This window comes from Ranitomeya imitator, chromosome 1, assembly GCF_032444005.1.
Source record: "Ranitomeya imitator isolate aRanImi1 chromosome 1, aRanImi1.pri, whole genome shotgun sequence".
Classification (NCBI taxonomy): Eukaryota; Metazoa; Chordata; class Amphibia; order Anura; family Dendrobatidae; genus Ranitomeya; species Ranitomeya imitator.
This window is the reverse complement of record NC_091282.1, coordinates 171292624-171364712: the sequence shown is the minus strand read 5'-3', so window position 1 is coordinate 171364712 and position 72089 is coordinate 171292624.

Here is a 72089-nt window from a genome sequence, read left to right as displayed (position 1 = left end):
GGGAAGGAGCGCCATTTGGAATGCAGACTTAGATGGAATGGTCTGCAGGCGTCACATTGCGTTTGCAGAGCCCCTAATGTACCTAAACAGTAGAAACCCCCCACAAGTGACACCATTTTGGAAAGTAGACCCCCTAAGGAACTCATCTTGATGTGTTGTGAGAGCTTTGAACCCCCAAGTATTTCACTACAGTTTATAACGCAGAGCCATGCAAAAAAAAAATATTTTTTTTTCCACAAAAATTATATTTTAGCCCCCAGTTTTGTATTTTTCCAAGGTTAGCAGGAGAAATTGGACCCTAAATGTTGTTGTCCAATTTGTCCTGAGTACGCTGATACCAGATATGTGGGGGGGAACCACCGTTTGGGCGCATGGGAGGGCTCGGAAGGGAAGGAGCATCATTTGGAATGCAGACTTAGATGGATTGGTCTGCAGGCGTCACATTGCGTTTGCAGAGCCCCTAATGTACCTAAACAGTAGAAACCCCCCACAAGTGACCCTATATTGGAAACTAGACCCCTCAATGAACTTATCTAGATGTGTTGTGAGAACTTTGAACCCCCAAGTGTTTCACTACAGTTTATAACGCAGAGCCGTGAAAATAAAAAATCTTTTTGTTTTCCCACAAAAATTATTTTTTAGCCCCCAGTTTTGTATTTTCCCAAGGGTAACAGGAGAAATTGGTCCACAAAAGTTGTTGTCCAATTTGTCCTGAGTACGCTGATACCCCATATGTTGGGGTAAACCCCTGTTTGGGCACACAGGAGAGCTCGGAAGGGAAGGAGCACTGTTTTACTTTTTCAACGCAGAATTGGCTGGAATTGAGATCGGACGCCATGTCGTGTTTGGAGAGCCCCTGATGTGCCGAAACAGTGGAAACCCCCCAATTATAACTGAAACCCTAATCTAAACACACCCCTAACCCTAATTCCAACGGTAACCCTAACCACACCTCTATCCCTGACACACCCCTAACCCTAATCCCAACCCTATTCCCAACTGTAAATGTAATCTAAACCCTAACCCTAACTTTAGCCCCAACCCTAACTGTAGCCCCAACCCTAACCCTAACCCTAACCCTAGCCCTAACCCTAGCCCTAACCCTAGCCCTAACCCTAACCCTAACCCTAGCCCTAGCCCTAGCCCTAGCCCTAGCCCTAGCCCTAACCCTAGCCCTAACCCTAGCCCTAGCCCTAGCCCTAGCCCTAACCCTAGCCCTAACCCTAGCCCTAATGGGAAAATGGAAATTAATACATTTTTTTTTATTTTTCCCTAACTAAGGGGGTGATGAAGGGGGGTTTGATTTACTTTTATAGCGAGTTTTTTAGCGGATTTTTATGATTGGCAGCCGTCACACACTGAAAGACCCTTTTTATTGCAAAAAATATTTTTTGCAATACCACATTTTGAGAGCTATAATTTTTCCATATTTTGGTCCACAGAGTCATGTGAGGTCTTGTTTTTTGCGGGACGAGTTGACGTTTTTATTGAAAACATTTTTGGGCACGTGACATTTTTTTATCGCTTTTTATTCCGATTTTTGTGAGGAAGAATGACCAAAAGCCAGCTATTCATGAATTTCTATTGGGGGAGGCGTTTATACCGTTCCGCGTTTGGTAAAATTGATAAATCAGTTTTATTCTTCGGGTCAGTACGATTACAGCGATACCTCATTTATATCATTTTTTTATGGTTTGGTGCTTTTATACGATAAAAACTATTTTACAGAAAAAATAATTATTTTTGCATCGCTTTATTCTCAGGACTATAATTTTTTTATTTTTTTGCTGATGATGCTGTATGGCGGCTCTTTTTTTGCGGGACAATATGACGCTTTCAGCGGTACCATGGTTATTTATATCTGTCCTTTTGATCGCGTGTTATTCCACTTTTTGTTCGGCGGTATGATAATAAAGCGTTGTTTTTTGCCTCGTTTTTTTTTTTTTTTTCTTACGGTGTTTACTGAAGGGGTTAACTAGTGGGACAGTTTTATAGGTCGGGTCGTTACGGACGCGGCGATACTAAATATGTGTACTTTTATTGGTTTTTTTTTTTTATTTAGATGAAGAAATGTATTTATGGGAATAATATTTTTTTTTTTTTTTTCATTATTTTGGAATATTTTTTTTAATTTTTTTTTACACATTTGGAAAATTTTTTTTTTACTTTTTTACTTTGTCCCAGGGGGGAACATCACAGATCAGTGATCTGACAGTTTGCACAGCACTCTGTCAGATCACTGATCTGACATGCAGCGCTGCAGCCTTCACAGTGCCTGCTCTAAGCAGGCTCTGTGAAGCCACCTCCCTCCCTGCAGGACCCGGATCCGCGGCCATCTTGGATCCGGGGCTCGAGCAGGGAGGGAGGTGAGGAGACCCTCGCAGCAACGCGATCACATCGCGTTGCTGCGGGGGGCTCAGGGAAGCCCGCAGGGAGCCCCCTCCCTGCGCGGTGCTTCCCTGCACCGCCGGCACATCGCGATCATCTTTGATCGCGGTGTGCCAGGGGTTAATGTGCCGGGGGCGGTCCGTGACCGCTCCTGGCACATAGTGCCGGATGTCAGCTGCGATAAGCAGCTGACACCCGGCCGCGATCGGCCGCGCTCCCCCCGTGAGCGCGGCCGATCGGCTATGACGTACTATCCCGTCCAGGGTCAGATAAGCCCAGGGCACCTCGACGGGATAGTACGTCTAAGGTCACAGAGGGGTTAAACAAATAAATTAACAGTGCTTCCCTTTATGGGTGGTGAGAACACTTGAACGTTGCAAACAAAAACACATTCACATTATGCATATTCTAAAGGGAACCTGTCACCCCGAAAATCGCGGGTGAGGTAAGCCCACCGGCATCAGGGGCTTATCTACAGCATTCTGTAATGCAGCGGGACTGCCCCTGGGTAAGTATAATCTAACGTCTTTTTCTCCTCTTTCAGGTAACATCGGGGGCTTATCTACAGCATTACAGAATGCTGTAGATAAGCCCCTGATGCCGGTGGGCTTACCTCACCCGTGATTTTCGGGGTGACAGGTTCCCTTTAAAAGGGAACAATTACTAACTTACTATGAAATACAATTACCCATACAGGTATTCTATCTACTAAGTGCAAGTACCCTCTAAGGGTATACTATCATTAACCCTTAATGTGCAATTTTAACCTTTTCTTTATTCTTCTTTTTTTTAACATGCAGGACTATCTGTCTACCCCTACGGGCCTACTGCATTTTTCTTCCTAAAACCTTACTTTTATCTAAAGTACGTCATTAACATTCTATCACTATCTAGATACCTATTATCAGCTACGTAAACATTATTAATGTGCAACAACCGAACATTCCCTTCAAGAGAGAAACTAGTCTTTTCTGAGGTAGTGCAAACAATCAACAAGTCAGTTATAAACTTTAAGACTATAGAAACTTTCACGTCGTCATCAGGAACAGTTTCTTCGCAAAGTATTCTTGCTTGTATAACCAGTAGAGAGCACCCTTAAGAAGGTGCAAACTATTTACAGAGGACATTTCGGGAACCATTCACCGTCCATGATTCCAATGTTCCTTTAAAACCATGATGAACTTTGTGCAAAACTGGAACAAAATAGGGATCCCGGGTAAACTAAGGGATCCCTTTAAGAATTAACCCTGAACGGGTTCAAAGCAGCAAAGAAAGAACAGTTAACTATGTACAGTTTTTCAGGTTTTCGAGGTTTACTCGAGTTTTGATGGTAGTACTGGTGGGGGTAGCCCTGTTGGGTACTAGCAGCTACCACCGGGTACTACGCAAGGGGCTCCCTCATGCCCGATGGGAGCCTGAGCACCCACAATATTCCAATCAGGGTCAGGCAAAGCACGGGCCATCGCGGGCTTTAGTTCTGTAATCACTACAGTGGTAGTTGGATATACAATAGGGGTGATGTTAATCTGCAGGACCCTCGGTGGTTCAGCAGTTGTAGAAATCAGGGTCATTTCTTTAACACCAGGTGGCGCTGTCAATGGCGCGCACCTCTTAACATTTCGGGCATACAAACCTTTGTTTCCTCAATGACGGGTGTAAGTCACCGGGTCTCCGGGGTGCAAATCTCGGTCTGGATGCCCCCTTCCAAAATGCGACTCCACTTCGTATCTGTCAACCCGAACTTTTGGCACTATCCCGGATTCCTGAATAAAGCCTTTCCCCCTTTGGAGATGGTAGGTCACCACTATACCGTGGCTCACCGGGGGACTGTCGTCTCTTCGAGCTCTAGCGGTCGATGTGTCACTTTGAGCATTCGGTTTGTTCCGCTCCTTCCATTGCGAAACTAGGCATTGTTTGTATTGCTCCCAGGTGAGCACTACGATATTGGAGCCCTCCTGTCTGGACCCGTCCGGTCAGATCTTTGCAGCGTCCCATTTAAAGATCACCCCCTCGGGGCTTACGGCAAGCGGGTCACCCATAGACGTCGGGAGCGGAGGCAGTATCCCTTCCATTGTGTTGAGGGGTGCTATGATGATCTCGGCAGCGGGCGGCTGGTCACAGTCGGGACGAGGAACGGTCACCAGAGCAGGATCGGTCAGTGGGGCAGGGTTGTTTTTGGTACCTGCGTCTGATGTGGTTCCACCGATGTCGATCGGGTCCGCTGACGAGGACACTGGAGTCTGCTGCGGCTCTGACTACGGGTCTCCCTGTGCGATCTTTTGCACAGCTCTGACTTCCATTTCTTCACTGTTGCTGCCTCCGCGTCCAGGGGTGGGAGGTTCGATGCCTCCAGTAGCGGCAAGCTCTGGTTCGCCTCCGGTGGGCTGGGGTGGCCCTGGGTCACTTCGTCGTCGTTCAGGCACCCGCTTGTCGCCATCTTGGCTTCTAGATCTGCGGCGGCACACACACGCTGCTCCTCCATTTTCTGGGGTTTGAGCTCCTGCATTCCTGTGCTCGTCACCCTGCAGCTGTAGTCAGAGAGGGCGGTCGCTACTTTTGGCGCCGCTTTCGCGGTCTCCTCTCATGGCACGCCCTCCTTCTTCTCCAGCGCTCCTCGTGGCGCGGTAATGGTGGCAATTTTGGCGGGAACCTTTGCAGTAACCAACAATACACAGTCCTTGCAATAAATCACAGTTCCAATATGATTCTGACACAGCTCCTAGGCGCACATGACCCGAATTCTCAGGCTTAAGTAGATCCTGTTCGTGACGCCAAGATTTTGGAGCGCCCCCACGTAAGGGCAATGGGGTACTCGGTACCGGGTCCTACAGTTCCCTCAGCTGGGATGTCACGGTGGCCCGACCCGGACCGTGGCCCTATGAGGGGCGCCCAATAAAAGGGGTAGAGTTTGTAGATAACGGTAATGTTCGTGACGCCACCTGTGGTATTCGGTCAGAGTGAACGACGTTGTTTAGGGGTCCGCTGGGGTCATGGAATGGCAGCTAGATGGTATACCTTCCCACAGGTGAAGTATATACCCAGGGCTTCCCAGAAGTGTAGATGGTGATGGTGGATGGTGCAAGGCGTGGTGAATAACCAGGACACAATGGGTGCAGTCTCTTTACCTTTACTGAAGGCTTCAGCATCCACAGTCCAGGGTGCCGGATGACAGTGTAGGCAGAGTCCGGCCGGTCTGATGCCAATTCCAGAGTTCCCCTATCCAGGTGGAAATCAGTAGCCTTCCCCTTGCGCACAGTAACGTAGTAGGTCCCTACGTGCATTAGCTCCCATAGGGTCCTCACTCTTGTTACTGTTCTCTCTGTCCCCCAGATGGATAGGACAAACCCGTATGACGGTGGTGGCCTGAGGCTATTTTATAGGGACCCTAGTGTTGCCCCTCCTCCGTGTTGCCACCTTGTCTGCTTAGGTTCTTAGGTCGGGCAGCCAACTTGGAATTGACTGTCCTGCCAGTCTCTGAAGTAAAGCGTAGAGTCTATTACTCCCTCGGTGTTCTGGCTACCGGATCTGCGCTCAGTGGGAGGCAGCCTGCTTCTAGCTGGTCTCCCACTGGTGTTATACTCCTGTTGCTACGACTTCTGTGCTCACTCACTATGGCACACTTCCTTTCTTGTCCTTTCATGGGAGGCTGCCGCATGGGTTGCAGGCGCAGCTCCGTATCCTTCTTTCCTTTCCTAGGCCGAGCCCAGTCTGCTCCTCTCCTCTCCTCCTGACTATCTCCTTCTCCCTCCAGTCAGCTTCTCCCGACTCCAACTCCCTCACTTCCTAACCAACCCCCAGTTTTACCCAAGTGTGAGGAGTGGCCTAATAGATAGAACCTTTTGCTCCCCCTGGTGGCCGGCGTGTGAAGTGTGTGTGTGGCTGTGATACCTGGTAGGGTGAACTCCTTTGGTGCCATCAGACGTAACATCACTCCCCCTAGTGGAAGAACGACATTACTGCAACAAACAGGACTCTGGGGCGCTGCATATATACTGTATATATATATATATATATACATACAGGGCCCGATTCATCAAAGCTTTTACTCCAATATTCTGGCATAAGAAGCTTTGAAGAGTTGCATCATTTTGGCCTAACTTAAAACTGTGCTAATATTTTGCGAATTTTGGTGTTTTCTCGCCATTTTTGCCCAGCTCTGATAAAGTTGGCGCAAGACTGGCGTGGCGACCACTGCTTGTCAAACATCAGGATGAGAGGCGGTGTTCACTACACCACAAATCTTACTCTAGTAGGGACTGGAGTAGGACTTGTGGTGAAACACACACTGAAGTGAAGGCCACACGTCCACCTCTTCATGAATCAGGAGCGTCGGACTTCAGCACATCGCCTCCTAAAGATTGATGTTTACAACTCCGGTCTTGACGAATCAGGCCCATACTGTGCATATGAGACCTTTTTTTTCAATTAAACTTTAATTAAAAACAAAAAAGTTTTTTTACTTAACTACTCACACTTGCATATTGTGACAAGAATTTTCAGATTTTCTTAAAGGGGTTGTTCCAACATTGGTATTTGATGACCCAATCATAGGATAGGTTATCAGTAGCAGATCGATGGGGGTTCGACTCACTTGTAGTCGATGAGATTTCATAAAATGTCACTCACAATGCTGGGACTGTTTAATTTAGCTGATTTGACACAGGACATTCTGGACAAATCAGTTATCTAATTAGTTGATAATATGATTTGATACCTTTAAATTATATAATTAATCAATGATTCGGCCATGTAGGCGATACCTGCTGCTCATGCACGTGGACCGTGTGATATTGGTAGAAATGACCTCAACAGTCCCGCTCACCTTCTGATGAGGGCAGAGCCAAATTTCACCCTTATGGAATGATTAGTCCCTTCGGCAGAACCTAACAAGGTGAGATCTATGGCATGAGCTTCGTCATATGAACATTTCACAGTGAATCGATGAAAAAACAAAAGTCCTACTTAATAATGCTGACAATTATGGCAGAACTAGAAAGATTAATATTACAGAACATCAAAATATGATGATGGGAATTCTCAAGTCTATGGGTATTTTTGCATTCCTGAATTGGAGATCTGGGGCCAATTGACCTGAACCTGATGACATAAAGGACTCATACTGCAACAGGATAATAACCTAAATAACATAAGAAATGGAGGGCACCACCTCACATATAACCTATAATCAGGAATGTCCCGAATCCCCCTCAACATGAATAAAGTCACCAGAAAACCACATAGAAGAAAGACATGTTGTAAAGGAGATCAACAGGACTAAATGGTAAGCAAAAATATCAAAAAGTTTTTATTGCACAACATGATAAGCAAACAACACCATTAAAAGCAATTAAAAACTACCCGTGATAACGGGAATGCAAAACCTATCCCACAGACTGAAGTATAGTAATAACAATTGGCACCTGAGAGGTAAAGGACACAATTATTGACAACAGGACATCTCCATAATCAAAATAATAAATCAGTCTGTACCAGATTGCATATATATATATATATATATATATATATATATATATATATATATATATATATACATATATATATATATATATATATATACAATGGGATAACAATATGGAATGCCTGTCAAAACTAATGCCTACCAAACATGGTGCATGAAAGAAGTGGAGGATATGGACCACATACAAGTATATGCTCTCTCTCACATACAACTCCTACCATATAAACAGTGAGGACATATCTGCCCGACTACCATGCCGCCATAGTGACTGCTGCATATTGAGTAAGATAGCCCAAGCAGGAAAGTGCAAAAAAAGGCAGTCTAAATCACAGGAGTATCACACATATGCATACCAACAGAGTGCATTACGCTCAGAGCGGGTAGTTTTTAATTTCTTTTAATGGTGTTGTTTGCTTATCATGTTGTGCAATAAAAACTTTTTGATATTTTTGCTTACCATTTAGTCCTGTTGATCTCCTTTACAACATGTCTTTCTTCTATGTGGTTTTCTAGGATAATAACCTAAGACACGGGTCAAAGCTTTCCAGTGAGTCCTGAATGTTATGGATCTCACCTGACCTCAGCCTCACTGAATATTTATGGGGGACTGCAAAAACAATAGCTGCATATTATATAATTGCATTCACTTATTCTAAATGTTATGGGAGCTCCTGCATAGAGGTGTATGTAGGACCGATGTAATAAGGTTTGCATTTTAGTGTACTAGATAGTTGTATCTAGTGAGGAATATACAGTAGATCTATATACACCATCCCATTACAGACTAATAGTGGCTGCACTATGGTGCCATATACAGGTCGGAAGGTTCCATTAGAATCCTGTGACCTCACAATAGGATGTGCTATTAGTTGTGTGACAGTTCCCAGACATTCTGTTTCATCTATACAAGACAGACGTGTTTTAGAGCCAAGCTTTATGTGAGAAGTGGAAGGATGCCATTTTCTTCAGAAAATTCAAAGAAATATTGACACATAAGTAATGCCAACTTCAAAAGTGGATCACCAACGCAGAAAGCGTGAGGACGGACTACAGTGGCCATGGCATCCCTTCCAAATTGCCAGTTGGGTTGTATACTTATATTTGGGTATCACGGCTTTTGGCTTTATTCTTCCCATACTGCCATGCACCTGGCAATCTGCCTGTAACGGAATTCTAGGCATCTTATTCGCTCTACATTTTGTTTTCCATACCCTTACAATTTCTACTGACTCCTCTTGTGTAGATTCTAAGGAAGCAGTCAGTGTAAAGGAGGCCAAGGAAACTAAACCAAAGAAGATTCACTGCCACATAATATCTGTGACATTTTATAAAGAGAAGATTCGATTTTGTAACATTTGTGGAAAAGATGTCTTTAACTTCGATCACCATTCCCGAATTTTTAATACCTGTCTAGGAGGCAGAAATATTTGGTTTTACTATAATTCCATTGTGACCGCTTTCTTAGGCACAACATGCCTGGCCATCATCTCTCTGTTTGTGTTCTCCATCTACTGCCACGAGCCATGGGTGAAGATGGACTCATCTACCAGCAGCTGGCTTATTTTTCCTGAAACACTTGCTATTGGGATTCTTATTATATCTTTCATCGATGGCATCCTTTGTTTCTCAATAGCACTAGTGTTAGGATATTATATATGTTTACACCTATATTTGCTGTGTCATGGATCAACTACTCATGAATATTATGAGAAACGAGACTTAAAAAGGCTAGATCTTGAAGCCGCTCATCCCTGCCAAAATTTCCACCATTTTTCAATGCCATCAGTGCCAAGAAAGAGCGATCTCAACGATACTGCGATCCAAACTGAGCAGACAGCAACGGAGACTGCAAGTGTAGCAACTCAAACTCAAGAGAAAATACTAAATCTACGGACAATCGGTACACAAACTATTAATGACGAGGTAACAACAAGGCAACCAGGCCCCAGTTTAATAAATTTAGCTGAGACGTTGCTAGCCCCATTCAATTGTGTAAGGAAACCATCAATTGTGTAAATGTGCAACCTCTGAGTATGACACCTACAGTGAACTGCAGCATAAATTAACAAAGGGATAAATAAAGCATTCAGAAAATGCATAAAATGTGCTTCAGATTATTGTGTTACTTTGTAATCTAAATTGTATGTAGAATTCAACAATTTCTGCAAATGTCATGATTAGGGTTGAGCGAAACGGGTTGTTCATTTTCAAAAGTCGCCGACTTTTGGCAAAGTGGGGTTTCATGAAACCCGACCCCTGTGCGGGGTCGGCCATGCGGTACGCGACTTTCGCGCCAAAGTCGCGTTTCAATGACGCGAAAAGCGCCATTTCTCAGCCAATGAAGGTGAACGCAGAGTGTGGGCAGCGTGATGACATAGGTCCTGGTCCCCACCATCTTAGAGAAGGGCATTGCAGTGATTGGCTTGCTGTCTGCGGCGTCACAGAGGCTATAAAGAGGCGTTCCCGCCGACCGCCATCTTACTGCTGCTGATCTGAGCTTAGGGAGAGGTTGCTGCCGCTTCGTCAGAAGTAGGGATAGCGTTAGGCAGGGTCCATTAACCCCCAAACCGCTTGTGCTGTAGCGATTTCCACTGTCCAACACCACCTTCGGTGTGCAGGGATAGTGGAAGCTACATTTTTTTTTTCTCAGCGCTGTAGCTCATTGGGCTGCCCTAGAAGGCTCCCTGATAGCTGCATTGCTGTGTGTACGCCGCTGTGCAAACCAACTGCTTTTTTCAAAGCACAAATCCTCTTGTTCCTTCCTTTCTGCACAGCTATCTTTTTTGTTTGTCCACACTTTTTATTTAATTTGTGCATCAGCCCACTCCTTATTGCTGCCTGCCATATCTGGCTGAGATTACTGCAGGGAGATAGTAATTGTAGGACAGTCCGTTATTTTTTTTTTTGTGGGAGATTAAGATTGGCATTTCTGCTAGAGTGCCATCCCTGTGTGTGCCATCTCTCTCACATAGTGGGCCATAGAAAGCCTATTTTTTTGGTTGATTTGGTTTCTAAATTCTACCTGAAAAAATCAATAAATCAATCAGTGGGAGATAAATATTGGCCTCTGGGCTTGTGTGCCACTCCTGACTCCTGTGTGTGCCATCTCTCACTCAGTGGGCCATAGAAAGCCTATTTTTTTTTTTTGTTGATTTGGTTTCTAAATTCTACCTGAAAAAATCAATAAATCAATCAGTGGGAGATAAATATTGGCCTCAGGGCTTGTGTGCCACTCCTGACTCCTGTGTGTGCCATCTCTCACTCAGTGGGCCATAGAAAGCCTATTTATTTTTTTTGTTGATTTGGTTTCTAAATTCTACCTGAAAAAATCAATAAATCAATCAGTGGGAGATAAATATTGGCCTCTGGGCTTGTGTGCCACTCCTGACTCCTGTGTGTGCCATCTCTCACTCAGTGGGCCATAGAAAGCCTATTAATTTTTTTTGTTGATTTGGTTTCTAATTTCTACCTGAAAAAATCAATAAATCAGTCAGTGGGAGATAAATATTGGCCTCTGGGCTTGTGTGCCACTTCTGACTCCTGTGTGTGCCATCTCTCACTCAGTGGGCCATAGAAAGCCTATTTATTTTTTTTGTTGATTTGGTTTCTAAATTCTACCTGAAAAAATCAATAAATCAATCAGTGGGAGATAAATATTGGCCTCTGGGCTTGTGTGCCACTCCTGACTCCTGTGTGTGCCATCTCTCACTCAGTGGGCCATAGAAAGCCTATTTATGTTTTTTGGTTGATTTGGTTTCTAAATTCTACCTGAAAAAATCAATAAATCAGTCAGTGGGAGATAAATATTGGCCTCTGGGCCACTCCTGACTCCTGTGTGTGCCATCTCTCACTCAGTGGGCCATAGAAAGCCTATTTTTTTTATTTTTTTTTGGTTTCTAAATTCTCCCGGAAAAAATCCTTTTATTTTATTTGGTTTCTAAATTCTTCCTTAAAAATCATTTTATTTTATTTTGTTTCTAAAGTCTCCCTGAAAAAAAAAAAATCAGTGGGAGATTAATATTGCCCTTTCTGCTTGTGTGCCAGTCTTGACTCCTGGGTGTGCCATCTCTCTCTCTCATATAGTGGGCACTGGGCCATAGAAAGGCAATTTGTTTTTTATTTGGTTTCTAAATTCTCCCGGAAAAAATCATTTTATTTTATTTGGTTTCTAAATTCTTCCTTAAAAAATCATTTTATTTTATTTTGTTTCTAAAGTCTCCCTGAAAAAAAAAAATCAGTGGTAGATCAATATTGCCCTTTCTGCTTGTGTGCCAGTCTTGACTCCTGGGGGTGCCATCTCTCTCTCTCAAATAGTGGGCACTGGGCCATAGAAAGGCAATTTTTTTTTATTTGGTTTCTAAATTCTCCCGGAAAAAATCATTTTACTTTTTTTTAGTTTCTAAATTCTTCCTTAAAAAAATCATTTTATTTTATTTTGTTTCTAAAGTCTCCCTGAAAAAAAAAAAAATCAGTGGGAGATTAATATTGCCCTTTCTGCTTGTGTGCCAGTCTTGACTCCTGGGTGTGCCATCTCTCTCTCTCAAATAGTGGGCACTGGGCCATAGAAAGGCAATTTTTTTTTTTTTTTGCTTTCTAAATTCTCCCTGAAAAAAAAAAAAATACAGTGGGAGATTAATATTGACATTTCTCTGATTTGGTGCCACAGAAAACAGAGTGTGTAACATTGTGCCTGATTTTCCTTGCGGTCTCACCAACCTGTAAAGGGATATCGAAATCATACTGAAGTTATAGCTCACCGTGTAAGTTGTTTGACAGCAACAAATACCGTTACTTTGGTTAAGTTTTTAAAACAATGAGGAAGTCTAGTGGAAGAGGTCGTGGCCGTGGGCGTTCATTGTCAGCTGGTAATGATGGTAGTGGTAGTGGAGCATCAGGTGGTCGTGGGAAAATAAATATTGCACCTAAGTCTGGAGCTGTGGAGCCAGGTTCGTCATCTGGCTACAGAAGGCCTCGAACGCTCCCTTTTCTGGGAGTAGGAAAACCGCTTTTAAAGCCGGAGCAGCAAGAGCAAGTTTTGGCTTACCTTGCAGACTCAGCCTCTAGCTCTTTTGCCTCCTCTTTTGAAACTGGTAAATGTAAAAGCAGCGCGTCGTTAGTGGATGTTCACGGTCAGGGACAAGTCGCTTCCTTGTCCTCTTCAGCAAAAACAACAACAGAGAAGGATGCAGCAGGCGACACAACGGGTTACTCCATGGAGCTCTTTACACATACCGTCCCTGGCTTAGAAAGTGAAGCAGTTAACAGGCCATGCCCATTACAAGTTGAATCTGACATGGAGTGCACTGATGCACAGCCACAGCCAGACTACTATGCTGGTCCTTTGACTCAGACCACAACATTGCCCTCGCAGGGTACTGATCCAGAATCAGACCCTGATGAGACTATGTTGCCCCATCACGAACGCTCTACCACCGACTTACACGGTGACACAGACGAAGTTGCGCACGAGCTAGAAGAGGAGGTTATAGATGACCCAGTTGTTGACCCCGATTGGCAGCCATTGGGGGAACAGGGTGCAGGCGGCAGTAGTCCTGAAGCGGAGGAGGAGGGGCCGCAGCAGGCATCAACATCGCAACAGGTTCCATCTGCCGGGCCAGTATCTGGCCCAAAACGCGTGGCAAAGCCAAAAACTGTTGGAGGACAGCGTGTCCATCCGGTTAAAGCTCAGTCTGCAATGGCTGAAAAGGGATCCGAGGCTCGAAAGAGTGCAGTCTGGCATTTTTTTAAACAACATCCAATTGATCCGCACAAAGTCATCTGTCAAAAATGTTCAACTAGCTTAAGCAGAGGTCAGAATCTGAAAAGTCTCAATACAAGTTGCATGCATAGACATTTAACCACCATGCATTTGCAAGCCTGGACAAACTACCAAACGTCCCTTAAGGTTGTAGCACCCTCGGCCAATGAAGCTAGTCAGCAACGCTACATCCCTTCCGTCACTGTAAGTGTTATGATAAGGTAATTCAGTACCACAATGGACATAGAGGTCAGAGCACATACAGTGACCTGACAATAACCCAAAAACATAGAACGAGCTCTGAGACGTGGGAACTCTGCTGACCGCAATTCCTAATCCTCTCCAACCACACTAGAGGCAGCCGTGGATTGCGCCTAACGCTCCCTATGCAACTCGGCACAGCCTGAGAAACTAGCTAGCCTGAAGATAGAAAATAAGCCTACCTTGCCTCAGAGAAATACCCCAAAGGAAAAGGTAGCCCCCACATATAATGACTGTGAGTTAAGATGAAAAGACAAACGTAGAGATGAAATAGATTTAGCAAAGTGAGGCCCGACTTTCTGAACAGAGCGAGGATAGGAAAGGTAACTTTGCGGTCAACACAAAACCCTACAAAAACCACGCAATGGGGCAAAAAGACCCTCCGTACCGAACTAACGGCACGGAGGTACACCCTCTGCGTCCCAGAGCTTCCAGCAAGCAAGAAAAAACAAAATAGACAAGCTGGAAAGAAAAAACAACAAACAAAATAGCAAAGCGGAACTTAGCTATGCAGAGCAGCAGGCCACAGGAACGATCCAGGAGGAAACAGGTCCAATACTAGAACATTGACTGGAGGCCAGGATCAAAGCACTAGGTGGAGTTAAATAGAGCAGCACCTAACGACTTCACCACATCACCTGAGGAAGGAAACTCAGAAGCCGCAGTACCACTCTCCTCCACCAACGGAAGCTCACAGAGAGAATCAGCCAAAGTACCACTTGTGACCACAGGAGGGAGCTCTGCCACAGAATTCACAACAGTACCCCCCCCTTGAGGAGGGGTCACCGAACCCTCACCAGAGTCCCCAGGACGACCAGGATGAGCCATATGAAAGGCACGAACAAGATCGGGAGCATGGACATCAGAGGCAAAGACCCAGGAATTATCTTCCTGAGCATAACCCTTCCACTTAACCAGATACTGGAGTTTCCGTCTTGAAACACGAGAATCCAAAATCTTCTCCACAATATACTCCAACTCCCCCTCCACCAAAACCGGGGCAGGAGGATCAACAGATGGAACCATAGGTGCCACATATCTCCGCAACAATGACCTATGGAATACGTTATGTATGGAAAAAGAATCTGGAAGGGTCAGACGAAAAGACACAGGATTAAGAACCTCAGAAATCCTATACGGACCAATGAAACGAGGTTTAAACTTAGGAGAGGAAACCTTCATAGGAATATGACGAGAAGATAACCAAACCAAATCCCGAACACGAAGTCGGGGACCCACACAGCGTCTGCGATTAGCGAAACGTTGAGCCTTCTCCTGGGACAAGGTCAAATTGTCCACTACATGAGTCCAAATCTGCTGCAACCTGTCCACCACAGTATCCACACCAGGACAGTCCGAAGACTCAACCTGCCCTGAAGAGAAACGAGGATGGAACCCAGAGTTGCAGAAAAACGGCGAAACCAAGGTAGCTGAGCTGGCCCGATTATTAAGGGCGAACTCAGCCAAAGGCAAAAAGGACACCCAGTCATCCTGATCAGCAGAAACAAAGCATCTCAGATATGTTTCCAAGGTCTGATTGGTTCGTTCGGTCTGGCCATTAGTCTGAGGATGGAAAGCCGAGGAAAAAGACAAGTCAATGCCCATCCTACCACAAAAGGCTCGCCAAAACCTCGAAACAAACTGGGAACATCTGTCAGAAACGATATTCTCTGGAATGCCATGTAAACGAACCACATGCTGGAAGAACAATGGCACCAAATCAGAGGAGGAAGGTAATTTAGACAAGGGTACCAAATGGACCATCTTAGAGAAGCGATCACAGACCACCCAAATGACTGACATCTTTCGAGAGACGGGAAGATCTGAAATAAAATCCATAGAGATATGTGTCCAAGGCCTCTTCGGGACCGGCAAGGGCAAAAGCAACCCACTGGCACGAGAACAGCAGGGCTTAGCCCGAGCACAAATCCCACAGGACTGCACAAAAGAACGCACATCCCGCGACAGAGATGGCCACCAAAAGGATCTAGCCACTAACTCTCTGGTACCAAAGATTCCAGGATGACCAGCCAACACCGAACAATGAACCTCAGAGATAACTTTATTCGTCCACCTATCAGGGACAAACAGTTTCTCCGCTGGGCAACGATCAGGTTTATTAGCCTGAAATTTTTGCAGCACCCGCCCCAAATCAGGGGAGATGGCAGACACAATTACTCCCTCTTTGAGGATACCCGCCAGCTCAGATAAATCCGGAGAGTCGGGCACAAAACTCCTAGACAGAGCATCCGCCTTCACATTTTTAGAGCCCGGAAGGTACGAAATCACAAAGTCAAAACGGGCAAAAAACAGCGACCAACGAGCCTGTCTAGGATTCAACCGCTTGGCAGACTCGAGATAAGTCAAGTTCTTATGATCAGTCAAGACCACCACGCGATGCTTAGCTCCTTCAAGCCAATGACGCCACTCCTCGAATGCCCACTTCATGGCCAGCAACTCTCGATTGCCCACATCATAATTTCGCTCAGCAGGCGAAAACTTCCTGGAAAAGAAGGCGCATGGTTTCATCACCGAGCAATCAGAACTTCTCTGCGACAAAACAGCCCCTGCTCCAATCTCAGAAGCATCAACCTCGACCTGGAATGGAAGCGAAACATCTGGTTGACACAACACAGGGGCAGAAGAAAAACGACGCTTCAACTCTTAAAAAGCTTCCACAGCAGCAGAAGACCAATTGACCACATCAGCACCCTTCTTGGTCAAATCGGTCAATGGTTTAGCAATACTAGAAAAATTACAGATGAAGCGACGATAAAAATTAGCAAAGCCCAGGAACTTTTGCAGACTTTTCAGAGATGTCGGCTGAGTCCAATCATGGATGGCCTGGACCTTAACAGGGTCCATCTCGATAGTAGAAGGGGAAAAGATGAACCCCAAAAATGAAACCTTCTGAACACCAAAGAGACACTTTGATCCCTTCACAAACAAAGAATTAGCACGCAGGACCTGAAACACCGTTCTGACCTGCTTCACATGAGACTCCCAATCATCCGAGAAGATCAAAATGTCATCCAAATACACAATCAGGAATTTATCCAGGTACTCTCGGAAGATGTCATGCTTAAAGGACTGAAACACTGATGGAGCATTGGCAAGTCCGAATGGCATTACTAGATACTCAAAATGGCCCTCGGGCGTATTAAATGCAGTTTTCCATTCATCGCCTCGCTTAATACGCACAAGATTATACGCACCACGAAGATCTATCTTGGTGAACCAACTAGCCCCCTTAATCCGAGCAAACAAATCAGATAACAACGGCAAGGGGTACTGAAATTTAACCGTGATCTTATTTAGAAGGCGGTAATCTATTCAAGGTCTCAGCGAACCATCCTTCTTGGCTACAAAAAAGAACCCTGCTCCTAATTGCGATGATGACGGGCGAATATGCCCCTTCTCCAAGGACTCCTTCACGTAACTCCGCATAGCGGCGTGCTCAGGCACAGATAAATTAAACAGTCGACCTTTTGGGAATTTACTACCAGGAATCAAATCGATAGCACAATCACAATCCCTATGCGGAGGTAGGGTATCGGACTTGGGCTCATCAAATACATCTCGGTAATCAGACAAGAACTCTGGAACCTCAGAAGGGGTGGATGACGAAATAGTCAGAAATGGGACATCACCATGTACCCCCTGACAACCCCAGCTGGACACAGACATGGATTTCCAATCTAATACTGGATTATGGACATGTAGCCATGGCAACCCCAACACGACCACATCATGCAGATTATGCAACACCAGAAAGCGAATAACCTCCTGATGTGCAGGAGCCATGCACATGGTCAGCTGGGTCCAGTACTGAGGCTTATTCTTGGCCAAAGGCGTAGCATCAATTCCTTTCAATGGAATAGGACACTGCAAGGGCTCCAAGAAAAACCCACAACGCCTAGCATACTCCAAGTCCATCAAATTCAGGGCAGCACCTGAATCCACAAATGCCATGACAGAATACGATGACAAAGAGCAGATCAAGGTAACGGACAGAAGAAATTTTGACTGTACCGTACCAATGGTGGCAGACCTAGCGAACCGCTTAGTGCGCTTAGGACAATCAGAGATAGCATGAGTGGAATCACCACAGTAGAAACACAGCCCATTCAGATGTCTGTGTTCTTGCCGTTCAACTCTGGTCAAAGTCCTATCGCACTGCATAGGCTCAGGTTTAAGCTCAGGTAATACCGCCAAATGGTGCACAGATTTACGCTCACGCAAGCGTCGACCGATCTGAATGGCCAAAGACATAGACTCATTCAGACCAGCAGGCATAGGAAATCCCACCATGACATCCTTAAGGGCTTCAAAGAGACCCTTTCTGAAAATAGCTGCGAGCGCACCTTCATTCCATTGAGTGAGTACGGACCACTTTCTAAATTTCTGACAATATACCTCTATCTCATCCTGACCCTGACACAGAGCCAGCAAATTTTTCTCTGCCTGATTCACTGAATTAGGTTCGTCGTACAGCAATCCGAGCGCCAGGAAAAACGCATCGATATTACTTAATGCAGGATCTCCTGACGCAAGAGAAAATGCCCAGTCCTGAGGGTCGCCACGTAAAAAAGAAATAATGATCCTAACTTGTTGAACTGGGTCACCAGAGGAGCGAGGTTTCAAAGCCAGAAATAGTTTACAATTATTTTTGAAACTCAGAAATTTAGTTCTATCTCCAAAAAACAAATCAGGAATAGGAATTCTCGGTTCTAACATTGAATTCTGAACCACAAAGTCTTAAATATTTTGTACTCTTGCCGTGAGCTGATCCACACATGAAGACAGACCTTTAATGTCCATCGCTACACCTGTGTCCTGAACCACCCAAATGTCTAGGGGAAAAAAAGGTAAAACACAGTGCAGAGAAAAAAAAATGGTCTCAGAACTTCTTTTTTCCCTCTATTGAGAATCATTAGTACTTTTGGCCTCCAGTACTGTTATGATAAGGTAATTCAGTACCACAATGGACATAGAGGTCAGAGCACATACAGTGACCTGACAATAACCCAAAAACATAGAACGAGCTCTGAGACGTGGGAACTCTGCTGACCGCAATTCCTAATCCTCTCCAACCACACAAGAGGCAGCCGTGGATTGCGCCTAACGCTCCCTATGCAACTCGGCACAGCCTGAGAAACTAGCTAGCCTGAAGATAGAAAATAAGCCTACCTTGCCTCAGAGAAATACCCCAAAGGAAAAGGTAGCCCTCACATATAATGACTGTGAGTTAAGATGAAAAGACAAACGTAGAGATGAAATAGATTTAGCAAAGTGAGGCCCGACTTTCTGAACAGAGCGAGGATAGGAAAGGTAACTTTGCGGTCAACACAAAACCCTACAAAAACCACGCAAAGGGGGCAAAAAGACCCTCCGTACCGAACTAACGGCACGGAGGTACACCCTCTGCGTCCCAGAGCTTCCAGCAAGCAAGAAAAAACAAAATAGACAAGCTGGAAAGAAAAAACAACAAACAAAATAGCAAAGCGGAACTTAGCTATGCAGAGCAGCAGGCCACAGGAACGATCCAGGAGGAAACAGGTCCAATACTAGAACATTGACTAGAGGCCAGGATCAAAGCACTAGGTGGAGTTAAATAGAGCAGCACCTAACGACTTCACCACATCACCTGAGGAAGGAAACTCAGAAGCCGCAGTACCACTCTCCTCCACCAACGGAAGCTCACAGAGAGAATCAGCTGAAGTACCACTTGTGACCACAGGAGGGAGCTCTGCCACAGAATTCACAACATGTAAGGCCACCATTTTCCGCACCACCAGCAGTATCTGTGCAGGTTTCTTTGCCAGCCCAAAGCAGTCAGGGTCTGGGAATCACCAGTTTCGTAGGAGGAAATACTGCATCTAGGGCACCGGCGGAAACAATACCGTCTCCAACCGTCTCTCAGTCTGCCATGTCCACCGGCACATCTGCTAGTTCCACGATCTCCAGCTCTCCAGTCCAGCTCACCCTACATGAGACTCTGGTTAGAAAAAGGAAGTACTTATCCTCGCATCCGCGTACACAGGGTTTGAACGCCCACATAGCTAGACTAATCTCATTAGAGATGATGCCCTACCGGTTAGTTGAAAGCGAAGCTTTCAAAGCCCTGATGGAGTATGCTGAACCATGCTACGAGCTACCCAGTCGACACTTCTTTTCGAGAAAAGCCATCCCAGCCCTGCACCAGCATGTTAAAGAGCGCATCGTCCATGCACTCAGGCAATCTGTGAGTACAAAGGTGCACCTGACTACAGATGCATGGACCAGTAGGCATGGCCAGGGACGTTACGTGTCCATCACGGCACACTGGGTGAATGTGGTGGATGCAGGGTCCACAGGGGACATCAATTTCGGGACAGTTGTGCCTAGCCCACGGTCTAGGAAACAGTTGGCTGTAGGCGTTTGCACCCCCTCCTCCTCCTCGTCCTCCTGCAGAAGGGAGAGCTCTTCCACAGACCGTAGTCGCCCAACCACTCCATCGGCAGCTGTCACTGTTGCCCACCAGTTGTCCCATTATGGCCCAGCTACTGGCAAGCGTCAGCAGGCTGTATTGGCTATGAAGTGTTTGGGCGACAACAGACACACCGCGGAAGTTCTGTCCGAGTTCTTGCAGCAAGAAACGCAGTCGTGGCTGGGCACAGTAGATCTTGAGGCAGGCAAGGTAGTGAGTGATAACGGAAGGAATTTCATGGCTGCCATCTCCCTTTCCCAACTGAAACACATTCCTTGCCTGGCTCACACCTTAAACCTGGTGGTGCAGTGCTTATTGAAAACTTATCCTGGGTTCTCCGACCTGCTCCTCAAAGTGCGTGGACTTTGCTCACATATCCGCCGTTCGCCTGTACACTCCAGCCGTATGCAGACCTATCAGCGGTCTTTGAACCTTCCCCAGCATCGCCTAATCATAGACGTTGCAACAAGGTGGAACTCAACACTGCACATGCTTCAGAGACTGTGCGAACAGAGGCGGGATGTTATGTTTTTGTGGGAGGATACAGATACACGGGCAGGCAGTAGGATGGCAGACATGGAGTTGTCAGGTGTGCAGTGGTCGAAGATACAAGACATGTGTCAAGTCCTTCAGTGTTTTGAGGAATGCACACGGCTGGTTAGTGCAGACAATGCCATAATAAGCATGAGCATCCCCCTAATGTGTCTGCTGATGCAAAGTTTGACGCACATAAAGGATCAGGCGTCTGCACCAGAGGAAGAGGAAAGCCTTGTTGACAGTCAGCCATTGTCTGGTCAGGGCAGTGTACAGGACGAGGTAGCGGGCGAAGAGGAGGTGGAGGATGAAGAGGATGATGGGGATGAGTATATTTTTAATGAGGAAGCTTTCCGGGGGCACTGGAAATTGGTGGCGTGGCAAGGCCGGGTTCTGGTTTTGTGAGGGACACAAGTGACGTAGATTTGCCTGAAACTGCCCCTCAACCAATCACAACCGCAGATTTGACAACTGGAACTTTGGCCCACATGGCGGATTATGCCTTACGTATCCTCAAAAGGGACACACGCATTACTAAAATGATGAACGATGACGATTACTGGTTGGCCTGCCTCCTTGATCCTCGCTATAAAGGCAAATTGCAAAATATTATGCCACATGAGAACTTGGAACTAATATTAGCAACCAAACAATCAACTCTTGTTGACCGTTTGCTTCAGGCATTCCCAGCACACAGCGCCCGTGATCGTTCTCACACGAGCTGCAGGGGCCAGCAGACCAGAGTTGTTAGAGGGGCAGAAATCAGAAGTGGTGTTGGACAGAGGGGTTTTCTGACCAGGTTGTGGAGTGATTTTGCTATGACCGCAGACAGGACAGGTACTGCAGCATCAATTCAAAGTGACAGGAGACAACATTTGTCCAGTATGGTTACTATTTTTCATCCCTTATCGACGTTCTCCCTCAACCGTCATTCCCATTTGATTACTGGGCATCCAAATTAGACACCTGGCCAGAATTGGCAGAATATGCATTGCAGGAGCTTGCTTGCCCAGCAGCTAGTGTCCTATCCGAAAGAGTATTCAGTGCTGCAGGTTCAATATTAACTGAAAAAAGGACTCGTCTGGCTACCCAAAATGTTGATGATCTAACCTTCATTAAAATGAACCACAACTGGATTTCAAAATCTTTTGCCCCACCTTGCCCGGCCGACACCTAGCTTTCCTATGAAAAGGTCTTGCCTGTGGGCTATTCTGAATGACTTTCGCAATCTCGTAATTTGCAGCACCTGATTGTCCAGCATACGACATGTTTACACCTCCCTAAATGGCCAAACTCCCCACACGGGGCCGTGGTATCGCCACTTGGCGCCAGCACCCGTGAGAGTGCTGTTTGTCTGAAGAGGTGGGTGTGCCCGCTTTTGTTCGACGGCACTGCCACTGGGTCCCTCATAGTACAATAAAGTGTCTCTGGCGGTGGTGGTGCGCACCCAACGTCAGACACACTGTTGTAACATGAGGGGCCCTGGGCCTGTACCGCCGGCCACAAGAGAGTTCCCCCACCCCCAGCTCAAACATTGCTAAACCACTTGCACAATTATCTCTCACAGTTCCACCAATGTTTAGTGTATGCGCTGACATCCGTAAATTCCTGCCACTGACAATACCATTGTGTTGACATGTATGATGGTACTTAACATAGTCAGGGGCAGTGTCCTATATTTACCCAAGTAAATACTTTGTGCCAAATTACTAGGTCTGAAACTACGCAGAGGAGCCCACCCCAGTACCGAATGATTGCACCCTTTGGTGGTTTCGTTTTGTTGTCATGCGAGAGATTAACATGTATTTATTGTTTGGGACTACTAACTGGCAGACACTCATTACAATCGGCCTCCGCTGACAACACCAATGCTGCCCGTGTACCCCTGGAACCAATTATAAATTGCCTACAGCCCAATTTTATTATGTTAGGCCTTCGAAGCCTGTCTGCGGTCCGTTCTTTCTACTACTCCTCCACTGACCAGACCACTGCTGCCCGTGTACCCCTGGAACCAATTTAAAAGTGCCTACAGCCCAATGTTTTTTATGTTAGGCCTTCGAAGCCTGTCTGCGGTCCCTCCTTCCACTAGGCCTCCACTGACCTGTCTACTGCTGCCCGTGTACCCCTGGAACCAATTATAAAGTGCCTACAGCCCAATTTTTTTTATGTTAGGCCTTCGAAGCCTGTCTGCGGTCCCTCCTTCCACTAGGCCTCCACTGACCTGTCTACTGCTGCCCGTGTACCCCTGGAACCAATTATAAAGTGCCTACAGCCCAATTTTTTTATGTTAGGCCTTCGAAGCCTGTCTGCGGTCCCTCCTTCCACTAGGCCTCCACTGACCTGTCTACTGCTGCCCGTGTACCCCTGGAACCAATTATAAAGTGCCTACAGCCCAATTCTTTTCATGTTAGGCCTTCGAAGCCTGTCTGCGGTCCCTCCTTCCACTAGGCCTCCACTGACCTGTCTACTGCTGCCCATGTACCCCTGGAACCAATTATAAAGTGCCTACAGCCCAATTATTTTATGTTAGGCCTTCGAAGCCTGTCTGCGGTCCCTCCTTCCACTAGGCCTCCACTGACCTGTCTACTGCTGCCCGTGTTCCCCTGGAACCAATGTTAAATTGCCTACAGCCCAATATTTTATTATGTTAGGCCTTCGAAGCCTGTCTGCGGTCCGTTCTTTCTACTACTCCTACACTGACCAGACCACTGCTGCCCGTGTACCCCTGGAACCCATTTAAAAGTGCCTACAGCCCAATATTTTTTTATGTTAGGCCTTCGAAGCCTGTCTGCGGCCCGTTCTTTCAACTACTCCTACACTGACCAGACCACTGCTGCCCGTGTACCCCTGGAACCTATTTAAAAGTGCCTACAGCCCAATTTTTTTTTTTTATGTTAGGCCTTCGAATCCTGTCTGCGGCCCGTTCTTTCTACTACTACTACACTGACCAGTCTACTGCTGCCCGTGTACCCCTGGAACCAATGTTAAAGTGCCTACAGCCAAATTTTATTATGTTAGGCCTTCGAAGCCTGTCTGTGGTCCCTCCTTCCACTAGGCCTCCACTGACCTGTCTACTGCTGCCCGTGTACCCCTGGAACCAATGTTAAATTGCCTACAGCCAAATTTTATTATGTTAGGCCTTTGAAGCCTGTCTGCGGTCCCTCCTTCCACTAGGCCTCCACTGACCTGTCTACTGCTGCCCGTGTTCCCCTGGAACCAATGTTAAATTGCCTACAGCCAAATTTTATTATGTTAGGCCTTCGAAGCCTGTCTGCGGTCCCTCCTTCCACTAGGCCTCCACTGACCTGTCTACTGCTGCCCGTGTACCCCTGGAACCAATGTTAAATTGCCTACAGCCCAATATTTTTTTATGTTAGGCCTTCGAAGCCTGTCTGCGGCCCGTTCTTTCTACTACTACTACAATGACCAGTCTACTGCTGCCCGTGTACCCCTGGAACCAATGTTAAAGTGCCTACAGCCCAATATTTTTTTATGTTAGGCCTTCGAAGCCTGTCTGCGGCCCGTTCTTTCAACTACTCCTACACTGACCAGACCACTGCTGCCTGTGTACCCCTGGAACCTATTTAAAAGTGCCTAGAGCCCAATATTTTATTATGTTAGGCCTTCGAAGCCTGTCTGCGGCCCGTTCTTTCTACTACTCCTACACTGACCAGCCCACTGCTGCCCGTGTACCCCTGGAACCTATTTAAAAGTGCCTACAGCCCAATATTTTTTTATGTTAGGCCTTCGAAGCCTGTCTGCGGCCCGTTCTTTCTACTACTACTACACTGACCAGTCTACTGCTGCCCGTGTACCCCTGGAACCAATGTTAAAGTGCCTACAGCCCAATTTTTTTTATGTTAGGCCTTCGAAGCCTGTCTGCGGTCCCTCCTTCCACTAGGCCTCCACTGACCTGTCTACTGCTGCCCGTGTTCCCCTGGAACCAATGTTAAATTGCCTACAGCCAAATTTTATTATGTTAGGCCTTCGAAGCCTGTCTGCGGTCCCTCCTTCCACTAGGCCTCCACTGACCTGTCTACTGCTGCCCCCTGGAACCAATGTTAAATTGCCTACAGCCAAATTTTATTATGTTAGGCCTTCGAAGTCTGTCTGCGGTCCCTCCTTCCACTAGGCCTCCACTGACCTGTCTACTGCTGCCCGTGTTCCCCTGGAACCAATGTTAAATTGCCTACAGCCAAATTTTATTATGTTAGGCCTTCGAAGCCTGTCTGCGGCCCGTTCTTTCTACTACTACTACACTGACCAGTCTACTGCTGCCCGTGTACCCCTGGAACCAATGTTAAAGTGCCTACAGCCCAATATTTTTTTATGTTAGGCCTTCGAAGCCTGTCTGCGACCCGTTCTTTCTACTACTCCTCCACTGACCAGACCACTGCTGCCCGTGTACCCCTGGAACCTATTTTTAATTGCATAGAGCATCCTTTTTTTAATAGTAGGCGTACAAAGTCTGTCTGCGGTCCACTATTGAAATTGTCCTCCACTGCCCAGAGCAATGCTGCCTGTGTACCCCTGTAACCTTTTTTTGTACGTTGTGTGTGTCCCCGGCCTATGTTAAAGACTTCACTGCAGCCGCCATAAATCTCTTTTTGCCCCAGATAGAGACTGACATGAGTAGTCAATATCATGCCCTGCACTGACAGATGTGACCCCGGCTGCAGGGCAGCACAGATTACAATATGTCCCTTTCCCTTCATATATATACTGTGTATAGATAACTGTAAAAATGTATAGCTGCAAAAAAATGAAAACGGAACACCATTCACAAAATTAAAAAAAAGTGTTGTAATAGCCTATTGGGGCTCAGCGACATTTTGGTTCTACTGAGATCCTTTTTGGAGCTAATGCGAGGGCCATTATACAGTACAGTTTAAAGGCTACTGTGGGGGCCATCATAAAGTATCAGGGCCTATATAAAGTGAGGTAGTTACTGAGGGGGCTGTCATAAGCTGGGGTCTATATACAGTGTGGGAGCTACTGTGAGGGCACAAAAGAGACCTTCTATGTATAGGGCACAGTGGTGGCATTAGTATGAGGCAGAAAGAGGATCCCAGCGCTTGTACCACACAGCAGGTGCAGTAATAGGGACACATACAGCAGCAGAGGCTCAGTATTGGGGTATCAGGTGTAGTAATAGGGACACATAAGGCAGCAGAGGCTCAGTATTGGGGTATCAGGTGTAGTAATAGGGACACATACGGCAGCACAGGCTCAGTATTGGGGTATCAGGTGCAGTAATAGGGACACATACGGCAGCAGAGGCTCAGTATTGGGGTATCAGGTGTAGTAATAGGGGCACATACGGCAGCAGAGGCTCAGTATTGGGGTATCAGGTGCAGTAATAGGGACACATACGGCAGCAGCGGCTCAGTATTGGGGTATCAGGTGTAGTAATAGGGACACATACGGCAGCACAGGCTCAGTATTGGGGTATCAGGGGCAGTAATAGGGACACATATGGCAGCAGTGGCTCAGTATTGGGGTATCAGGTGCAGTAATAGGGACACATACGGCAGCAGAGGCTCAGTATTGGGGTATCAGGTGCAGTAATAGGGACACATACGGCAGCAGCGGCTCAGTATTGGGGTATCAGGTGCAGTAATAGGGTCACATACAGCAGCGGCTCAGTATTGGGGTATCAGGTGCAGTAATAGGGACACATACGGCAGCAGAGGCTCAGTATTGGGGTATCAGGTGCAGTAATAGGGACACATACGGCAGCAGAGGCTCAGTATTTGGGTATCAGGTGCAGTAATAGGGACACATACGGCAGCAGCAGCTCAGTATTGGGGTGTCAGGTGCAGTAATAGGGACACATACGGCAGCAGCGGCTCAGTATTTGGGTATCAGGTGCAGTAATAGGGACACATACGGCAGCAGCGGCTCAGTATTTGGATATCAGGTGCAGTAATAGGGACACATACGGCAGCAGCAGCTCAGTATTGGGGTGTCAGGTGCAGTAATAGGGACACATATGGCAGCAGTGGCTCAGTATTTGGGTATCAGGTGCAGTAATAGGGACACATACGGCAGCAGCGGCTCAGTATTTGGATATCAGGTGCAGTAATAGGGACAAACAGAGCAGCAGCGGCTCAGTATTGGGGTGTCAGGTGCAGTAATAGGGACACATACGGTAGCAGCGGCTCAGTATTGGGGTATCAGGTGCAGTAATAGGGACACATACGCCAGCAGTGGCTCAGTATTAGGGTATCAGGTGCAGTAATAGGGTCACATATGGCAGTAGTGGCTCAGTATTGGGATATCAGGTGCAGTAATAGGGTCACATACGGCAGCAGCTCAGTATTGGGGTATCAGGTGCAGTAATAGGGACAAACGGCAGCAGCGGCTCAGTATTGGGGTATCAGGGGCAGTAATAGGGACACATACGGCAGCAGCGGCTCAGTATTGGGGTATCCGGTGCAGTAATAGGGACACATACGGCAGCAGTGGCTCAGTATTGGGGTATCAGGTGCAGTAATAGGGTCACATACGGCAGCAGCTCAGTATTGGGGTATCAGGTGCAGTTATAGGGACACATACGGCAGCAGTGGCTCAGTATTGGGGTATCAGGTGCAGTAATAGGGACATACGGCAGCAGTGGCTCAGTATTGGGGTATCAGGGGCAGTAATAGGGACACATACGGCAGCAGCGGCTCAGTATTGGGGTATCAGGGGCAGTAATAGGGACACATACGGCAGCAGCGGCTCAGTATTGGGGTTACAGCACGTCGAGGCATTTGTTCAGGTTGGGAATAGATGAAGATGGTGCTGGAAATGTGAGAAGTCAGATGTGTCTGTTCTAATCTGTGCATACAAGTACTGGCTGGAGAAGTTGTCATGTCGGTCTGAGTAAGATGTCAAAGTGAACGACTATCAGAAAAAACGTCACCTCTAAGTTATTATCTGTAACTGTATTGTAAACTCTTGTACATTCTGCAGCACTGGTATCTACCAGTATATGGTCACCATGTGGTGGTAATATCAGTTTTGGCCATTGCATAGAGATTTTTGTCAGTTACAGCTCTGTCATCTGCTGATCTTCCCCAATACCCACGACTAGAGTGCGCCACCTGAGTTGTAATCAGGGTTACCGGTTAGGGGCCCACTCAGATTTTTCGCCCCCCCCCCCCCCGAGCTGAACCCTTAGCTACGCCTCTGGACTAGGGCCTCATTCAGACATTTGTGTTGTACGTACGTGTTGTATCTGTTTTTTTTATATGCCCATTATCATCTATGGTGCTGTTACATGTCTTGAACAGAGACAGAAATTGTCATTTTTAGGACTGCAGAATATTGTAATACCATGTAAGCGATAGGAAATAAACTCGTACATGTATAGATAGATTATATGTTTGGGTTTATGGTTTTAACTTGGTGTATGTATTGCAATTAAAAGCTTTATTGCAGAATTTCTGATTTAGGCTACTTTCACATTAGCGTCGTGCAGACGCAACGACGCTAGCGTTGTTTGCGCCGCACAACGGGTGCAGCGGATGCAGATTTTCATTGCATCCGCTGCCCCATTGTGAGGTGCGGGGAGGTGGGGGCGGAGTTCCGTTCGCGCATGCGCGGTCGGAAAAAGCGGTCCGTCGGCAGCAAAAAACGTTACATGTAACGTTTTTTGCTCCCGGCGGTCCGCCACAACACGGCGCAACCGTCGCACGACGGTTGCGACGTGTGTCAATGCGTCGCTAATGTTAATCTAAGGGGCAAAAACGCATCCTGCAAACAACTTTGCAGGATGCGTTTTTTCCCCTAAACCACGCATTGCGACGTATTGAAAACAACGCCAGTGTGAAAGTAGCCGTAATCTATTATCACATTTCCTCTTCTATAAGGATATTCAGGTATCTTCCGCTAATGAGCTAATATTACTAAATCATATGTTCTGTATCTCATGGGGACATTTACAGGTACAGTCGGCCCTCGGGACAGCTGTAATAAGGCACACGGTGATCGTATCTGACACTTTGCTATAAATATCATGGGATTTTTACAATCTGAAAAAATCTGTATCAAATTGTATAAATTACTTCTACAAGCGTACCTGTACATAGCAGTAATGTGCCAAGTGCCCAAAACACGCAGAAAAACGACACTTTTATTTCAAATCACCACGTCTTTAGACCCATGGGTTGTACAGATGAAACACTTCGTACTAACCACATGGTGAAAAGCCAGGCAAAACACAACTGTAATTTGCAGTATTTGTGTGTGGTTTTGCTGTGTGGAGCACTACCACTAAATGTACAGGTAGACTTAAAAGCTCAAAAGACAAAGACAAAGGGGTAATTTCATCTACAGTATTTATTTATTTATTCATTCATTCCAGTTATGACTCTTATTTGAAGTGAATCTGTCACTAGCTCTTTGCTACCTAATCGGAGAGCAACATGATGTAGAGTCAGAGACCCTGATTCCAGTGATGTATCACTTAGTAGGCTGCTTCCTGTAGTTTTAATAGAATAAATAAAAATAATAAAGTCATTATTTTATCAGCAGGAGATTCTGACTAGAGAACTAGTAATCCTGCTGCCTTGAAGTCCTTCATATTCATGAGTTTTGTATAACTCCCCACCACCACGGATTTACAGTTTTCTGCCTATGCACAGTGTACACAGAAACCTGCCTATAACTGGTGTAAGTGGGGTTATTCAGGACTCAGCATTCAGAGGACTGCTAGATCTGCAGAAGAGAACCAGTGGTTTTTTTTCTGTTTTCACAGCTTAAGGATGGCTTGTATCACCTGCATGGAGACCTCCTTTGACCGAATGTTTACTTCACAGCAAAACCTTCCAAATGCAAGCACCATACCTCAAATCAACTCCAGGCCTTTTATCTGCTTAATTGAGAATGACATAACGAAGGGATTGCCCGCACCTGTCCATGAAATGGCCTTGGAGTCATTTGTCCAATTACTTTTGGTCCCTTTAAAAACAGGGTGGCACATGTTAAGGAGCTGAAACTCCTAAACCCTTCGTCCAATTTTAAAGTGGATACGCTCAAATGAAAGCTGAAAGTCTGAACTTCAACTGCATCTGAATTGTTTTGTTTAAAATTCATTGTGGTAATGTCTAGAACCAAAATTAGAAAAATGTTGTCTGTCCAAATATATATGGACCTAACTGTATATACAGTGTTCCTACAGCTCATCTGTGACAGGTTGTAGAGGAGTAAGTGTTTTGAGAGCAAGATGGATGTCGTTATTGCGAATATTGTAAAGATCAACGTGGATTTCACTGTGGAGGTAAATCGCTTGAAAACAATTGTTCTGGAGAAGGAGCGAGAGAGACAATGCATAATGCGTCTGTGCCGACGGCGTTTGTGGATCCACCCCATCACTGCAGAGAGAATGACACGTGGGGTGATTTCTTCACTGAACATAGAGCTACGAGGAAACCCAGAGAAATTTTTCTCATATGTGCGGATGAAAGCGGAGAACTTTGATCTATTGGTCGACTGAATTGGACATCTTATCCGAAGGAGTGATACGTATTGCCGATTCTCCATTTCAACGGCGGAGCGTCTGATGGTCACTCTTCAGTAAGCCATTTTTATTGTATCCCATCCTGTTACGCACATTTTAACCCCTTCGCGACATGCGCCGTACTAATATTGCGCTGCCGGCACTGCATTTGTGCCAGCAGCAGTACTAGTACGGCGCACCGATCACCGCGGTCTCGCGCTAAGCGCCGCGGTGATCGGGTGCGGGTGTCAGCTGTATATGACAGCTGACACCCCGCAGCAATGCCCACGATCAGCGGTAGCGCCGATCGCGGGCATTTAACCCCTCTGATGCCGCTGTCAGTAGTGACAGCGGCATAGAGGGGGATCGCGCAGGGACGGGGGCTCCCTGCGCTCTCCCACCGGAGAAACGCAATGAGATCGCGTTCCTCCGGTGATCCGGAAGGAGTACCCGGATCCAAGATGGCCGCGGGACTCCTTCCGGGTCATGAAATGACCTGGCTAGCCGGTGCCTGCTGAGAGTTGCTGAGAGCAGGTGCCGGAAAGCCACCTAAACTTGCCTGTCAGATCAACGATCTGATCTAATACAGTGATGTCCCACCCTGGGACAATGGTAGAAAGTAAAAAAAAAAAATAGAATGTATAAAAAAAACATTAAAAAATCCCCAAATAAAGAAAAAAAAAACATTTCCCAGTAAATCCATTTATGTAAATTAAAAAAAAACAATAAAAGTACACATGTTTGGTATCGCCGCGTCCGTAACGACCCGCTCTATAAATCTATCCCACTACTTAACCCCTTCGGTGAACACCGCAAGAAAAAAAAAAAAAGGCAAAAAACATTGCTTTATTATCATACAGGCGAACAAAAAGTGGAATAACACGCGATCAAAACGACGGATATAAATAACCATGGTACCGCTGAAAACGTCTTGTCCCGCAAAAAAAAAGCCACCATACAGCAGCATCAGCACAAAAATAAAAAAGTTATAGCTCTCAGAATAAAGCGATGCAAAAACAATTATTTTTTTATATAAAATTGTTTTTATTGTGTAAAAGTGCCAAAACATAAAAAAAATTACATAAATGAGGTATCGCTGTAATCGTACTGACCTGAAGAATAAAGCTGCTTTATCAATTTTACCACACGTGGAACGGTATAAACGCCCCCCATAAAAGAATTTCAGGAATTGCTGGTTTTTGTTCATTCCGCCTCACAAAAATCAGAATAAAAAGCGATCAAAAAATGTCATCTGCCCGAAAATGGTACCAATAAAAACGTCAACTCGTCCCGCAAAAAACAAGATCTCACATGACTCTGTGGGCCAAAACATGGATAAATTATAGCTCTCAAAATGTGGTGATGCAAAAACTATTTTTTGCAATAAAAAGCGTCTTTTACTGTGTGACAGCTGCCAACCCTAAATATCCGCCAAAAAAACGCTATAAAAGTAGATCAAACCCCCCTTCATCACCCCCTTAATTAGGGAAAAATAATAAAGTGTAAAAAAATTTATTTATTTCCATTTTCCCATTAGGGTTAGGGTTAGGGCTAGGGTTAGGACTATGGTTAGGGCTAGGGTTAGGGTTGGGGTTGGGGCTAGGGTTGGGGTTAGGGTTACCGTTGGGATTAGGGTTAGGGGTGTGTTTGGATTAGGGTTTCAGTTAGAATTGGGGAGTTTCCACTGTTTCGGCACATCAGGGGCTCTCCAAACGTGACATGGCGTCCGATCTCAATTCCAGCCAATTCTGCTTTGAAAAACTAAAACAGTGCTCCTTCCCTTCCGAGTTCTCCTGTGCACCCAAACGGTGGTTCCCCCCCACATATGGGGTATCAGCTTACTCAGGACAAGTTGGAAAATAACTTTTGTGGTCCAATTTCTCCTGTTACCCTTGGAGAAAAAAAATTGCGGGCTAAAACATCATTTTGTGGAAAGAAAAAATGATTTTTTAATTTTCACACCGCTACATTCTAAACTTTAGTGAAACAATTGGGGGTTAAAAGTGCTCACCACACATCTAGATAAGTTCCTTAGGGGGTCTTCTTTACAAAATGGGGTCACTTGTTGGGGGTTTCCACTGTTAAGGCACGTCAGGGGCTCTCCAAATGCGACATGGGTTCCGATCTCAATTCCAGCCAATTTTGCATTGAAAAGTCAAATGGCGCTCCTTCCCTTCCGAGCTCTGCCATGCGCTCAAACAGTGGTTTACTCCCACATATGGGGTATCGGCGTACTCAGGACAAATTGTACAATGACGTTTGTGGTCCAATTTATCTTGTTACCCTTGGTAAAATGAAACAATCTGGGCCTGAAGTAAAAATTTTGTGAAAAAAGTTAAATGTTCAATTTTTTTTAAACATTCAAAAAATTCCTGTGAAGCACCCAAAGGGTTAATAAACTTTTTGAATGTGGTTTTGAGTACCTTGAGGGGTGCAGTTTTTAGAATGGTGTCACTTTTGGGCATTTTCTGTCATATAGACCCCTGAAAGCCACTTCACGTGTGAAATGGTCCGTAAAAAAAATGGTTTTGCAAATTTTGTTGCAAAAATGAGAAATCGCTGGTCAACTTTTAACCCTTACAACTCCCTAACAAAAAAAAATTATGTTTCCAAAATTGTGCTGATGTAAAGCAGACATGTGGGAAATGTTGTTTATTAACTATATTATGTGATATAACTCTCTAATTTAAGGGCATAAAAACTAAATTTTGAAATTGCTAAATTTTCATAATTTCCGACAAATTTTTGTTTTTTTCACAAATAAATGCAAATCATATCGAAGAAGTTTTACCACTATCATAAAGTACAATATGTCATGAGAAAACAATGTCAGAATCACCAGGATCCGTTGAAGCGTTGTCTCCCCTTTTCCCCATAGTTTGTAAGCTTGCGAGCAGGGCCCTCACTCCTCCTGGTATCTGTTTTGAACTGTATTTCTGTTATGCTGTAATGTCTATTGTCTGTACAAGTCCCCTCTATAATTTGTAAAGCGCTGCGGAATATGTTGGCGCTATATAAATAAAATTATTATTATTATTATAAGCGTTTCAGAGTTATGACCTCATAAAGTGACAGTAGTCAGAATTGTAAAAATTCACTTAGGTGAAAACAGGCTTTGGGGTGAAGGGGTTAATGTTGTTGCTGGTGGTTTTTTTTAGAATAGTTTTTAGTGATCTTTTTAGGAATAATTTTTATTGTATCTCCTACTGTTAAAGCTGACTTCTAACTATCATGTTATTGCTGGTATTTTGTAGCAATTTTTGCCTTGCTTTTATTCACAGATTTCATGCAACTGGAGAATTCCTGCTCTCACTGCATTTCCAGTTCAGACTTGGGATTTCCACCATCTCCAGAATTGTCAAGCACATCTTCCGTGCACTGTGGGACTCTTTGCCCGGTGAATTTATACCACATCCCACAATGGAGAGTTGGTTGGAAGTAGCCGAGAAATTCCAGCAAGTGTGTCAGTTTCCCAATTACGTGGGCGCAGTGAACGGGAAACATATCCGCATTGTGAAACCGGCTGGTTCTGGCTAGGAATATTTCAACTATAAAAAATACTTCTCCATTGTGCTGTTGGCCATTGCTGATGCGGAATACAAATTTATAGAGGTGGATATTGGCGCGTATGGCCGCTCAAATGATTCCCAAGTTTTCAAATTGTCTGCAATGGGGCGTCATCTGTATGGAAACACCTTCCATACATAGTCCTTGCACCCCATAAGCCATACGCTGCTGCGTACCTGGATGATATCATCATCTTTAGGCCGGACTGGGAGAGTCATCTGGAAAAAGTCCAAACGGTGTTTGATGCTCTAAGAGAGGCGGGGTTTACAATAAACCCAAAGAAGTGTGCCTTGGGTAAGGAAGAAGCTAAGTACCTAGGATATATAATGGGTCGTGGAGAAATAAAACCCCAAATCAGTAAAGTGGAGGCAATTCAAACATGGCCAAAGCCACTCTCCAAAAAGCAAGTTAAAGCCTTTCTGGGGATCGTGGGATATTACAGGAGGTTCATCCCAAACTTCGCCACGGTGGCTGCGCCTCTGACTGATCTGCTAAAGGGGACGAAATCAGTAATGGTTAAATGGTCCGAAGAGACAGTCAGCCTTCCAAGAAATGAAAGAGGCTCTGTGTAAGCAACCCGTTCTGATGGCCCCAAATTTTAAGAAAGAGTTTATTCTTCAAATAGATGCATCAGACGTTGGGGTTAGGAGTAGTCCTTTCCCAACAGCTACATGGAGAGGAGCATCCTGTTCTCTATCTGAGTAGGAAACTATCCTCGTCTGAAAAGAATTACTCAGTCGTAGAGAAGGAGTGTTTGGCCATAAAGTGGGCGGTGGACACGTTACGGTACTATCTGCTGGGACGTAAATTTAGACTGATATCCGACCATGCCCCACTTAGATGGATGAGGGAAACGAAGGGAAGAAATGCTAGGGTCACCCGTTGGTTCTTAGCCCTGCAGGACTTCAATTTCCATGTGGAACATAGGGCCGGGAAGCTGCACGGTAATGCTGATGCCCTATCAAGAATCCCTTGTCTAGTGGTAGAAAGTGCCAAGCCCCACGGCTTTAGGCAGAGGGGGGAGGTATGTAGCGTGGCTAAAGGTTGTATAGTCGACGGGAGATATGTGTCACATAGGTGGCTTGTCGCTGTATCATAACCCTGCCTATCTATGTGTGTTTCAGGACCTGTGGTGATGTCATAACCACATGTCTAATCATGTGATGGGTTCCTAGGTGTGGTTAGACCTATAAAAGAAAGGCTAATGTTTAACACAGCAGATGTGGGTGGAGGTGAAACCCTCCAGAGTGTTTTAACGTTCCAGGACTGAGCCTGAAGGACTGGACACTTGTATTTTCTGTTCCTGAGCTAAAGGCTATTTGATTTCTGTTATCTGCTATGTGGTTTATGAAGCAATAAACCCTCTGAACTTTTAATGGAACGTGCCTCCTGAGTGTCAGCCGTCGCACCTGAGCGAGTGTAACCCCTACAATATGTATATACAGTTGAGCAAAAAAGTATTTAGTCAGTCAGCAATAGTGCAAGTTCCACCACTTAAAAAGATGAGAGGCGTCTGTAATTTACATCATAGGTAGACCTCAACTATGGGAGACAAACTGAGAAAACAAAAATCCAGAAAATCACATTGTCTGTTTTTTTAACATTTTTTTTGCATATTATGGTGGAAAATAAGTATTTGGTCAGAAACAAACAATCAAGATTTCTGGCTCTCACAGACCTGTAACTTCTTCTTTAACCCCTTCATGACCCAGCCTATTTTGACCTTAAAGACCTTGCCGTTTTTTGCAATTCTGACCAGTGTCCCTTCATGAGGTAATAACTCAGGAACGCTTCAATGGATCCTAGCGGTTCTGAGATTGTTTTTTCGTGACATATTGGGCTTCATGTTAGTGGTAAATTTAGGTCAATAAATTCTGTGTTTATTTGTGATAAAAACGGAAATTTGGCGAAAATTTTGAAAATTTCGCAATTTTCACATTTTTAATTTTTATTCTGTTAAACCAGAGAGTTATGTGACACAAAATAGTTAATAAATAACATTTCCCACACGTCTACTTTACATCAGCACAATTTTGGAAACAAAATTTTTTTTGCTAGGAAGTTATAAGGGTTAAAATTTGACCAGCGATTTCTCATTTTTACAACGAAATTTACAAAACCATTTTTTTTAGGGACCACCTCACATTTGAAGTCAGTTTGAGGGGTCTATATGGCTGAAAATACCCAAAAGTGACATCATTCTAAAAACTGCACCCCTCAAGGTGCACAAAACCACATTCAAGAAGTTTATTAACCCTTCAGGTGCTTCACAGCAGCAGAAGCAACATGGAAGGAAAAAATGAACATTTAACTTTTTAGTCACAAAAATGATTTTTCAGCAACAATTTTTTTATTTTCCCAATGGTAAAAGGAGAAACTGAACGACGTAAGTTGTTGTCCAATTTGTCCTGAGTACGCTGATACCTCATATGTGGGGGTAAACCACTGTTTGGGCGCACGGCAGGGCTTGGAAGGGAAGGAGCGCCATTTGACTTTTTGAATGAAAAATTGGCTGCACTCTTTAGCGGACACCATGTCACATTTGGAGAGCCCCCGTGTGCCTAAAAATTGGAGCTCCCCCACAAGTGACCCCATTTTGGAAACTAGACGCCCCAAGGAACTTATCTAGATGCATAGTGAGCCCTTTAAACCCCCAGGTGCTTCACAAATTGATCTGTAAAAATGAAAAAGTACTTTTTTTTCACAAAAAAATTCTTTTAGCCTCAATTTTTTCATTTTCACATGGACAACAGGATAAAATGGATCCTAAAATTTGTTTGGCAATTTCTCCTGAGTACACCGATACTTCACATGTGGGGGTAAACCACTGTTTGGGCACATGGTAAGGCTCGGAAGGGAAGGAGCGCCATTTGACTTTTTGAATGAAAAATTATCTCCATCGTTAGCGGACACCATGTCGCGTTTGGAGAGACCCTGTGTGCTTAAACATTGGAGCTCCCCCACAAGTGACCCCATTTTGGAAACTGGACCCCCCAAGGAACTTATCTAGATGCCTAGTGAGCACTTTAAACCCTCAGGTGCTTCACAAATTGATCCGTAAAAATGAAAAAGTACTTTTTTTTCACAAAAAATTTATTTTCGCCTCAATTTTTTCATTTTCACATGGGCAATAGGATAAAATGGATCCTAAAATTTGTTGAGCAATTTCTCCCGAGTACGCCGATACCTCATATGTGGGGGTAAACCACTGTTTGGGCACACGGCAGGGCTCGGAAGGGAAGGCGCGCCTTTTAACTTTTTGAATGGAAAATTAGCTCCAATTGTTAGCGGACACCATGTCGCATTTGGAGAGCCCCTGTGTGCCTATGCAATGGAGCTCCCCCACAAGTGACCCCATTTTGGAAACTAGACCCCCAAAGGAACTTATCTAGATGCATACTGAGCACTTTAAACCCCCAGGTGCTTCACAGAAGTTTATAATGCAGAGCCATGAAAATAAAAAATAATTTTTCTTTTCTCAAAAATGATTTTTTAGCCTGGAATTTCCTATTTTGCCAATGGTAATAGGAGAAATTGGACCACAAATGTTGTTGTCCAGTTTGTCCTGAGTATGCAGATACCCCATATGTGGGGGTAAACCACTGTTTGGGCGCACGGCAGGGCTCAGAAGGGAAGGCACGCCATTTGGCTTTTTAAATGGAAAATTATCTCCAATCATTAGCGGACACCATGTCGCGTTTGGAGAGCCCCTGTGTGCCTAAACATTGGAGATCCCCCAGAAATTACCCCATTTTGGAAACTAGACCCCCAAAGGAACTAATCTAGATGTGTGGTGAGCACTTTGAACCCTCAAGTGCTTCACAGAAGTTTATAACGCAGAGCCATGAAAAAAAAAAAAAAAAATTATTTTCTCAAAAATGAATTTTAGCCCGCAATTTTTTATTTTCCCAAGGGTAACAGGAGAAATTTGACCCCAAAAGTTGTTGTCCAGTTTCTCCTGAGTACGCTGATACCCCATATGTGGGGGTAAACCACTGTTTAGGCACATGCTGGGGCTCGGAAGTGAAGTAGTGACGTTTTGAAATGCAGACTTTGATGGAATGCTCTGTGGGCGTCACGTTGCGTTTGCAGAGCCCCTGATGTGGCTAAACAGTAGAAACCCCCCACAAGTGTCCCCATTTTGGAAACTAGACCCCGAACGGAACTTATCTAGATGTGAGGTGAGCACTTTGAACCCCCAAGTGCTTCACAGAAGTTCATAACACAGAGCAGTGAAAATAATAAATACGTTTTCTTTCCTCAAAAATAATTTTTTAGCCCAGAATTTTTTATTTTCCCAAGGGTTACAGGAGAAATTGGACCACAAAAGTTGTTGTCCAGTTTCTCCTGAGTACGCTGATGCCCCATGTGTGGGGGTAAACCACTGTTTGGGCACACGTGGGGGCTCAGAAGGGAAGTAGTGACTTTTGAAATGCAGACTTTGATGGAATGGTCTGCGGGCGTCACGTTGCGTTTGCAGAGCCCCTGGTGTGCCTAAACAGTAGAAACCCCCCACAAGTGACCCCATTTTGGAAACTAGACCCCCCAAGGAACTTATCTAGATATGTGGTGAGCACTTTGAACCCCCAAGTGCTTCACAGACGTTTACAACGCAGAGCCATGAAAATAAAAAATCATTTTTCTTTCCTCAAAAATGATGTTTTAGCAAGCAATTTTTTATTTTCTCAAGGGTAACAGGAGAAATTGGACCCCAGTAATTGTTGCGCAGTTTGTCCTGAGTATGCTGGCACCCCATATGTGGGGGTAAACCACTGTTTGGGCACACGTCGGGGTTCGGAAGTGAGGGAGCACCATTTGAATTTTTGAATACAAGATTGGCTGGAATCAATGGTGGTGCCATGTTGCGTTTGGAGACCCCCTGAAGTGCCTAAACAGTGGAAACCCCTCAATTCTACCTCCAACACACCCCTAACCCTTATCCCAACTGTAGCCGTAACCCTAATCACAACCCTAACCCCAACACACCCCTAACCACAACCCTAACCCCAACACACCCCTAACCCTAACCACAACCCTAATTGCAACCCAACCCTAAGGCTATGTGCCAACGTTGCGGATTCGTATGAGATTTTTCAGCACCATTTTTGAAAAATCCGCGGGTAAAAGGCACTGCGTTTTACCTGTGGATTTACCGTGGATTTCCAGTGTTTTTTGTGCGGATTTCACCTGTGGATTCCTATTGAGGAACAGGTGTAAAACGCTGCGGAATCCGCACAAAGAATTGGCATGCTGCGGAAAATACAACGCAGCGTTCCCGCGCGGTATTTTCTGCACCATGGGCACAGCGGATTTGGTTTTCCATATGTTTACATGGTACTGTAAACCTGATGGAACACTGCTGCGGATCCTCAGCCAAATCCGCACCGTGTGCACATAGCCTAATTCTAAAGGTATGTGCACACGCTGCAGAAAATGCTGCGGATCCGCAGCAGTTTCCCATGAGTTTACAGTTCAATGTGAACCTATGGGAACCAAAAATCGCTGTACACATGCTGCGGAAAAACTGCACGGAAACGCAGCGGTTTACATTCCGCAGCATGTCACTTCTTTCTGCGGATTCCGCAGCGGTTTTACAACTGCTCCAATAGAAAATCGCAGTTGTAAAACCGCAGTGAAATGCGCAGAAAAACCGCGGTAAATCCACGATAAATCGGCAGCGGTTTAGCACTGTGGATTTTTCAAATCCGCTGCGGAAAAATCCGCATAGGACCAGAATACGTGTGCACATACCGAAACCCTAACCCTAGCCCTAACCCTAACCCTAACCCTACCCCTAACCCTAGCCCTAACCCTAACCCTCCCCCTAACCCTAACCCTAACCCTACCCCTAACCCTACCCCTAACCCTAACCCTAGTTCTTACCCCAACCTTAGTGAAAAAAAAAAAAATTCTTTATTTTTTTTATTGTCCCTATCTATGGGGGTGACAAAGGGGGGGGGGTCATTTACTATTTTTTTTATTTTGATCACTGAGATAGGTTATATCTCAGTGATCAAAATTCACTCTGGAACGAATCTGCCGGCCGGCAGATTCGGCGGGTGCACTGCACATGCGCCCGCCATTTTGGAAGATGGCGGCGCCCAGGAAAGAAGACGGACGGACCTCGGGCGGCTAGGTAAGTATAAGGGGGGGGAGATCAGGGCACGGGGGGGGGGGCGTCGGAGCACGGGGGGTGGATCGGAGCATGGGGGGGTGGATCGGAACACGGGAGGGAGGATTGGAGCACGGGGGAGGATTGGAGCACGGGGTGAGGGATCGCTGTGCGGGGGGGTGGATCGGAGCACGAGGGGGGGGTCGCTGTGTGCGGGGGGGGATCGGAGTGCGGGGGGTTTGATTGGAGCGCGGGGGGTGTGATTGGTGCACGGGGGAAGCGGACAGGAGGACGGGGGAGCGGAGCACAGGACGGAGGGGAGCGGACCACAGATCGGGGGGCTGGGGGGGCGATCGGAGGGGTGGGGTGGGTGCACATAAGTGTTTCCAGCCATGGCCGATGATATTGCAGCATCGGCCATGGCTGGATTGTAATATTTCACCAGTTTTTTAGGTGAAATATTACAAATCGCTCTGATTGGCAGTTTCACTTTCAACAGCCAATCAGAGCGATCGTAGCCACGAGGGGGTGAAGAGTCTCCTCTTTCCTCCACTCATTACCTGTAGTAGTGGCACCTGTTTAAACTTGTTATCAGTATAAAAAGACATCTGTGCACACCCTCAAACGGTCTGACTCCAAACTCCACTATGGTGAAGACCAAAGAGCTGTCAAAGGACACCAGAAACAAAATTGTAGCCCTGCACCAGGCTGGGAAGACTGAATCTGCAATAGCCAATCAGCTTGGAGTGAAGAAATCAACAGTGGGAGCAATAATTAGAAAATGGAAGACATACAAGACCACTGATAATCTCCCTCAATCTGGGGCTCCACGCAAAATCCCACCCCGTGGGGTCAGAATGATCACAAGAACGGTGAGCAAAAATCCCAGAACCACGCGGGGGGACCTAGTGAATGAACTGCAGAGAGCTGGGACCAATGTAACAAGGCCTACCATAAGTAACACACTACGCCACCATGGACTCAGATCCTGCAGTGCCAGACGTGTCCCACTGCTTAAGCCAGTACATGTCCGGGCCCGTCTGAAGTTTGCTAGAGAGCATTTGGATGATCCAGAGGAGTTTTGGGAGAATGTCCTATGGTCTGATGAAACCAAACTGGAACTGTTTGGTAGAAACACAACTTGTCGTGTTTGGAGGAAAAAGAATACTGAGTTGCATCCATCAAACACCATACCTACTGTAAAGCATGGTGGTGGAAACATCATGCTTTGGGGCTGTTTCTCTGCAAAGGAGCCAGGACGACTGATCCGGGTACATGAAAGAATGAATGAGGCCATATATCGTGAGATTTTGAGTGCAAACCTCCTTCCATCAGCAAGGGCATTGAAGATGAAACGTAGCTGGGTCTTTCAACATGACAATGATCCAAAGCACACCGCCAGGGCAACGAAGGAGTGGCTTCGTAAGAAGCATTTCAAGGTCCTGGAGTGGCCTAGCCGGTCTCCAGATCTCAACCCTATAGAAAACCTTTGGAGGGAGTTGAAAGTCCGTGTTGCCAAGCGAAAAGCCAAAAACATCACTGCTCTAGAGGAGATCTGCATGGAGGAATGGGCCAACATACCAACAACAGTGTGTGGCAACCTTGTGAAGACTTACAGAAAACGTTTGACCTCTGTCATTGCCAACAAAGGATATATTACAAAGTATTGAGATGAAATTTTGTTTCTGACCAAATACTTATTTTCCACCATAATATGCAAATAAAATGTTAAAAAAAACAGACAATGTGATTTTCTGGATTTTTTTTTCTCAGTTTGTCTCCCACAGTTGAGGTCTACCTATGATGTAAATTACAGACACCTCTCATCTTTTTAAGTGGTGGAACTTGCACTATTGCTGACTGACTAAATACTTTTTTGCCCCACTGTATATATATATATATATATACTGTATATATATATACAGGGCCCGATTCATGAAAGCTTTTACTCCAATATTCTGGCATGAGAAGCTTTGAAGAGTTGCATAATTTTGGCCTAACTTAAAACTGTGCTAATATTTTGCGAATTTTGGTGTTTTCTCGCCATTTTTGCCCAGCTCTGATAAAGTTGGCAGAGTTGGTGCAAGACTGGCGCGGCGACCACTGCTTGTCAAACATCAGGATGAGAGGCGGTGTTCACTACACCACAAATCTTACTCTAGTAGGGACTGGAGTAGGATTTGTGGTGAAACACACTCTGAAGTGAAGGCCACATGTCCACCTCTTCATGAATCAGGAGCGTCGGACTTCAGCACAAAGATTGATGTTTGCAACTCCGGTCTTGACGAATCAGGCCTATAGTGTGCATATGAGACCTTTTTTTTTTCAATTAAACTTTAATTAAAAACAAAAAAGTTTTTTGCTTTACTTAACTACTCACACTTGCATATTGTGACAAGAATTGTCAGATTTTCTTAAAGGGGTTGTTCCAACATTGGTATTGGATGACCCAATCACAGGATAGGTTATCAGTAGCAGACCGATGGGGGTTCGACTCACCTGTAGTCGATGAGATTTCATAAAATGTCACTCACAATGCTGGGACTGTTTAATTTAGCTGATTTGACACATGGACATTCTGGACAAGTCAGTTATCTAATTAGTTGATAATATGATTTGATACCTTTAAATTATATAATTAATCAATGATTCGGCCATGTGGGGCGTGGCCTGAGAGTCCATGTGAACGGACGTGCGGCAGGGAGCTCCCGCTGCTGTATATTCAATAATCCTACAGAGCCGCTGCTGTTCGGTCCCTGAGGGGGCTTAACGGCTGCGGGGAGACTTGGAGAGTCCGGCGGTGCTGAGCGGTAGCGTTGGGACTGGCGAATATGACCAGGAGACGGCAGAAGGACGCAGGAGACGGGGATGCAGGCGCAATCCAAGATGGCGCCGATACAAGGGAGAAGGCAGACAAGGAGAACGCCGCATGTAGAAAGCGCATGGAGGTAGCGGCAAAGCTCCAGCAGTTTGCGAGAGCTGAGGCCGCAGAGGAGGGAGCCGGAGCTGATACCGAGGAGGAGGAGAGCCCAGCAGGAGAACATGAGGTACAACAGGGGAGAAAGGAGAGCAAAATGGCGGTGGCAGAAGGGGGACCCGAGGAAATGGCGCCAGAAGCTGAGCCTACCTTGAGAGACGTTTTTGCGCTGGTTTCTTCATGTAAACAGTCTCTGACTTTACAGATACAGGAGGTTAAGGGAGACACAGCCCAGATAAACGCAGCCATGCAGAAGATTGACAAACGTGTGGGGGAGGTAGAGGAGAGAGTGAGCACTGCAGAAGATCATATAGTGCAGCTGCAAAAAGCAGAGAAAAAGTTCACTCAAGCTATAGCTGAATTGGCTGCTAAAAATGAGGACCTTGAGAACAGGTCCAGAAGAAACAATATTCGCATAGTGGGCATCCCTGAAAAAGCTGAAGGGAGGAATCCAACGGAGTATATTGAAAACTGGCTGTTAGAGACATTTGGAGATATGGCGCTAACAAAAGTGTTCGCGGTAGAAAGAGCACATAGGGTCCCACCGAAACCACCTGTCCCTGGAGCGAATCCCCGTACCATGCTTGGATCTTCATATATACACTCTTTGGAACCTACAAGTGGAGGTAGAATAACGGAAACGCCTGAGATTTTGAGGGCCTTCGCGGACTTCTATGCAGATTTGTATTCCTCCCGGTTGGGTGAATCGGTCGAGGATACATTGACCTTCTTGGAGGGTCTGGATCTGCCGAGACTGAATGAGGCAGATAGGGAGAGCCTTGAGGCCCCTATCACTCAGGAGGAATTGAGTCGGGCATTGATGTCCATGGCTAATGGGAAGGCGCCTGGGGTTGATGGGTTACCCGCTGAGATTTATAAAGGTTTGGCAGAAGTGTTGATTCCTAGATTAAAAATGGTACTGGAGGAAGCTAGGTCCCGAGGGTGCTTGCCAGCCTCTATGAGAGAGGCCATAATAGTGGTTATTCCAAAGGAGGATAAGGATTTGGGGAAGCCGGAGTCGTACCGACCAATTTCCTTACTAACTATTGATGTCAAGCTTCTGGCCAAGGTGTTGGCTCTCCGTCTCTCTAGTGTTGGCTCTCCGTCACTCTAGTGTCTCTCTAGTGTGTTGTGTCGCCAAGGTGTTGGCTCGCCAAGGTGTGTCGCCAAGGTGTTGGTGTGTCGCCAAGGTGTTGGCTCTCCGTCACTCTAGTGTCTCTCTAGTGTTCTAGTGTTGGCTCTCCGTCTCTCTAGTGGTGCATTCGGACCAGTCTGGCTTTATGCCTGATAGGGCAACGGCGATTAATTTGCGGAGGCTATATGTGAATTTGCAGGTGGAGTCTGACAACTGTGGTCGAAGAGTGATTGTATCGTTAGATGCCCATAAGGCGTTTGACAGTGTTGAGTGGGGATACCTATGGCAGGTGTTGGAATGTATGGGGTTTGGTCCGCAGTTTGTGGCCTGGATACAGCTGTTGTATTCATTACCGTCGGCTAGAATTAGAGTGAACGGGGAGCTGTCTCGGCCTATAGAGCTGGCTAGGGGTACTAGGCAGGGATGCCCGCTCTCACCCCTCCTGTTTGCTTTAGCTGTAGAACCTCTTGCTGCTAAGATTCGGCAGTCTGATAGAGTCCCTGGGTTTAGGTATGGGAAAATTGAGGAAAAAATAGCGCTATACGCGGATGACGTTTTGCTGTTCCTGGCTGATCCGGATGATTCACTGAGAGGGGCCATTGAAATTGTTGAGAGATTTGGTACCGTGTCGGGACTAACAATTAATTGGGGTAAATCGGTTCTTTTTAGGATGGATGACGTAGGAGAGAATGTGAGTGAGGATGTTGGGGATGAGAGGCTAAAGGTGGTTTCCCAATTTAAATACCTTGGAATATGGATTTCGGTCCCAATTGCGGAGTTCCTACAAAGGAATTTGACTCCTGTTATGGGGGTACTCAAGGCGAAGGTAGATGCCTGGAATAAACTGCATCTATCGGTGGTCGGAAGGGTTAACCTTATTAAGATGGTCCTGATGCCTAAAATTCTATATGTTTTACACAATGCGCCAATTTGGATCCCTCGGGGGAAGTTCAGGCAGATTAATGCCCTCTTTAGAAGTTTGATATGGGGGAGACAATATCCACATATTAGCCTGGAGACGCTTCAGCGACCCAAGGAAGATGGTGGTTTGGCTTTGTCAAACCCAGAAATATATTTTCTTGCAGCCCAGAGTCAGCATTTGAAGGGCTGGGCGCGAGAGGCGTCATCCAGTGCAGTACAAAACCTGATGGAAGAGGTGACAGGCCGACGACCGGAGGTTCAGTGTTTGGAAGATGGCTCCTTGGGCACTTTAGGGAAATTATATCCAACCCTGTTCCTGATTCGTAAATTATGGAATAGACTAAGGCAGATTCGTGGGGTTACAGGGCTGACTAAATTCACACCGATATGGTCTAACAACAATTTAAAGGAATTTGAGGCTCTGGGAGGACTGATGGAATGGCAGACTAAGGGAATTTGCTTTGTTCACCAGATAATCCAGCAACAAGCATTGAAATCCTTTTCCCAATTGCAGGTTGAGTTTGGTCTGCGATCCACAGGGGAATATCAGTATGCGCAGATGAGACATGCCTTTAGAGCTCAGAATAAGAAAGCTGATCAGGATTCAAGATGATATAGTTTTGGAGTATGTGTGTGGTGACGGGACCACAAGGGGAGTTATTTCCACCCTGTATAAGGACCTTATGCACACGTTTGTGCTTGATTTCCCTATAAAGGCGAGAGCTAAGTGGGAGAGAGAAGTGGGGCCGATGGAGAATGAAACCTGGGAATCGGTGATGGAGTGGGTTCCGCGACTATCCTTGAGTGAACCATATAGACTCTCGCAGCTATATATTTTGCACAGAGTATATAAATCTCCGGAAGTGCTACACAAAGCGGGGTTGCGTGCCAATTCTGAGTGTCCGAGGTGTGCGAGTGAGAATGCAGGAATATATCACATGATGCGGACGTGTCCTAGGCTGGCTGCTTTTTGGGTGGTGGTCTTGAGCCGGGTTGAAGTAGCTTATAAGTGTAGAGTTCTTAGAGACCCGATAGTATGCTTGCTGGGATATGTGGAAGAAATTGGAGTTGACAATACCTGGAAGATTGCAATCGCTAGGCTACTATACATGGCTAGGAAAGTGATAGCACGAAATTGGATAAATGCTGAACCACCTGCGAGGAGGGAATTTCTCCAATATGTACAACATGGTCTAAAATTGGAAAAGGGGGTGTACAAAAAAAGGGCGAGAATAGAAATGTTTAATAGAATGTGGTCTCCTTGGCTTGAACTGGACTGAGGAGTATAGAAGTCGGGTTTCTTAGGACTTGGATAAGGGTAAATTACTTGAGGCAGAGATGGCCTCAGAGGAGTGTAGATTGGGAATGAGCTGTCTTATGGGGGAGGGGGGCTGTTGGGGTAATGTTGGGCTTTATTAAAATAAGAAAATGTGCATGTAACATATTGTAATGTAAATGGCATTCTGATGTACTTCTTTATATTGTTAATAAAAATCTATTTAAATAAAAAAAAAAAAAAAATGATTCGGCCATGTAGGCGATACCTGCTGCTCATGCACGTGGCCCGTGTGATATCGGTAGAAATGACATCACCAGTCCCACTCACCTTGTGATGAGGGCAGAGCCAAATTTCACCCTTATGGAATGATTAGTCCCTTCCACAGAACCTACCAAGGTGAGATCTATGGCATGAGCTTAGTCATATGAACATTTCACAGTGAATCGATGAAAAAACAAAAGTCCTACTTAATAATGCTGACAATTATGGCAGAACTAGAAAGATTAATATTACAGAAGACCAAAATATGATGGTGGGAATTCTCAAGTCTATGGGTATTTTTGCATTCCTGAATTGGAGATCTGGGGCCAATTGACCTGAACCTGATGACATAAAGGACTCATACTGCAACAGGATAATAACCTAAGACACGGGTCCAAGCTTTCCAGTGAGTCCTGAGTGTTATGGATCTCACCTGACCTCAGCCTCACTGAATATTTATGGGGGACTGCAAAAACAATAGCTGCATATTATATAATTGCATTCACTTATTCTAAATGTTATGGGAGCTCCTGCATAGAGGTGTATGTAGGACCGATGTAATAAGGTTTGCATTTTAGTGTACTAGATAGTTGTATCTAGTGAGGAATATACAGTAGATCTATATACACCATCCCATTACAGACTAATAGTGGCTGCACTATGGTGCCATATACAGGTCGGAAGGTTCCATTAGAATCCTGTGACCTCACAATAGGATGTGCTATTAGTTGTGTGACAGTTCCCAGACATTCTGTTTCATCTATACAAGACAGACGTGTTTTAGAGCCAAGCTTTATGTGAGAAGTGCAAGGATGCCGTTTTCTTCAGCAAATTCAAAGAAATATTGACACATAAGTAATGCCAACTTCAAAAGTGGATCACCAACGCAGAAAGCGTGAGGACGGACTACAGTGGCCATGGCATCCCTTCCAAATTGCCAGTTGGGTTCTATACTTATATTTGGGTATCACGGCTTTTGGCTTTATTCTTCCCATACTGCCATGCACCTGGCAATCTGCCTGTAACGGAATTCTAGGCATCTTATTCGCTCTACATTTTGTTTTCCATACCCTTACAATTTCTACTGACTCCTCTTGTGTAGATCCAAAGGAGGCAGTCAGTGTAAAGGAGGCCAAGGAAACTAAACCAAAGAAGATTCACTGCCACATAATACCTGTGACATTTTATAAAGAGAAGATTCGATTTTGTAACATTTGTGGAAAAGATGTCTTTAACTTCGATCACCATTCCCAAATTTTTAATACCTGTCTAGGAGGCAGAAATATTTGGTTTTACTATAATTCCATTGTGACCGCTTTCTTAGGCACAACATGCCTGGCCATCATCTCTCTGTTTGTGTTCTCCATCTACTGCCACGAGCCATGGGTGAAGATGGACTCATCTACCAGCAGCTGGCTTATTTTTCCTGAAACACTTGCTATTGGGATTCTTATTATATCTTTCATCGATGGCATCCTTTGTTTCTCAATAGCACTAGTGTTAGGATATTATATATGTTTACACCTATATTTGCTGTGTCATGGATCAACTACTCATGAATATTATGAGAAACGAGACTTAAAAAGGCTAGATCTTGAAGCAGCTCATCCCTTCCAAAATTTCCACCATTTTTCAATGCCATCAGTGCCAAGAAAGAGCGATCTCAACGATACTGCGATCCAAACTGAGCAGACAGCAACGGAGACTGCAAGTGTAGCAACTCAAACTCAAGAGAAAATACTATATCTACGGACAATCGGTACACAAACTATTACTGAAGAGGTAACAACAAGGCAACCAGGCCCCAGTTTAATAAATTTAGCTGGGACGTTGCTAGCCCCATTCAATTGTGTAAGGAAACCATCAATTGTGTAAATGTGCAACCTCTGAGTATGACACCTACAGCGAACTGCGGCATAAATTAACAAAGGGATAAATAAAGCATTCAGAAAATGCATAAAATGTGCTTCAGATTATTGTGTTACTTTGTAATCTAAATTGTATGTAGAATTCAACAATTTCTGCAAATATCATGATGTGTATTTTGTGTAGCAGAATTAAACACATATACATGTAGCCTGTATGGCCGAGCATGGAGATTATACTGCTCCCTAGTCCTAATCTGTACATGTACATATGTACATCAACACCAATAAGTGAACTCAATAATAGATACCAATAAAAAGCAATATCTATAACTGTCACCAAAGCTGACACTTTTTAAGATTGGTTAAAAAATGTTACATTTTATTTTTAACACAATAAAAAACCTAGATATTAAAACACATGAAATATTATAAATGGGGAAAAAGAAAAACAAATACAGGAAAGGCAGGTGTGGCTTCAAAGTGGCATAATATATATCAGGTGCATAGGGGGCTATAATAATAGTAAGTGTCCAAAAGGAATTATAATACATATGGATCGCCCCCAGACACAGGGCCACGCGTTTCGGTACCAGGCCTCTCTGGTTCGGTTCTGAGGCTGTCACGGTGGCTAGACCCGGTCCGCGACCCTGCTAAGGGGCGTCCAATAAAGGTGGTACAGTCTGTCAGGGGTTCGTGACGCCACCTGTGGTGTTCGGTCAGGGTGACCGACGCTGCTGTGGGGTCCGCTGGGGTGATGGAATGGCAGCTGGATTGTATACCTTCCCACAGGTGAAGTATATCCCCAGGGCTTCCCAGTAAGGTAGATGGTGATGGTGTGAGGTACAGTCAATAACGAGGACACAAGGTTGCAGTCTCTTTACCTCTTTACTGAAGACTTCAGGATCCTCAATCCAGAGCAAGTTTAACAGGGCTCTCTGAGACTGGCCGGTCCGATGGGCACTTCCAGAGTTTCCTTCACAGATGGAAATCGTTGCCTACCAATAGCGCCTGTGTGTTGTAGTCCTACCCTGCTGAGCATTCGGGATAGTCCTCACAACTGCTGTTCTCGTTCGTCGTTCTCTACAGCTCTCTCTCTCTCTTTAGTTCCAGATGTTACTAGTTTCTCGTCCCCCAGGTATGTTTTGGCTAGGACGCACCCGTATGACGGGAAGGCTTGGAGGTCTTCCGGGACCCTAGAGACGCCCCTCTCCCAATGTTGCCCCCTATGCCTTCTTAGGAAATTTAAGGTAGACAGCCAACCTATAATTAACTATCCTGCGGAGTTCGAAGTAAGGCCTGAAGTCAGTTACTCCCGCGGTGTTCCGGCCATCGGCTACATGCCTCAGTAAGATGTTGCCTCGGTCTCACGGCACGACTCTTACTGGCTCTCCTTTGTGCTTGATCTCGTTTACACTGTTCCACAATATCCTTCCCTTCTTATCTCTTTCTTAAGATGCCGCCGCAGGAGGTGCAGGCACGGCTCCGAAACGTTCTGTTCTGTTCGCTAGGCACCTGACAGGTTCCCACGCCTGACAGGGACCCCCCTGTGTCTTCTCCCTGCAACACCCCCTGCCACGGGATGTTGCCTGAATCCAACCCAGTCAGCTTCTGACTAACTTCCTCCCCAGCCCCTAGTTTTACCAGTGTGAGGAGTGGCCCAATAAATAAAGCCTTTTTCTCCCCCTAGTGGCCGGAGTGTGAAGTGTAATGTGTTCTGGTGATACCTGGTCAGGAGAATTCCTTCAGTGCCATCAGACGTACCGCCACTCCCCTTAGTGGCAGAGTGTCATACTGCAACGACCAGATCTCTGGGGCGCTGCACATACATATATATTCAGTCTAAATAAATATAGAAACATATATAAATATTTATATAAATATACGTACATATGTACAAAGCGATAGTTCATTATAGTGCATTATACTATACGTAGGCATTTGGGGAGTGCATTATACTATATATAGGCAGATGGGGAGTGCACTATATTGCATGGAGGCCTATGGGGAGAGCATTATACTATACAGAGGCAGATGGGGAGTGCATTATACTGTATAGAGGCAGATGGGGAGTGCATTGTACTATATGTAGAGGCCTATACGGAGTGCATTATACTATATATAGGCCTACGGGGAGTGCATTATACTTTATCAATGATGGTCCAACAATTCTAACTTGAATAATAAAACATGGAGTCAGGTTATTAAATATCAATATATAAAAACAATTGAAAAGACAGAGAACAAAGTCTCCAAAAAAGAGGGGAGTGATGCACAGCAAATTAATATATAGATCAAAAAGGTTGGAGAGGGGGAGGAAGGTGACGCTAGCTGATGTAGATCTGGAGAAATATCAGACGATAAAAGTGTGGACAGAAATGGCAGTGGTAACCATAGCAATAAAAAAATATATAATGCTTTACACTGGAGGTGCAATACACTTCTGAAAGGCTGCTATATAGTAAACCACACCGCTGACATTAAATGCAATATCCCCACATATAGCGCACGTAAGTCCAATGGTATCAGTATGCGAGTGCAGTCAAAAACGCTCTGCACTGGTACCACACTGAATGAGGACCCCCCAAAGAGGCAGCCTCTCCGCTCATGCACCCATCCCCTAAGGTATGCAACTCAAGTTCATATAAATGTGGATGTTACCTAAACATTGCACTGGTTGGGTGTGAGGGGAACGCAGACAGACTTACAGCCTCACTGTTCCTTGCAGCATTCTCCTTTAGGTAACATCCATATGTTCATGTGTGCCATATTTCAGTCCTATATTACCTATATGGGTGTAAGATGTAATTGTACAAAACGATCAGGATTTTTTTACATTGATTAAGCCTATTACTACATGAGCTTCTTACTGTATCGCTCATTACATGTACCAATATGACATTATGTCTTTACTGTGTGGTATGAATTAAGAAGCCTAATATTATATGGGCTTCTTATCATTTAGCCCATTAGATGTCATGACATTTTGCACTAATATGACACTTTCATTGTAAGGTATTTATATAATATCTAACAGACTCTAAATAGACCTATCAGTGTATTGTACAAGACTTGTCCCCATTTATACCCATTGCTTTCTCCGACATTTGTATTCCTCTGTTTTTACATACTTATATGATGGTTTTGTCTTATTTTTTAATATACTGCAATAAAGATGCTGTTAGCCTTTTATAAAAAGCCTATTTTTTAAGTGTTGGTTTAGATACGCTTTTTTGTCCTAATTATTTAGGATTGATAATATTGGTGTAGTTGCATGTATTAGATAAAGCTGAACCCATAGAAATCATCTTATCGTTTGCTTGGCTTCAATCTAAAAAAAAGTTGTCTCCATGAAACAAAGTGTAACTGCATTTGTACAACTTTTACAACATTTTTGACAAGTCATTGAGGCATGCCATAAGTGGGGGTCCAGGTGCTGAGATGCACACCAGTAGCTATACTGAAGACGGGTTTATAGATCTTGTGTTCAGTCTGTCCTCAGTATTGGCTGAGGAGTTCTGGCTCTTCGCTCCAAATGCTAGAGGCAATCTCAGCACCCAAATTCCAACCACTTAAAGCTCCTGACATATCCCTATAAAATGTCAAAAGATTTTTAAAAGTTCAGGCACATGTTAAAGGGTTTGTCCAGGTTTATCACAAAAGTCAACAGTCACTTGTGAATCCTCACATTGTGTACTGTTATGATCTGGTAATTCAGTACCACAATGGACATAGAAGTCAGAGCACCTACAGTGACCTGACAATAACCCAAAAATATAGAACGAGCTCTGAGACGTGGAAACTCTGCTGACCGCAATCCCTAATCCTCTCCAACACACACTAGAGGCAGCCGTGGATTGCGCCTAACGCTCCCTATGCAACTCGGCACAGCCTGAGAAACTAGCTAGCCTGAAGATAGAAAATAAGCCTACCTTGCCTCAGAGAAATACCCCAAAGGAAAAGGCAGCCCCACATATAATGACTGTGAGTTAAGATGAAAAGACAAACGTAGAGATGAAATAGATTTAGCAAAGTGAGGCCCGACTTTCTGAACAGAGCGAGGATAGGAAAGGTAACTTTGCGGTCAACACAAAACCCTACAAACAACCACGCAAAGGGGGGCAAAAAGACCCTCCGTACCGAACTAACGGCACGGAGGTACACCCTCTGCGTCCCAGAGCTTCCAGCAAGCACGAAAAAACAAATAAGCAATGCTGGACAGAAAAAACAGCAAACAAAATAGCAAAAGCGGAACTTAGCTATGCAGAGCAGCAGGCCACAGGAACGATCCAGGAGGAGACAGGTCCAATACTAGAACATTGACTGGAAGCCAGGATCAAAGCACTAGTTGGAGTTAAATAGAGCAGCACCTAATGACTTCACCACATCACCTGAGGAAGGAAACTCAGAAGCCGCAGTACCACTCTCCTCCACCAACGGAAGCTCACAGAGAGAATCAGCCGAAGTACCACTTGTGACCACAGGAGGGAGCTCTGCCACAGAATTCACAACAGTACCCCCCCCTTGAGGAGGGGTCACCGAACCCTCACCAGAGCCCCAAGGACGACCAGGATGAGCCATATGAAAGGCACGAACAAGATCGGGAGCATGGACATCAGAGGCAAAGACCCAGGAATTATCTTCCTGAGCATAACCCTTCCACTTAACCAGATACTGGAGTTTCTGTCTTGAAACACGAGAATCCAAAATCTTCTCCACAATATACTCCAACTCCCCCTCCACCAAAACCGGGGCAGGAGGATCAACAGATGGAACCATAGGTGCCACGTATCTCCGCAACAATGACCTATGGAATACGTTATGAATGGAAAAAGAATCTGGAAGGGTCAGACGAAAAGACACAGGATTAAGAACCTCAGAAATCCTATATGGACCAATGAAACGAGGTTTAAACTTAGGAGAGGAAACCTTCATAGGAATATGACGAGAAGATAACCAAACCAAATCCCCAACACGAAGTCGGGGACCCACACAGCGTCTGCGATTAGCGAAACGTTGAGCCTTCTCCTGGGACAAGGTCAAATTGTCCACTACATGAGTCCAAATCTGCTGCAACCTGTCCACCACAGTATCCACACCAGGACAGTCCGAAGACTCAACCTGCCCTGAAGAGAAACGAGGATGGAACCCAGAGTTGCAGAAAAACGGCGAAACCACGGTAGCCGAGCTGGCCCGATTATTAAGGGCGAACTCAGCCAAAGGCAAAAAGGACACCCAGTCATCCTGATCAGCAGAAACAAAGCATCTCAGATATGTTTCCAATGTCTGATTGGTTCGATCGGTCTGGCCATTAGTCTGAGGATGGAAAGCCGAGGAAAAAGACAAGTCAATGCCCATCCTAGCACAAAAGGCTCGCCAAAACCTCGAAACAAACTGGGAACCTCTGTCAGAAACGATATTCTCTGGAATGCCATGTAAACGAACCACATGCTGGAAGAACAATGGCACCAAATCAGAGGAGGAAGGTAATTTAGACAAGGGTACCAAATGGACCATCTTAGAGAAGCGATCACAAACCACCCAAATGACTGACATTTTTTGAGAGACGGGAAGATCTGAAATAAAATCCATAGAGATATGTGTCCAAGGCCTCTTCGGGACCGGCAAGGGCAAAAGCAACCCACTGGCACGAGAACAGCAGGGCTTAGCCCGAGCACAAATCCCACAGGACTGCACAAAAGAACGCACATCCCGCGACAGAGATGGCCACCAAAAGGATCTAGCCACTGACTCTCTGGTACCAAAGATTCCAGGATGACCAGCCAACACCGAACAATGAACCTCAGAGATAACTTTATTCGTCCACCTATCAGGGACAAACAGTCTCTCCGCTGGGCAACGATCAGGTTTATTAACCTGAAATTTTTGCAGCACCCGCCGCAAATCAGGGGAGATGGCAGACACAATTACTCCCTCTTTGAGAATACCCGCCGGCTCAGATAAACCTGGAGAGTCGGGCACAAAACTCCTAGACAGAGCATCTGCCTTCACATTTTTAGAGCCCGGAAGGTACGAAATCACAAAGTCAAAACGGGCAAAAAACAGCGACCAACGAGCCTGTCTAGGATTCAACCGCTTGGCAGACTCGAGATAAGTCAAGTTCTTATAATCAGTCAAGACCACCACGCGATGCTTAGCTCCTTCAAGCCAATGACGCCACTCCTCGAATGCCCACTTCATGGCCAGCAACTCTCGATTGCCAACATCATAATTTCGCTCAGCAGGCGAAAACTTCCTGGAAAAGAAGGCGCATGGTTTCATCACCGAGCAATCAGAACTTCTCTGTGACAAAACAGCCCCTGCTCCAATCTCAGAAGCATCAACCTCGACCTGGAAAGGAAGCGAAACATCTGGTTGACACAACACAGGGGCAGAAGAAAAACGACGCTTCAACTCTTGAAAAGCTTCCACAGCAGCAGAAGACCAATTGACCACATCAGCACCCTTCTTGGTCAAATCGGTCAATGGTTTAGCAATACTAGAAAAATTGCAGATGAAGCGACGATAAAAATTAGCAAAGCCCAGGAACTTTTGCAGACTTTTCAGAGATGTCGGCTGAGTCCAATCATGGATGGCTTGGACCTTAACAGGGTCCATCTCGATAGTAGAAGGGGAAAAGATGAACCCCAAAAATGAAACCTTCTGAACACCAAAGAGACACTTTGATCCCTTCACAAACAAAGAATTAGCACGCAGGACCTGAAACACCGTTCTGACCTGCTTCACATGAGACTCCCAATCATCCGAGAAGATCAAAATGTCATCCAAGTACACAATCAGGAATTTATCCAGGTACTCTCGGAAGATGTCCTGCATAAAGGACTGAAACACTGATGGAGCATTGGCAAGTCCGAATGGCATTACTAAATACTCAAAATGGCCCTCGGGCGTATTAAATGCAGTTTTCCATTCATCGCCTTGCTTAATACGCACAAGATTATACGCACCACGAAGATCTATCTTGGTGAACCAACTAGCCCCCTTTGTCATGATTCCAAAGGCAGGGAATCACAAAAGGACAAGCACCAACGAGCTCTAGGGTGATGGAACCTGAGCTGACCGCGACCCTAAACCTGAACACACAAATAACAATAGCCGGGGAACGTGCCTACGTTGATCCTAGACGTCTCGCACCAGCCGAAGATCTAACTTCCCCTATTAGAAGAAACACAGACCTCTCTTGCCTCCAGAGAAATACCCCACAGAAATAGCAGCCCCCCACATATAATGACGGTGAAATGAAAGGAAGGCACATACACAGTATGAAAACAGATTCAGCAAAATGAGGCCCGCTAAAACTAGATAGCAGAGGATACAAAAGTAAACTGCGCGGTCAGCAAAAAACCCTTCAAAAAACCATCCTGTAATTACTTGAACTCATGTTCCAACTCATGGAACATGAGGAGCAATTACAGCCCACTAAAGCAACCAGCAGCAAAGAGACAATTATATGCAAGCTGGACAAGACAAAAATAAAGCAAAACGTGGAACAAGAAAATCAAAACTTAGCTTGTCCTGAAGATTACTGAAGCCAGAAGCTGAGGTAACAAAACACTCTGATAACCTTGATAGCCGGCGGGGAAATGACAAGAAAGCCCGGCTAAATAGGAAACTCCCAAATCCTAATAGAACAGGTGGACACCAGAGACAGCAGAACACAAATCACCCAGTACCATCAGTAACCACCAGAGGGAGCCCAAAAACAGAACTCACAACAGTACCCCCCCTTGAGGAGGGGTCACCGAACCCTCACGAGAACCACCAGGGCGACCAGGATGAGCCCTATGAAAAGCGCGGACCAAATCATCAGCATGAACATCAGAGGCAACCACCCAAGAATTATCCTCCTGACCATAACCCTTCCACTTGACCAAATATTGGAGTTTCCGTCTGGAAACACGAGAATCAAAGATCTTCTCCACAACATACTCCAATTCTCCCTCCACCAGCACCGGAGCAGGAGGCTCAAGCGAAGGAACAACAGGTACCTCATACCTCCGCAACAACGACCGATGGAACACATTATGAATAGCAAACGATGCCGGGAGATCCAAACGAAATGACACAGGGTTAAGAATTTCCAAGATCCTATAAGGACCGATGAACCGAGGCTTGAACTTAGGAGAAGAGACCTTCATAGGAACAAAACGAGAAGACAACCACACCAAGTCCCCAACACGAAGTCGAGGACCCACGCGGTGACGGCGATTAGCAAACTGCTGAGCCTTCTCCTGGGACAACTTCAAATTGTCCACCACATGACTCCAAATCCGATGCAACCCATCCACCACCATGTCCACTCCAGGATAATCAGAAGGCTCCACCTGACCAGAGGAAAAACGAGGATGAAACCCCGAATTACAAAAGAAAGGAGAAACCAAGGTAGCAGAACTAGCCCGATTATTAAGGGCAAACTCGGCCAGCGGCAAAAAGGTAACCCAGTCATCCTGATCAGCAGAAACAAAACACCTCAAATAAGTTTCCAAGGTCTGATTAGTTCGCTCCGTCTGGCCATTCGTCTGAGGATGGAATGCAGACGAAAAGGACAAATCAATGCCCATCTTAGCACAGAACGTCCGCCAAAATCTAGACACAAACTGGGATCCCCTGTCAGAAACGATGTTCTCCGGAATCCCATGCAAACGAACCACGTTCTGGAAAAACAGAGGGACCAACTCAGAGGAGGAAGGCAACTTAGGCAAGGGTACAAGATGAACCATTTTAGAAAAGCGGTCACACACAACCCAGATGACGGACATTTTTTGAGAGACAGGGAGATCCGAAATAAAGTCCATGGAAATGTGCGTCCAAGGCCTCTTCGGGATAGGCAAAGGTGACAACAATCCACTGGCTCGAGAACAGCAAGGCTTAGCCCGAGCACAAACCTCACAAGACTGCACAAAAGAACGCACATCCCTCGACAAGGAAGGCCACCAAAAAGACCTGGCCACCAAGTCTCTAGTACCAAATATTCCAGGATGACCTGCCAACGCAGAAGAATGGACCTCGGAGATGACTCTACTGGTCCAACTATCCGGAACAAACAGTCTCTCAGGCGGACAACGATCAGGTTTACCCGCCTGAAACTCCTGCAAAGCACGTCGCAAGTCTGGGAAGACGGCCGACAAAATCACCCCATCCCTAAGGATACCAGTGGGCTCAGAATTTCCAGGGGAGTCAGGCACAAAACTCCTAGAAAGAGCATCCGCCTTCACATTCTTTGAACCTGGCAGGTATGAAACCACAAAATTGAAACGAGAGAAAAACAGTGACCAACGAGCCTGTCTAGGATTCAGACGGCTGGCAGACTCAAGGTAAATCAGATTTTTGTGATCAGTCAAGACCACCACACGATGTCTAGCACCCTCCAGCCAATGACGCCACTCCTCAAATGCCCACTTCATGGCCAAAAGTTCCCGATTACCCACATCATAATTCCGCTCAGCGGGCGAAAATTTTCTAGAAAAGAACGCACATGGCTTCATCACCGAGCAATCGGAGCTTCTCTGTGACAAAACCGCCCCCGCTCCAATCTCGGAAGCATCAACCTCAACTTGGAAAGGAAGCGAAACATCAGGCTGACGCAACACAGGAGCAGAAGAAAACCGGCGTTTAAGTTCCCGAAAGGCCTCCACAGCCGCAGGAGACCAATCAGCAACATCAGCACCCTTCTTAGTCAAATCCGTCAAAGGCTTAACAACACTAGAAAAATTAGTTATAAAACGATGATAGAAATTAGCAAAGCCTAAGAACTTCTGCAGACTCTTAAGAGATGCAGGCTGCGTCCAGTCGCAAATAGCCCGAACCTTGACGGGATCCATCTCAATAGTAGAAGGGGAAAAAATATACCCCAAGAAAGAAATCTTCTGGACTCCAAAGAGACACTTTGAGCCCTTTACAAACAAGGAATTAGCCCGCAGGACCTGAAACACCTTCCTGACCTGCTGAACATGAGACTCCCAGTCATCAGAAAAAACCAAAATATCATCCAAATACACAATCATAAATTTATCCAGATATTCACGGAAAATATCGTGCATAAAGGACTGGAAGACTGAAGGAGCATTAGAAAGTCCGAAAGGCATTACCAAATACTCAAAATGGCCCTCAGGCGTATTAAATGCGGTTTTCCACTCATCACCTTGCTTTATTCGTATAAGATTATACGCACCCCGAAGATCAATCTTAGTGAACCATTTAGCCCCCTTAATGTGAGCAAACAAATCAGTCAACAAAGGCAAAGGATACTGATATTTTACGGTAATCTTATTCAAAAGACGATAATCTATACAAGGCCTCAAGGACCCATCTTTTTTGGCCACGAAAAAAAAACCTGCTCCCAAAGGGGACGAAGATGGACGGATATGTCCCTTTTCCAAGGACTCCTTAACATAATCCCGCATAGCAGTATGCTCTGGCACTGACAGATTGAACAAACGACCTTTAGGAAATTTACTACCAGGAATTAAATCTATAGCACAATCGCAATCCCTGTGAGGAGGAAGCGAACTGAGCTTAGGCTCCTCAAAAACATCCCGATATTCAGACAAAAATACAGGAACCTCAGAAGGAGTAGATGAAGCGATAGAAATTGGAGGTGCATCATCATGAACCCCCTGACATCCCCAGCTTAACACAGACATTGTTTTCCAGTCAAGGACTGGATTATGAGTTTGTAACCATGGCAGACCAAGTACTAGAACATCATGTAAATTATACAATACCAGGAAGCGAATCACCTCCTGATGAACGGGAGTCATACGCATGGTCACTTGTGTCCAGTACTGAGGTTTATTCATAGATAAAGGTGTAGAGTTAATTCCCTTCAAAGGAATAGGGACTTCCAGAGGCTCAAGACTAAACCCACATCGCTTGGCAAATGACCAATCCATAAGACTCAGGGCAGCGCCTGAATCTACATAGGCATCAACGGAAATGGATCATAATGAGCAAATCAGAGTCACAGACAGAATGAACTTAGACTGTAACGTACTAATGGCAACAGACTTATCAACCTTTTTTGTGCGTTTAGAGCATGCTGATATAACATGAGCTGAATCACCACAATAAAAGCACAACCCATTTTTCCGCCTATAGTTTTGCCGTTCACTTCTAGACTGAACTCTATCACATTGCATTGTCTCAAGTGCCTGTTCAGAAGACACCGCCAAATGGTGCACAGGTTTGCGCTCCCGTAAACGCCGATCAATCTGAATAGCCATAGTCATAGACTCATTCAGACCCGTAGGCGCAGGGAACCCCAGCATAACATCTTTAATGGCCTCAGAAAGGCCATCTCTGAACTTTGCAGCCAGGGCGCACTCATTCCACTGAGTAAGCACTGACCATTTCCGAAATTTTTGACAATATATTTCTGCTTCATCTTGCCCCTGAGAGAGAGCTAATAAAGCTTTTTCAGCCTGAATCTCCTGGTTAGGTTCCTCATAGAGCAAACCCAATGCCAGAAAAAACGCATCCACATTAAGCAACGCAGGATCCCCTGGTGCCAATGCAAATACCCAATTTTGAGGGTCACCCCGCAGGAAAGATATAATAATCTTAACCTGCTGAGCAGGGTCTCCAGAAGAGCGAGATTTCAAAGAAAGGAACAGCTTGCAATTGTTCCTAAAATTCAGAAAACTAGATCTATCTCCAGCAAAGAACTCTGGAATAGGAATTCTAGGTTCAGACATAGGAGCATGTACAACAAAATCTTGTATATTTTGAACCTTAGCAGCAAGATTATTCAAGCTGGAAGCTAAACTCTGGACGTCCATGATAAACAGCTAAGGTCAGAGCCATTCAAGGATTAAGAGAAGGAAAAAAAAAAAAATCAGCCTGGCTGCAATTAAGGCTAGGCAGCAACCTCAGAGGAGAGGAAAAAAAAAAAAACTTCCTCAGACTACTTTTCCTCCTACTTCAGCCCAAACATTTTGGCCGGCTATACTGTCATGATTCCAATGGCAGGGAATCACAAAAGGACAAGCACCAACGAGCTCTAGGGTGATGGAACCTGAGCTGACCGCGACCCTAAACCTGAACACACAAATAACAATAGCCGGGGAACGTGCCTACGTTGATCCTAGACGTCTCGCACCAGCCGAAGTTCTAACTTCCCCTATTAGAAGAAACACAGACCTCTCTTGCCTCCAGAGAAATACCCCACAGAAATAGCAGCCCCCCACATATAATGACGGTGAAATGAAAGGAAGGCACATACACAGTATGAAAACAGATTCAGCAAAATGAGGCCCGCTAAAACTAGATAGCAGAGGATACAAAAGTAAACTGCGCGGTCAGCAAAAAACCCTTCAAAAAACCATCCTGTAATTACTTGAACTCATGTTCCAACTCATGGAACATGAGGAGCAATTACAGCCCACTAAAGCAACCAGCAGCAAAGAGACAATTATATGCAGGCTGGACAAGACAAAAATAAAGCAAAACGTGGAACAAGAAAATCAAAACTTAGCTTGTCCTGAAGATTACTGAAGCCAGAAGCTGAGGTAACAAAACACTCTGATAACCTTGATAGCCGGCGGGGAAATGACAAGAAAGCCCGGTTAAATAGGAAACTCCCAAATCCTAATAGAACAGGTGGACACCAGAGACAGCAGAACACAAATCACCCAGTACCATCAGTAACCACCAGAGGGAGCCCAAAAACAGAACTCACAACACCCCTTAATCCGAGCAAACAAATCAGATAACAACGGCAAGGGGTACTGAAATTTAACCGTGATCTTATTAAGAAGGCGGTAATCTATACAAGGTCTCAGCGAACCATCCTTCTTGGCCACAAAAAAGAACCCTGCTCCTAATGGCGACGATGACGGGCGAATATGCCCCTTCTCCAAGGACTCCTTCACGTAACTCCGCATAGCGGCGTGCTCAGGCACAGATAAATTAAACAGTCGACCCTTTGGGAATTTACTACCAGGAATCAAATCGATAGCACAATCACAATCCCTATGCGGAGGTAGGGTATCGGACTTGGGCTCATCAAATACATCCCGGTAATCAGACAAGAACCCTGGAACCTCAGAAGGGGTGGATGACGAAATAGACAGAAATGGGACATCACCATGTACCCCCTGACAACCCCAGCTGGACACAGACATGGATTTCCAATCTAATACTGGATTATGGACTTGTAGCCATGGCAACCGCAACACGACTACATCATGCAGATTATGCAACACCAGAAAGCGAATAACCTCCTGATGTGCAGGAGCCATGCACATGGTCAGCTGGGTCCAGTACTGAGGCTTATTCTTGGCCAAAGGCGTAGCATCAATTCCTCTCAATGGAATAGGACACTGCAAGGGCTCCAAGAAAAACCCACAACGCCTAGCATACTCCAAGTCCATCAAATTCAGGGCAGCGACTGAATCCACAAATGCCATGACAGAATAAGATGACAAAGAGCAGATCAAGGTAACGGACAAAAGAAATTTTGACTGTACCGTACCAATGGTGGCAGACCTAGCGAACCGCTTAGTGCGCTTAGGACAATCAGAGATAGCATGAGTGGAATCACCACAGTAGAAACACAGCCCATTCAGACGTCTGTGTTCTTGCCGTTCAACTCTGGTCAAAGTCCTATCGCACTGCATAGGCTCAGGTTTATGCTCAGGTAATACCGCCAAATGGTGCACAGATTTATGCTCACGCAAGTGTCGACCGATCTGAATGGCCAGAGACATAGACTCATTCAGACCAGCAGGCATAGGAAATCCCACCATGACATCTTTAAGGGATTCAGAGAGACCCTTTCTGAAAATAGCTGCGAGCGCACCTTCATTCCATTGAGTGAGTACGGACCACTTTCTAAATTTCTGACAATATACCTCTATCTCATCCTGACCCTGACACAGAGCCAGCAAATTTTTCTCTGCCTGATCCACTGAATTAGGTTCATCGTACAGCAATCCGAGCGCCAGGAAAAACGCATCGATATTACTTAATGCAGGATCTCCTGACGCAAGAGAAAATGCCCAGTCCTGAGGGTCGCCACGTAAAAAAGAAATAATGATCCTAACTTGTTGAACTGGGTCACCAGAGGAGCGGGGTTTCAAAGCCAGAAATAGTTTACAATTATTTTTGAAACTCAGAAATTTAGTTCTATCTCCAAAAAACAAATCAGGAATAGGAATTCTTGGTTCTAACATAGAATTCTGAACCACAAAGTCTTGAATATTTTGTACTCTTGCCGTGAGCTGATCCACACATGAAGACAGACCTTTAATGTCCATCGCTACACCTGTGTCCTGAACCACCCAAATGTCTAGGGGAAAAAAAAGGCAAAACACAGTGCAGAAAAAAAAAAATGGTCTCAGAACTTCTTTTTTCCCTCTATTGAGAATCATTAGTATTTTGGCTTCCAGTACTGTTAAGATCTGGTAATTCAGTACCACAATGGACATAGAAGTCAGAGCACCTACAGTGACCTGACAATAACCCAAAAATATAGAACGAGCTCTGAGACGTGGAAACTCTGCTGACCGCAATCCCTAATCCTCTCCAACCACACTAGAGGCAGCCGTGGATTGCGCCTAACGCTCCCTATGCAACTCGGCACAGCCTGAGAAACTAGCTAGCCTGAAGATAGAAAATAAGCCTACCTTGCCTCAGAGAAATACCCCAAAGGAAAAGGCAGCCCCCACATATAATGACTGTGAGTTAAGATGAAAAGACAAACGTAGAGATGAAATAGATTTAGCAAAGTGAGGCCCGACTTTCTGAACAGAGCGAGGATAGGAAAGGTAACTTTGCGGTCAACACAAAACCCTACAAACAACCACGCAAAGGGGGGCAAAAAGACCCTCCGTACCGAACTAACGGCACGGAGGTACACCCTCTGCGTCCCAGAGCTTCCAGCAAGCACGAAAAAACAAATAAGCAATGCTGGACAGAAAAAACAGCAAACAAAATAGCAAAAGCGGAACTTAGCTATGCAGAGCAGCAGGCCACAGGAACGATCCAGGAGGAGACAGGTCCAATACTAGAACATTGACTGGAAGCCAGGATCAAAGCACTAGGTGGAGTTAAATAGAGCAGCACCTAACGACTTCACCACATCACCTGAGGAAGGAAACTCAGAAGCCGCAGTACCACTCTCCTCCACCAACGGAAGCTCACAGAGAGAATCAGCCGAAGTACCACTTGTGACCACAGGAGGGAGCTCTGCCACAGAATTCACAACAGTGTACAGTGCGCAATGTGAAGATTCTCCAATGTTGGCATCGAGACTGAGCAGTCATGTGATTGTGAGTACGTGATATGCATACTTCTGGCCACATTCCAAGAAGACATGCACAGCCTCACTCAATAGACTGGCATTAAGCAAGGCACGTCTAGTCTGCCCGTCTGCGCTTGGTCTCGCCGCCAACACCGGGGAATCCTCTGAGCGCAAACTGCGTGCAGTGTGAGGATTTACAAGTTTGCAGTCACATAAGGTGACTGTAGACGTTCGTGATAAACTTGGACAACCTCTTTAACTATTAAAGCAAACAATTTAAAAAGATTATGGCACTTTGTCCACAGTTAATTCGTGACAAAATCTCCAACACAACATTACTTAGGGAATTGATTGTGGATTTTTTCCCCATTAAAATCTAAAGAAAAGTTTGAAACAACCCTTTGCTCCACTGGAAACAGCATGATGTGAATTGGAAAATCCATTTCATGGGTGAATTTCTAAACAGAAAAAATGTCTAAATTCTCATCCAATTCCAATCCATGTGGACTAATTCTTCTTATGAATGGAGCAGCACCATAAAGGCCAGTAATGGCCGACGTAGTCCCGTAACATTGATGGTGATGGACGGGGGAGTATTTCTTATATTTATGTTTAGGGCCTTTTGCTATTCCAGAGGAAAGTCACAGGAATAGGAACTTTCATTTCTACAAAGCGGCTGATCAATATGTATAATATAAAAAAAAAATAATTCTTACATTAGTCTGTGAGTGACATTTCAGGAACTTTGTCCTTTGCAACTTCTCCTTTAGGAGGTTTCATTAATAAAAATTTCCTTTTCAAACCTATGGGACTGGAGAACGGACTCATATTAAACATACACTGGAAGACTGATGTGCTGTATAGGTAAGGCTACGTTCACATTAGCGTTTCGCTAATGTGCGTCGCTGTTGCGTCGGCGACGCAGCGGCGACGCAGCGGCGACGCGCCCCTATGTTTAACATGGGGGACGCGTGCGTTTTTTTGGTAGCGTTTTCCGACATGTGCGTCGTTTTCGACGCTAGCGTCGGACGCAAGAAAATGCAACAAGTTGCATTTTTCGTGCGTCCGATTTTCATCAAAAAACGACGCACGCGTCGCAAAACGCAGCGTTTTTGCGCGCGTTTTTGGTGCGTCGTGCGTTGCGACGCCGTTGCGTCGCCGACGCACCGGCGCGCAACGCTAATGTGAACGTAGCCTATATGACATTTATTATACTATAGCCACACATTTTACGCTGGCAGAAGAGGTATTTTTCTGTTCTCCAAATTCATTTATAGTCATTGCTAAGTCATGTTTATCGAGGTCTTTATATGCAAGAACTTGACATAGAATAATGCTTATTTAATATTTCTTTGATTGTGATCAGCAACACCTATTTGCAATACAATTCCATGTAAACCACCAAGAATATGCTTTTCTGCAGCGTATTGCGCAGTGGTTTATTAAATCTTCCTCTGCCCATTCATCAAAATGTAAGTGAACAACTGAGTCATATATCCTAATGAATTTGACAGAAACAGAAAACAGCTTCATTACACAACATAATCATCAAAGTGAGATTAACCTGTATAGAGCAGACCTCTAGTGAAAAAATATAATTAAAACCCATAACAGTTCAATAGGACATTGCCAACATCTTCTCTGAATGATCTCCCCATAACAGCAGGTATGAATCAGGGCAGATTTATCAATATTGTTCATGGGGAGAAGTTTGTGAAACGTTGCACAGTTCATTGTGAATGTCTTTAATATTGATGACTACAATAAACCAGACACATGCCCTTCTTCACATCTGACCGGTCTTACACATGCTATTATGTAAAATATGCATTTCATGGGGAAAAAAAGAGAATTTGTAGGTTCAACAAAATATATACAGTTGAAGCCAGAAGTTTACATACACTATATAAAAAGACACATATGCAAGTTTTTTTCAATATCTGACATGAAATCAGAATAAACCTTTCCTGTTTTAGGTCAATTAGGATTACCATAATTAATATTTGCCAAATGCCACAATAATGAAAGAGAATAAAGGCATTTTTATTACTTACTGCAAAGTCCAAAGTTTACATACATTTCATTAGTATTTGGTACCATTGCCGTTAAACTGAATGACTTGGGTCAAACGATTGGAATATCTTTCCTCAAGCTTCTCACAATAGTTGGTTGGAATTTGGGCCTATTCCTCCTGACAAAACTGGTGTACCTGATCCAGGTTTGTAGGTCGCCTTGCTCACACCAGCCTTTTCAGCTTATTTTCAATAGGATTGAGATCAGGGCTTTGTGATGGCCACTCCAAAACATTGACTTTGTTATCCTTAAAGGGAACCTGTCACCAGGTTTGGCTGATACGAGTTATGGCCACCCCCTTTCAGGGTTTATATAAAGCATTCTATCATGCTGCATATAAGCCCCCGATCCAACCTGTAAGAGACGAAAAATTATTATACTCACCAGCAGAGCAGTCCCGTCCAAGGGGGTGTCGCTTTTCTCGGTCCAGCACCTCCCATCTTCCTACAATCCCTGTCCTCGAGCTTGCTTCATGTGGATGATGCGTTCCAGCATCTTCCACACAGGCTTCCCGGAATCGCGCTCCTGCGCAGGCGTACTTATCTGCCCTGTTGAGAGCAGAGCAAAGTACTGCAGTGCGCAGGTGCTGGGAAAGGTCAGAGAGGCCCAGCGCCACAGAGCAATCGTGGGAGAAGAGCCTTGGTAAGATAGGTAAAGGAGAACCCCAAGATCACTGTGGCTCAGCTCCAGAGATGCATTAGGGAGATGGGAGAAAGTTCCACAAAGTCAATTATCACTGCAGTCCTCCACCAGTAGGGCCTTTCTGGCAAAGTGGCCTGACGGAAGCCTCTCCTCAGTGCAAGACATATGAAAGCCCGCATAGCATTTGCTAAAAAACACATGATGGACTCCCAGACTATGAGAAATAGGATTCTCTGGTCTGATGAGATGAAGATAGACCTTTTTGGTGATAATTCTAAGCGGTATGTTTGGAGAAAACCAGGCACTGCTCATCACCTACCCAATACAATCCCAACAGTGAAACATGGTGGTGGCAGTATCATGCTATGGGGGTGTTTTTCAGCTGCAGGGACAGGACGACTGGTTGTCAGTGAAGGAAACACGAATGCGGCCAACAACAGAGATATCCTGAATGAAAACCTCTACCAGAGTGATCTGGACCTCAGACTTGGCCAAAGGTTCACCTTCCAGCAAGACAATGACCCTAAGCACAAAGCTAAAATAACAAATCCTTGACCTAAACCCAATTGAGCATCTCTGGTGAGACCTGAAAATGGCTGTCCACCAACGTTCACCATCCAACCTGACGGAACTGGAGAGGATCTGCAAGGAAGAATGGCAGAGGATCCCCAAATCCAGGTGTGAAAGACTTGTTGCATCATTCCCAAGAAGGCTCATGGCTGTACTAGCTCAAAAGGGGCTTCTACTCAATACTCAAACAGGTCTGAATACTTATGACCATGTGATATTTCAGTTTTTCTTTTTTAATAAATTTACAAAAATTACTACTTTTCTGTTTTTTTACAGTCAAGATGGGGTGCAGAGAGTGCATTTAATGAGAGTAATGAGAAAAAAAATTAACCTTTTTGAATTTACCAAATGGCTCCAATGAAACAAAGAGTGAAAAATGTAAAGGGTCTGAAAACTTTCTGTACCCACTGTACATTTCAGTAGATTCCAGAATTGTTAAATATTGTGATAAAATACTGTGTCCATAAAATAACTATGTTGAATGAAATCTTATTTATTTTAGACGATTTTGTTGCTATAATTTTTCAGTAAGATTTTGGATTCAAGAATTGTGAAATATTGTGATAAAATCCCGATCACATTGTATTTCCACTTAGCCAAAGTATTTGTTTTTAATCTGTATTCACCTCACATGTTTTCACTTTGATTAGCAATCATGCTAATTAATCATACCAGTGTGTTCACCGGATCTTAGCATAAAAGTGTTACGCAAGTACCGTATATACTCGAGTATAAGCCGACCCGAGTATAAGCCGACCCCCCTAATTTTGCCACAAAAAACTGGGAAAACTTATTGACTCGAGTATAAGCCTAGGGTGGAAATGCAGCATTTACCGGTGAATTTCAAAAATAAAAATAGATCATTATTTCCCCATAGCTGTGCCATATAGTGCTCTGCATGTTCATTATTGCCCCATAGCTGTGCAATATAGTGCTCTGCATGTTCATTATTTCCCCATAGCTGTGCCATATAGTGCTCTGCACCGTTCATTATTTCCCCATAGCTGTGCCATATAGTGCTCTGCATGTTCATTATTTCCCCATAGCTGTGCCATATAGTGCTCTGCACCGTTCATTATTCCCCATAGCTGTGCCATATAGTGCTCTGCACCGTTCATAATTGCCCCATAGCTGTGCCATATAGTGCTCTGCACCGTTCATTATTGCCCCATAGCTGTGCTATATAGTGCTCTGCACCGTTCATTGTTTCCCCATAGCTGTGCCATATAGTGCTCTGCACCGTTCATTATTTCCCCATAGATGTGCCATATAGTGCTCTGCATGTTCATTATTTCCCCATAGCTGTGCCATATAGTGCTCTGCACCATTCATTATTTCCCACAGCTGTGCCATATAGTGCTCTGCACCGTTCATTATTGCCCCATAGCTGTGCCATATAGTGCTCTGCACCGTTCATTATTTCCCCATAGCTGTGCCATATAGTGCTCTGCACCGTTCATTATTTCCCATAGCTGTGCCATATAGTGCTCTGCATTGTTCATTATTGCCCCATAGGTGTGCCATATAGTGCCCTGCACCGTTCATTATTTCCCCATAGCTGTGCCATATAGTGCCCTGCACCGTTCATTATTTCCCCATAGCTGTGCCATATAGCGCTCTGCATCCCCAATCCCCACAGTTTTAAGCGTGCCCTAAAAACTCATTTGTTCAGACTGGCCTACCGCCTCAATGCATTAACCTAACGATCCCTGTGTGGCCTATATTAAAAAAAAAAAAAAAATTAATTAACTGGTTCATGCAGCTTTACATGAACACCCAAGCCTTACACTATGGCTGGTCCGAATAACTATAGCAATTGTTACCATCCACCTCTCGTGTCTCCCCTTTTCCTCATAGTTTGTAAGCTTACGAGCAGGGCCCTCACTCCTCTTGGTATCTGTTGAACTGTATTTCTGTTATGCTGTAATGTCTATTGTATGTACAAGTCCCCTCTATAATTTGTAAAGCGCTGCGGAATATGTTGGCGCTATATAAATAAAAATTATTATTATTATTATTATTATTTCCCCATAGCTGGGCCATATAGTGCTCTGCACCGTTCATTATTGCCCCATAGCTGTGCCATATAATGCTCTGCACCGTTCATTATTGCCCCATAGCTGTGCCATATAGTGCTCTGCACCGTTCATTATTGCCCCATAGCTGTGCCATATAGTGCTCTGCACCGTTCATTGTTTCCCCATAGCTGTGCCATATAGTGCTTTGCACCGTTCATACTGCCCCATAGCGCTGCCATATAGTGCTCTGCAGCGTTCATACTGTCCCATAGCTGTGCCATATAGTGCTCTGCACCGTTCATTATTGCCCCATAGCTGTGCCATATAGTGCTCTGCACCGTTCATTATTGCCCCATAGCTGTGCCATATAGTGCTCTGCACCGTTCATTATTTCCCATAGCTGTGCCATATAGTGCTCTGCACCGTTCATTATTCCCCATAGCTGTGCCATATAGTGCTCTGCACCATTCATTGTTTCCCCATAGCTTTGCCATATAGTGCTCTGCACCGTTCATTATTGCCCCATAGCTGTGCCATATAGTGCTCTGCACCGTTCATTATTGCCCCATAGCTGTGCCATATAGTGCTCTGCACCGTTCATTATTGCCCCATAGCTGTGCTATATAGTGCTCTGCACCGTTCATTGTTTCCCCATAGCTGTGCCATATAGTGCTCTGCACCGTTCATTATTGCCCCATAGCTGTGCTATATAGTGCTCTGCACCGTTCATTGTTTCCCCATTGATGTGCCATATAGTGCTCTGCATGTTCATTATTTCCCCAAAGCTGTGCCATATAGTGCTCTGCACCATTCATTATTTCCCACAGCTGTGCCATATAGTGCTCTGCACCGTTCATTATTGCCCCATAGCTGTGCCATATAGTGCTCTGCACTGTTCATTATTTCCCCATAGCTGTGCCATATAGTGCTCTGCACCGTTCATTATATCCCCATATCTGTGCCATATAGTGCTCTGCACGTTCATTATTTCCCCATAGCTGTGCCATATAGTGCTCTGCACCGTTCATTATTGCCCCATAGCTGTGCCATATAGTGCTCTGCACCGTTCATTATTGCCCCATAGCTGTGCCATATAGTGCCCTGCACCGTTCATTATTTCCCCATAGCTGTGCCATATAGTGCTCTGCACCGTTCATTATTTCCCCATAGCTGTGCCATATAGTGCTCTGGTGTTGAACCTACTTCAACACCCTCATCACCTCCCTGTCCAATAACCCTAAACGTCTCTTTGACACGTTCCAGTCCCTACTCAACCCAAGAGCGCAGGCCCCAACCACGGATCTCCGTGCTGACAATCTGGCCAATTACTTCAAAGAAAAAATTGACCATATTCGACAGGAAATCATCTCCCAATCTCTTCATACCATGCACTGTCCTCCCTCCCCCACTGCATCTAGTTCACTCTCTGACTTTGAACCAGTTACAGAAGAAGAAGTAAGCAGGCTCCTTGCATCTTCTCGCCCGACCACTTGCACCAGTGACCCCATTCCGTCACATTTCCTCCAGTCCCTTTCCCCGGCTGTCACCTCTCACCTAACTAAAATATTCAACCTTTCCCTCACTTCCGGTATTTTTCCCTCCTCATTTAAGCATGCCATCATACATCCATTACTTAAAAAACCATCCCTCGACCAAAACTGTGCCGCTAATTATAGACCTGTCTCTAATCTTCCCTTCATCTCTAAACTCCTCGAACGCCTGGTCCACTCCCGTCTTACCCGCTATCTCTCAGATAACTCTCTTCTCGACCCTCTTCAATCTGGTTTCCGCTCTTTACACTCTACTGAAACTGCCCTCACTAAAGTCTCTAATGACCTACTAACAGCTAAATCTAATGGTCACTACTCCATGCTAATTCTCTTGGATCTCTCTGCAGCATTTGATACTGTGGATCATCAGCTCCTCCTCACTATGCTCCGCTCCATCGGCCTCAAGGACACCGTTCTCTCCTGGTTCTCCTCCTATCTCTCTGACCGATCCTTCACTGTATGTTTCGCTGGTTCCTCCTCCTCTCACCTTCCCCTTACTGTTGGGGTTCCTCAAGGATCAGTCCTAGGCCCCCTCCTCTTCTCTTTGTATACTGCCCCTATTGGACAAACAATCAGTAGATTTGGCTTCCAGTACCATCTCTATGCTGACGACACCCAACTATACACTTCTTCTCCTGATCTCACGCCTGCCTTATTAGAAAACACCAGTGATTGTCTTACCGCTGTCTCTAGCATCATGTCCTCCCTCTATCTGAAACTAAACCTGTCAAAAACTGAACTCCTCGTGTTTTCTCCCTCTACTAACCTACCTTTGCCTGACATTGCCATCTCCGTTTGCGGTTCCACCATTACTCCAAAGCAACATGCCCGCTGCCTTGGGGTCATCCTTGATTCTGACCTTTCATTCACCCCCCACATCCGATCACTGGCTCGCTCTTCTTACCTGCATCTCAAAAACATTTCTAGAATTCGCCCTTTTCTTACTTTCGACTCTGCAAAAACTCTTACTGTTTCACTTATTCATTCTCGTCTGGACTATTGTAACTCTCTACTAATCGGCCTCCCTCTTACCAAACTCTCCCCGCTCCAATCTGTCCTGAATGCTGCTGCCAGGATCATATTCCTCACCAACCGTTACACCGATGCCTCTACCTTGTGCCAGTCATTACACTGGTTACCCATCCACTCAAGAATCCAGTACAAAACTACTACCCTCATCCACAAAGCACTCCATGGCTCAGCACCACCCTACATCTCCTCTCTGGTCTCAGTCTACCACCCTACCCGTGCCCTCCGCTCCGCTGATGACCTCAGGTTAGCATCCTCAATAATCAGAACCTCCCACTCCCGTCTCCAAGACTTTACACGTGCTGCGCCGATTCTTTGGAATGCACTACCTAGGATAATACGATTAATCCCCAATCCCCACAGTTTTAAGCGTGCCCTAAAAACTCATTTGTTCAGACTGGCCTACCGCCTCAATGCATTAACCTAACGATCCCTGTGTGGCCTACATTAAAAAA